At 37.2% G+C, this 72,089-nt stretch overlaps 3 protein-coding genes and 1 non-coding gene across 5 annotated transcripts; 3 read left to right on the top strand and 1 right to left on the bottom strand.

The window, feature by feature from the left end:
• Nucleotides 1-5,594: 5,594 nt before the first annotated feature.
• Nucleotides 5,595-5,758, top strand: LOC116533140. Its single transcript, XR_004261102.1, has one exon. It is a non-coding gene; the product is annotated as a U1 spliceosomal RNA (small nuclear RNA).
• An 8,625-nt stretch (nt 5,759-14,383) lies between these two features.
• On the top strand, nt 14,384-21,541 carry CCNG1 (cyclin G1). Of its 2 annotated transcripts, XM_032252711.1 has the most exons (8): nt 14,384-14,910; nt 16,047-16,310; nt 17,851-18,104; nt 18,719-18,797; nt 18,878-18,976; nt 19,203-19,327; nt 19,377-19,397; nt 20,199-21,541. In XM_032252711.1, exons 2-8 carry the CDS (start codon nt 16,047-16,049, stop codon nt 20,263-20,265), a joined length of 909 nt encoding a protein of 302 aa, XP_032108602.1. In that variant the 5' UTR covers nt 14,384-14,910; the 3' UTR covers nt 20,266-21,541. The 2 variants fall into 2 exon arrangements, with proteins under 2 accessions (XP_032108602.1, XP_032108601.1); XM_032252710.1 differs by lacking the exon at nt 16,047-16,310 and having other exon boundaries at nt 19,203-19,397.
• Nucleotides 21,542-27,851: 6,310 nt separating this feature from the next.
• Nucleotides 27,852-36,059, bottom strand: NUDCD2 (NudC domain containing 2). Its single transcript, XM_032252712.1, has 4 exons — nt 35,599-36,059; nt 33,529-33,577; nt 32,854-33,005; nt 27,852-30,074 (listed from the first exon to the last, which is right to left on the bottom strand). Exons 1-4 carry the CDS (start codon nt 35,785-35,787, stop codon nt 29,991-29,993), a joined length of 474 nt encoding a protein of 157 aa, XP_032108603.1. The 5' UTR covers nt 35,788-36,059; the 3' UTR covers nt 27,852-29,990.
• Nucleotides 36,060-36,105: 46 nt separating this feature from the next.
• HMMR (hyaluronan mediated motility receptor) lies at nt 36,106-65,763 on the top strand. The gene is made up of 18 exons (XM_032252709.1): nt 36,106-36,483; nt 39,751-39,849; nt 40,586-40,665; nt 43,923-43,970; nt 45,565-45,753; nt 48,006-48,092; nt 48,184-48,269; nt 49,971-50,045; nt 50,173-50,351; nt 50,843-50,991; nt 52,208-52,422; nt 55,043-55,159; nt 59,139-59,285; nt 59,508-59,660; nt 59,755-59,854; nt 60,545-60,721; nt 64,695-64,857; nt 65,705-65,763. Exons 1-18 carry the CDS (start codon nt 36,438-36,440, stop codon nt 65,722-65,724), a joined length of 2,130 nt encoding a protein of 709 aa, XP_032108600.1. The 5' UTR covers nt 36,106-36,437; the 3' UTR covers nt 65,725-65,763.
• The last annotated feature ends 6,326 nt before the right edge of the window (nt 65,764-72,089 follow it).

Here is a 72,089-nt window from a genome sequence, read left to right as displayed (position 1 = left end):
TGACCTAATGGGTGGTCTAAACATAAGTGCTAATGACTGAATCACTTAGATGAGACTAATATCATAAGTGTTTGGTTCACTAGTGAGTACTTTCATTTACACATTCATTGTAAGTAAGTGGAGCCTGAGCACTTACTTAACAAGAACTGTGCCTATTACAATAGCCTTGAGCTTACGTATAATATAAAGGCCCTTTGTCCAGAAGAATGGTGAAGGAGAATTAGTCAAATATTCTGGTTAACTGATAACTTTGGGTTTCCCTAACCTTTAACCTACAACTCATGGGAGTAAAATGGAGTGACAACAATAGACTGCAACAGCCATCACGAAGAGTACGAAGCAACAATCTCTTTCTTCTCAAATCAGAATCATAACTAACTCTCACAACCCAATATTCACTTGGTGCTCTATTCCAGTAATTGTATTTGGTGCCAGTAATTAGACTGATATTTGCATAAGACTGTCACATGTATCCATTTCTAGAACTTTCTGATTGGCAAAGTGACAAACAATAAAATTTTGGAGTAGTTATTTTCCCCGCCAGCTGTGGAACTTTCTTAACGGGCATGTATTGACCATGGAAATGATCAGGCCTGATTATACAAATGTCAATCACTTAGGCTTTACATTCAAAAATAGCATGAGGAAAGCACTGCTGATATTCTTGGCACTCAGTTGCAACAGAATCATTCTTTCTTTATAGAATTTTAGATGACCTTCAAGTCTATTTCCTTTTCTGACTTTCCTTGACATATTACTGTTTTGACATTCATCTTACAAACTGTCTAACCCTTCCTAATTTTATAATTAGGTGGTTTCAGAACTTTAAAAAAGAACATACACTGATAACATTTTGATCATTTTGGATGGCAATATATATGTCAAAGTTGAAGCAGTGGTGACAACAGACTTGTTAGAACACTCTCTTCATATTCTGAGATTAGTCAATTTACAAAAATAAATTCTACTTTGCATGGAAAGCTGCGCTCACTTATCCTCAGAAAAGTTGATTGTTTCCTTACAGAACTGGCCCATGTATTGTACACTGTGTGGTTGCCTACATAGTATTTGAAAGTTATTGAACATGTTGCCTAAATATCTCCCTGAGAGGTATGCTTTATTGTCTAAAATTCCCACTTTGAGATTCATTCCTTTAGATCCCAATGTTGTCTTATTAAAATTTGTATACTACCATTGAGAAATGTGGCAGACTGTATTTTCCAAAAACAGCCACTGCAGTATTTCTGCTTTCACACACTCTACCAGAACGTTACCACTCCCTATCGAGATTTGGAGCCTCTTTTCATTTTCCTTGAATTGAGGTAGCCTGTTTGGACTGCTTTTACCAATGAGAAAACAACAGAAGAGATGCTGCATGACTTTCATGACTAGTTCCTAAAAGACAATAAAGCAGGCCATGCATGTGGCTCACGCCTGTAATCCCAGCACTTTGGGAGGCTGAGGCAGGCAGATCATCTCAGTTCAGGAGTTCGAGACCAGTCTGGCCAAATGGTGAAACTCTGTCTCTACTAAAAATACAAAAAAATTAGCTGGGCATGGTTGCACGCACCTGTAATCCCAGCTACTCGGGAGGCTAAAGAAGGAGAATCTCTTGAACCCAGCAGGCGGAAGTTGCAGTGAGCTGAGATCATGCCACTGCACTCCAGCCTGTGCCACAGAGCAAGACTTCATCAAAAAAAAAAAAAAAAAAAAGAAAGCAAAGAAAGACAATTAAGCTTCTGCCTGGCACGCTCTCTCTCTCTCTTTCTCTATCTCTCTATCTTTGTGCTCATCCTTGGAACCCAGACACCATGCAAGAAAGCCAAGTAGCCACACTGGAAGTTCACATGTAAGTATTCTGGCCATATCAAAGTTGAAGTTCCAAGTGACAGCTGGCATTAAAGCCACATATATAAGCAAGTGAAGCCATCAGAAGATTCCGGTTACCAGCCTCCAAGCCACTTGAGCTGCCTCTAGCTGAGTATAGCAGAAATGAGCTGTCTACATGTCTTCCCAAATTACAGAATTGTTAGTAAAGCAAATGACATCACATCTCTAAGTCACTTCGTTGTGGGGCTTTTTTGTTTTTCTATTTTTGGTATTTTGTTTTGTTTATATGTAGCCATAGATAACCAAAACAGGACTAATACATTAATATTGGTACAAGTTACTTTTTAGATTAGCTATTTTGTAGCGGATATAAGAACCATGGGGATGACAACATGGTACACGTAAGATTTAATGAAGAGAAAAGGGAAGGAGGGAACTACTGTATCTAAAGCAAGACTTTTTCCATTTATGGTGAATCAACCTGACAGGGATGGGAAGGGGAGGAGAGAAGAGAGATGGCAGGAGGGCGAGAGGAGAATATACGTAAGAATTTCCAAAAACAAATTGTTTGGATGGGGAGTATAGGTTACCATTCCATATTTTAGAGCAATGAGACTTTTTAAAAATAAACATGCAATACCCAGTTATACTTACTATTATCATTAATTTTCAAGACCAATTTTTCATTCCATGTTTTATGAGGTAGCCAGGACTCCAAACTATTCACAGTGGGGTTTTTTCTACCACTTTCACATATAACAAGCATTTCAAGGGAAAACAACCTTCTACAACCCCTTTCCTATACACCAGGGAAGCTCAAGTTATTCACAGACTTTATGCATATGACTCACAGTTCTCAGGAAACTGTTGTGACTTCTTTCTGTGTAATACACACACACACACACACACACACACACACACACCACCCCTTGGTATATAACTATACACACACACACACACACACACACATACACACAATCCCATATACACATATTATATATATATAAAATCCCATATATATATATAATCCTATCCACACATATTTTTTACTTCAATAATGATAGAATACAATAAAGTATTGCAAAATAATAAATGGGAAGTGGACATAGCAAATGATTTACCTTACTAATTGCTATTTAGTTTAATACTGTCATTAAGGCATAATTTCCCTGGAGATAAATCAATTATAAAATGTGGGGATTTAGAAATCCATCCAAAAAAATGACAAGGAAAAATACTGCATGAAAAGTTACTATAAAGAACCTTAAAATTATCTAAAAAAAATACATGAAGCAAAAACTCACGGAATTTTAGGGTAAAATAGACAATGCCACAGTAAAAGCTGGAGACTTTATACTCTGCCTTCAACGATGAATAAAACAATTATGCAGAAGATTTAACAGGAAACTGAAGACTTGATCAACACAATAAGTGAACTAGACCTAACGTACATATCTGGAATACTCTACCCAACAACAGCAAAATACACATTATTATTATATTATTATTATTACCATCTTTAGAGAGATGTTGTCTTGCTAGGCTGGCCAGGCTGGTGTCAAACTCTTGTGCTCAAGTGATTCTCTGCCATGGCCTCCCAAAATGCTGGGATTACAAGTGTGAGCCACTGTACCTGGCCAGTATACATTTTTCTAAGGCACACATAGAACATTCTTCATAATAAACCATAGACTAGGTCATATGCAAGGTCTCAATAAATGCAAAGGAATTAAAATCATACAAAATATATTCTCTAGCTACAAAGAAACAAAATTAGAAAATAACAATGAGACAAAGTTTGAGACATCTACAAAATATTTGAAAATTAAACAAGAAACTCTCAAACAACCAATGGGACAGGGAAAAAAATTTAAATTTGAAAATACCATGCGATGAATCAAAATAAAAACAACATGCCAAAGCTTATAGACGCAACTAAAGCAGAGCTCAGAGGGAAATGTATAGTTTTAAATGCTTTTTTAAAAAAATCTCCACTCAGCAATGTCACCTTCCATCTTAAAAAACTAGAAAAGGAAGAGCAAACTAAAATCAAAGCAAGACCAAAGATGGAAATAATAAAAGTTAAAATAAAAATAAAACAGAGAAGAGACAAACAATTGAGAAAATTTTGTGTGTATGTGTATAAGCTTCCCAGCAACTTTGTTTGCAGAGAAAAAATTTTTTAAAACCAAAAAAATTGTTAGTTTGCCAAAATGAACTAAAATGACAAAACTTGGCTGGGCACAGTGGCTCATGTCTGTAATCCCAGCACTTTGGGAGGCCAAGGTGGGTGGATCACTTGAGGTCAGGAGTTGGAGATCAGCCTGCCCAACATGGTGAAACCCTGTCTCTACTAAAAAAAATATATAAAAATTAGCCTATCATGTTGGCATGCACCTATAATCCCAGCTACTCGGGAGGCTGAGGCACAAGAATCACTTAAACCCAGGAGGTGGAGGTTGCAGTGAGCCGAGATCATGCCACTGTGCTCCAGCCTAGGCAACAGAGTGAGACTCCATCTCAAAAAAAAAAAAAAAAAAAAAAAAAGGACAAACTTTTAACTAAATTGGTCAGAAAAAAATAAATTTCAAATTATAAAAATCAGGAATGAAAGAGGGATATCACAACCAATCTCAATAAAATAAAAAGAATTACAAAGAAATAATATTCATAACTATAGGCTAAAACTCAGATAACTTGGATAAAATAGAAAAATTTCTAGAAACATACAAACTTTTAAAATTAACTCAAAAAGAAATATAAAATCTGAATAACTTTATAATAATTAATTATAATGTTTAGTAATTTTAAAACTTCTCACAAGAAAAGTCCATGTTGAGATGGCATGACTGGTGATTTCTATCAAGCATTTAAAAAAGAATCAACACCAGGATGGTTCATTATGTAAAAATCAAATGTAATACGCTACATTAACAAAATGAAGGAAAAAAACGTATGATCATCTCAATAGAGGCAAACAGCATTTGACAAAACAACATTCTTTCATGATAAAATCACTCAACAAGCTAGAAATTTAAAAAATTATTTTACCATAACAAACCATAAATAAAAACCCATAGCTGACATCATATTCAGTGGTTGAAAGACTAAAAATTTATTCTCTAATATCAGAAAAAAGACAATAATGCCTGCTTTCAATATTCCACATAGTCCTAGCAAGAATAATTAGACAAGAAAAATAAATAGAAGCCATTTGTGATGGTCAATTTAATGTGTCAACTTGGCGGAGCTAAGGAATACAAAGATAGCTGATAAAATATTGTTTCTGGTGTGTCTGTGAGGGTATTTCTGGAAGAAATTAGAATTTGAATCAGTAGGCTGAGTAAAGAAGATCTGCTCTACCAACGCAGGTAGGCATCATCTAATCTGTTGGGTGACTGAACAGAAAAAAAAGGCAGAAGAAACAATTCTCTCTTTCTTCTTGAAGTGGGACATCCATTTTTCTCTTGCCCTCAAATATCAAAGCTCCTGGTTCTCAGGTCTTTGGACTGTAGCCTTATACCAGTTTTCCTCCCATCTTTGGTTCTCAGGCCATCAGATTCAGATTGGGAGATACACCATCAGCCTCCTTGTTTCTCAGACCTTCAGGTATGAACTGAATTACAACACTGGCTTTCTTGGCTTTCCAGCTTGTAGACAGCAGGTCATGGAACTTTTCAGCCTCCATAATCATATGAACCAATTCTCATTTTACATATACACATATATTTTCTTAGTACTGTTTCTCTAAAAAACCCTGATTAATACTTACTTGGCAGGGGAGATACCATGATCACGAAGGTGGTTTTCCCAGGGCGAGGCTTATCCATTGCACTCCGGATGTGCTGACCCCTGCGATTTCCCCAAATGTGGGAAGCTCAACTGCATAATTTGTGGTAGTTAGGGAATGCATTCACGATTTCCCCTGAAAACACAAACACACACCAAAAAAAAAAAAAAAAAACCCTGATTAATACAGCATTCAAACTGAAATAAACAGGTGCAGTGACTCACATTTGTAATCCTAGCACTTTGGGAGGCCAAGGTGGGCAGATCACCTGAGGCTGGAAGTTTGAGATCAGTCTGGCCAACTAAAAATACAAAAATTAGCATGGCGTGGTGGTGCACATCTGTAATCCCAGCTTCTTAGGAGGCTGAGGCGGAGGTTGCAGTGAGTCAAAATTGCACCCCAGCACTCCAGCCTGGGGAACATTCTGTTTTGAAAACAAACAAACAAAAAAACAAATTGAAAATTAAAAAGTAAAATTATCTTAGTGTTATGATTTTGTATGTAGAAAACTCTAAAGATGCCATGAAAATATTATAATCAAGGGGCCTAGCATGGTGGCTCACACCTGTAATCCCACTCTTTGGGAGGCCAAGCTAGGCGAATCACTTGAGGACAGGAGTTAAACACCAGCCTGGCTAACTTGGAGAAAACCTGTCTCTATTAAAAATACAAAAAATTAGCTGGGCATGGTGGCACAAGCCTGTAGTCCCAGATACTCAGGTTGCTGAGATGGTAGAATCACTTGAACCTGGAAGGCAGAGGTTGCAGTGAGCCGAGATCATACCACTGTACTCCAGCCTGGGTGACAGAGTGAGACTCTATCTCAAAAAAAAAAAAAAAAAAAATTGATAAAAAGAACATACATAAGTCAATAAATATGATACACCACATAAACAGAATTAAAAACAATAATTACATGATTAGCTCAATAGATGCAGAAAAAGCATTTCAGAAAAAGCATTTGACAAAATTCAGCATCCCTTTTTGATTAAAAGTCGCAGCAAAACTGGCATACAAGGGACACACCTTAATGTAATAAAAGCCATCTATGACAAACATATAGCCAACATAATAATGGGGAGAATTTTAAAGCATTCCTTTTGAGAGCTGGAACAAGACAAGGATGCCCACTCTCACCACTCCTCCTCACCATAGTACTGGAAGTCCTAGCCAGGACAATCAGACAAGAGAAATAAATAAAGGGTATCCAAATCAGTAAAGAGGCAGTCAAATTCACTGTTTGCTGACGATATGACCATTTACATTGAAAACCTGAAAGACTCCTCCAGAAAGCTCCTAGAGCTGATAAAAGAATTCAGCAAAGTTTCCAGACACAAGATTAATGTTCACAAATTAGTAGCTCGTCTATACACTAACAGTGACCAAGCTGAGAATCAAATCAAGAATTCAATCCCTTTTACAATAGTTGCAAAAAATAAAATAAAACACTTAGGAATATACATAACCAAGGAGTCAAAAAAACTCTACAAGGAAAACTACACAATACTGCTGAAAGAAATCACAGATGACATAAACAAATGGAAACACATCTTATGCTCATGGATGGGTAGAATCAATATTGTCAAAATGACCATACTGCCAAAAGTAATCTACAAATTCAACACAATCTCCATCAAAATACCACCATCATTCTTCACAGAATTAGAATAAAACAATTACAAAATTCATATGGAACCAATAAAGAGCATGCAGAGCCAAAACAAGACTAAGCAAAAACAACAAATCTGGAGGCATCGCACTACTTGATTTCAAACTATACCATAAGGCCATAGTCACCAAAACAGTGTGGTACTGGTATAAAAATAGGCACAGATACCAATGCAGCAGAAAAGAGAACCCAGAAACCCAAATACTTACAGCCAACTGATCTTCAACAATGTAAACAAAAACATAAAATAGGGAAAGGACACCCTTTACAACAAATGGTGCTGGGATAATTGGCAAGCCACATTAGGAGAATGGAACTGGATCCTCATCACTCACCTTATACAAAAATCAACTCAAGATATATTAAGGACTTAAACCTAAGACCTGAAACTATAAAAATTCTAGAGATAACATTGGAAAAATCCTTCCAGACATTGGCTTAGGCAAGAATTTCATGACCCAAGAACCCAAAAGCAAATTTAATAAAAACAAAGATAAATAGCTGGGACCTAATTAAACTAAATAGCTTTTGCACAGCAGAAGGAACAGTAAGTAGGAATAAACAGAAAACCCACAGAGTAGGAGAAAATCTTCACAATCTATGCATCTGGTAAAGGACTCATATCCAAACTCTACAACAAACTCAAATCAGTAAGAAAAAAACAATCCCTTCAAAAATGGGCAAAGGACATTAATAGACAATTATTAAAAGAAGATACACAAATGGCCAACATACATATGAAAAAACGCTCATCACTAATAATCAGGGAAACACAAATCAAAACCACAATGCAATATCACCTTACTCCACTTAAGCAAAAAAGAAGACCAAAGAAAAATAAAAAATGTTGGTTTATATTTATTAGCTGATTTCTATTTCTCCCAGTTTATGTGGTCTTAGGAGATGAAGTCCACTTTATGGTCAGAACAATATGAAGACTAATATTGTAAGGACAAAGACTGATAAAATTGCCCAGTCATTGATGTCAGCAGTGCCATGGGTGGTAATTTATTTCTCTCAGAAGATGACTTATGTCTACAGATAATAATAATATCTAATATTTATTGAGAACTTACATGTACTTTTTTCCATGTATTAGCTCAATTAATCCTCACAGCAACCTTTTGGGTAGTACTGTTATTCAAAATATGAAGATATGGAGGCTGAAAGCTTGTAAGTAGAGAAACAGACCCAGACTGTAGTCAGTCCCTTAGTGCCTCAACCAAATCACTGCTATTAGTTATTAAAAGTTCTTCTGTAAGGCCAGGAATTACAGAAAATTTCATTAAGAAATCTGCACCAATGTTATTTGGCACTATTATTTATCACCTCCAAGTATTTTCATACCAACATATACTGTGTTTATCATTACATGATGTAAATGTATATTTCCATTAAAAATAGAAATATCCACAATGTACCTAAATATTTTATTCTATTTGACCTAAATCTATGCATGGGTGACTTCCAACAAATCTAGATATTTTAAGATGGCTTGAACAAACTGATGTGCTATTCCATCATATTTTCACTACATAAGAGTACATAAAATCCATGTTTTTATTTCTTATTCTCACTTCAACACTGACATAAAGCTCCTAAACTTTACAACTGACAATATTTTTGTGTTTTTTTTTGTTTGTTTGTTTGTTTTTTGAGACGGAGTTTCACTCTTGTTGCCCAGGCTGGAGTGCAATGGCGCGATCTCGGCTCACCGCAACCTCCGCCTCCTGGGTTCAGGCAATTCTCCTGCCTCAGCCTCCTGAGTAGCTGGGATTACAGGCATGCGCCACCATGCCCAGCTAATTTTTTTGTATTTTTAGTAGAGATGGGGTTTCACCATGTTGACCAGGATGGTCTCGATCTCTTGACCTCGTGATCCACCCGCCTCGGCCTCCCAAAGTGCTGGGATTACAGGCGTGAGCCACCGTGCCCGGCCCACAAGTGACAATATTTTAAATCAGGAAGAGCCCTTTGAACAATTTGATACTGAAAATCAGGCATATGAAATAGTTACAGAAAACACAAACATTTATAAAGCATTTTGTGATCATTCTTAACATCTACTCAGAGAATTTTAAGCATGCTAAATACATAAAATTTCTGCTCTTTTGTGTTGTTTCCTTCCATTGTAGTCTGTATTTGTCTAGAAGCTTCTATAACAATACAGCTGACTGAGTGTAAATCGACTAGTGTCAATTAAATCGACCAGTGTCATATGAGGCCTCAGACTGTTCCAGCAGTCAGATACATCTTTACCCTGCTGGCTCCTTCCTGACATCATTTAAACAGGCACGTATCTAGCTCATCTTTAAAAAGCAAACTCTCTTTCTCATCACCATGTCCACCCTCTGTCCATTGCCTCTACCTCTTACAGTCAAGTTCCTTGCAAGAATGGTTTATATACTTGTTGGTTTCATATTCTCTCCCTGTTCATACTGTTTTATCCTCTCTGCAGCATCAGATACCAGTGCTCACTCTCTCCTTGAAACTTTCTCCTGATTCCCATAACATCCTCTGTTCTTATTTCCCTCTTACCTCTCTCTTTTCTTCTAGATTCTCTCTTCAGATTTATCATCTTCAACTCTCCTGAACTGATCTAGTTCCATGACTCAAATCACCCCCTACAGATGATTAGTCTCAAAGCTATCTGTAGCACCAAATGTTTCTCTAGCTGCCTTTTCAACACCTCCACCTGGAAGTCCCTTAAACAACTGGAACTTAAGTTTTCTTCCAGCAAACCTGATCTTTTTACTGTATTCCCTGACAAATATATAAATAGAACCTCAATTCAAACTTTGGCTAAAGCTCACTGCAACCTTCCCAGTTTTCTTCCTAAGTTAAGGAAATGGCCTTTAAACTGCTCTTCCTGCCTCCGGTCTTGGTTCATCTCTCCAATCCTCACCCTGATGCCAAGTGGTCATCCCAAATCACATACCCAATTGTGGTGGTCTTTTTAAATTCCATGGTAGGTGCCCCAAAGACTGCACAGTCCAACATTTCAAGAATGGTATACATGGTATACATGGCCCCTCAACATGAGCAACTGCTTCTCTCCCCAGCTTCACTGCTAAACCACCTCCCTCAACAGCCACTGTACTTTAGCCAGAGTAATCTATATTTCATTCTTTCTCTTGTGCCTTTGCACATATTGTTGATTTTGTCTGCAATGTCCTTCACCAACCCTTGGAATGCCAAAGGAGGGCTCCTCACTGCCCTCTACCAGCCACAGAACCTGGTAGCAAGGGAGAAGCTCTGACCCTACCAACAGCAGAGGCAGTGAAAAACAACCTTGGGATGTACTAATTATTAGACAACTGAGGTTGAGGGAGAGCAAAGAGCAAAGGGTTGGCGAAATCAGAGAGGGGAATAAAAGAGTTAAAAGGCTAGAAAGAAAAAGAAAGTACTAACCTGAAACAAGGAAGGCCTTAAGTGCAGTATTTCATTTTTCAATTCTCAACTCCGCCGAAACGTTTCGGGTACATGGTGTGTGTGTGTGTTTGCATTTGGGGGAGGAAGGTTAGCAGCCTAGGCAGAAACCTGGATAAAAAAGGAAATTGTTCTCCCCTTCCCATTCCTTCTCCTTCCAAAGCAGGAGACAACAGAAGCACCTGTAGTGCTGGCTTCTGATAATTATAATAGCTGATAAATGTCAGCTGGAGGATAATTACCCAGCTGATCCTTCTGCCCTCTTACCTTCACAGAGAACAGCAGCCAACACACCCTATGGCACAAAAGCTGTAGTATTTTTTTATCTGGGATTACAAAATACCACAGTGTGGAAGTTCTCAAGAAATACTTGCTGATGGACAAACAAAGTAAATCGTCAACATGGGCAAAATGTTGATTACTGAAGCTGGGTAATGAGTTCAAAATGTTCTGAAATAGAAACTTTTTTTAAAAAATGCAGTGAAATCCAAATTCAAGTTATGTGTACATTTAATAAATAGTAAATGGTTACTAAACATGAGATATGTAAAATATCCCACATTTCTGAAGATAATAATAATATCCGAGTTGTCAAAGGCACGTGTGTTTAAGTTCTGCACAATGGCCTAGCACATGGGAGATATATAATAAATGCAAACCCTGTATCCTACGTTATTGGCAGGTCTTGGCTTTGAGCTTTGTACTCGACAGAGTCTAAAGCCATTAGAGAACAGAGGATCCCCCTTTAATGTCACCTAGTGCCTTTACATAGCAGTGGTTACTGAACAAGTCAAAAATTTAGTTTTTCATGGAATATATAGTAAAACCTCAATTAATTGGAAGGGGTTATTTTATCTGAGTATAGAAGTGGTAGCTAGAATCTGAGTAGAAGGATATACATGCAATTCTTAATCTATGTTTTTTAATGTATCTTTCTCTCTCTGTCTCCTCCCAGCCATATTTAATTTCACTGGTATCCCAGGAACTAATAAAGAATCAAAGAAGTCACTGCCAAACAAGTTATCTTCAAATGAATAAGACTAGATGCACCAGAGAACAGCTAGAGAAGTGGAGGAGGCTGTAAATACGTAGTTACAGGAAGGATCAGAAAGTAGGAGACTCAGCTGAGATCTTTTTGACCCTTACTTCCTTGGCCCTTATCACAGTTGGATAAGGCTACACACAAAAGTACTGGACATTTCTCAGGGAGCCTGAAAAAAGGGAAAGGTGATTGGATATTGTGTGTGCAGGAGGGAAGGCACAGACTCCCACACCTCCAAGACGGAAACAAACAAAGCCAACTAGGAATTTCCCTGTGAGTCAGGGCAGTGTTTGACACACTGCCACTGTTTTATACCTGCTTGTTATAATCTTTGGTGTTCAAAGGCATGTCTACAGTCTACCACGTGGAGAATATGATTAAATCTTTCAGTTACTGCCTGGATTCTTGCCCAGCCTCGAGGCCATTATTCTGCCCATTAGTTCTTGTTGTACTTAACTGTTAATGGAGAAGAAAGTGTGAGGATAGGAATCGAATACATCATTAAGCCTAGACTATACCCCCAGCAGTCATTTAACAAATTTTTAAGAGGAATTCATGATTAAATCCACACTTCTTTAAAATCATAGTTAATGAAGGGCTCCTTATCTCTATTTTATAAGAGTGGATAATTGAGTATTACATTTCCATATTTTGTTAATTAGGTCTTTTCAATTATTTAAATGATGGTCTATATTCTAACATTTTGAAATGAAAATGGCAGATGGCGTTGGGGAGGAAGAAAAGTAAAGAATATCAATTTGACTTGATTTACATGTAATTAATGTCTCTCCAGTACTAGTGAAATAATTTTTTATGTAAGAAATTTCAGATTTTAATAAAAAGTGAAAGATTATAATGTAAAATATTCTTATTACATAAACAACAGTATATTACCTAAAAGTCCTCAAGTGCAAATTTCAAGTATAAAAAGGTATAGAATTTAATACATGCAATTTAGATACTTTTATCAATGTTAAACAAACAATTCTAATACTCTGATTATCCTTCTAGGTTGAAAACAGAGGACTAAGTCTGACAACAGAGAAAACACAATCGAAGTTTGTTTAAGTAAGACATTTCAAAAGAAATAGTAATTTAATAACAAGGGCTACCATTTATCAAGAAATCTACTGTGATCTGTAGTGGGGAATAGTGACTATGCGCTTTGTGTTATTTAATCCTCTTCATAACCCCATGAATAATGTATTTTTACTTCCTATTGTTGAGAAAAGAAAATGTGATTAAATAACTTGCCGAAAGTCACATAACTAGTTATTAGCTATTCCTGGAGACGAAAATAAGTATATTTCATTCTAAAATCTATGTGTTTATATTGCCCACAGATTACATGTTCTACAAGGACAGGTACCAGTCTAGTTTGTTCTCCACTGGCCTATGCTATATGTTCAATAAATATTAGTGAATTTATGCATGCTTTTCACAACCAGAAAGATTTTTTTTTGAGATGGAGTCTTATTTGTTGGCCAGGCTGGAGTACAGTGGCACTGCAACCTCTGCCTGGGTTCAAGCGATTCTCCTGTGTCAGCCTCCTGAGTAGCTGGGATTACAGCTGTGTGGCCAACACACCTGGCTAATTTTTGTATTTTTAGTAGAGACAGGGTTTTACCATATTGGCCAGGTTGGTCTCAAACACCGGATCTCAGGTGATCCGCCTGCCTTGGCCTCCCAAAGTGCTGGGATTACAGGTGTGAGCCACCGCTCCCGGCCTGCCATAAAGATTTTATGATTCTTTAGCCATTTTTTAAAAATTATGCATATACATTCCTAATTTTAGGAATTAGGAATAATAAGAACTAAAAGCCAAAAGGAAAAACTGCATCTATAAACTTACACATTATAGCAAAAAGTATTTTTAAATAAAATGACTTAAGGGTTATAAATTGCCAATTTATATTCACTACGTAAGCTTATTTTCAAGAGGAACCAAGGCCTCTTCCCCATATCAGCCTGTTTCTCAAACTGACCTGATTATGTGACTGAGGTATTATTGTGAGGTATCAATGTTTTCTCTGGTTTTTCCTTCCCCTTTCCTCCCCACCCCTTTCCCTCGTTTCCAGAGCTTTGTTCTGTGGCATTGCTTTAGGTAAGTACAGGGCAGGGCAAACAGCAGAGGTGACAGCAAACCTTCCAAATTTTCACTTTTTCAAAGCAAGAGAAACTGAACTGGGGCCATGAGAACAGAGATATCCAACTACCGTGTAGTCCATAAGAGTTTAGAACTTACTCCTTGTGCACCGTTTTTCAGGCCCTTTTACTAATGGATTTTCCTCACTTTTCTCTGAATTTGCTTAAGCAAATTCAGAAAATTGATAGAGGGTAAAGACATTACACAGTCCAGCTCCATTATTTGATAAATTGTACAAAAAGCAAACTAAGGCAAGGATCAGCTGCCTTCCAAAGTTCACGAAGAGAGCATTCTGGAAGTTGATAAACCACATCATAGAAATTCCACCACCTCTTTATCTGTAATGAAAAATCAAAGCCTGACTTTTTCTCTTTTAACTACTCACTGTATTTTTAGAAAGACGGGGCAGAACCGCTGTACAACTTCTAAACCCCACATAACAAACAGTACATTCTGGAACGAAACGCCGGCCAATCCGGCTGACAGACGTTTGACCTGACCCAGGCAACGGTTGATGCAGAGCATTTAATTCGGCCCGCCTGTGAATGACGGCGTTTTGGAAAATTCTCCTGTGAGAGACGCTTAGAGGTAGGGGCGTGGAAGGGGGAGGGGAATTTGACGCCAGATAACGGGAAGTGTGAGCTGATTGGCCAGGCTTCTTACTCCACCGCCGTGCCTTTTACGGATCGCGGAGGCCATCCATCAAAAGAATTACGCCAATCAGCGGCGAAAATACCCCCTTCTCGCGAGAAAGCTCCGCCCTCCAATATATTTCTCGGCAGAGCCGACGCGGCCCCTTCGGCTCCGAACTGACTCTGATCTGGGCCGAGTTGTCTCGGCGGCGCTGCCGAGACCGCCACCCTGGACAGTCCCCCTCCCCGGGCCTCTCTCCTCTTTCCTGCGAGCCCCCTTTCCTCGTGGGCCTCTCGGATCTGATATCGTGGGGTGAGGTGAGCAGGCCCGGGGAGGGTGGTAACCGCTGAGGAGCTGCAGTCGCTGTCGAGGTGAGTGGGACTGCGGGGGGGTTGACCGCCAGGTACGGTTGGGGAGTGGGGTTGGGGGCGCGGGGCGCAGAGTAGGTCTGGCCCGCGCCCTTTTCCGCAGTTAACTCTACCGCTGCTGTGAGCACAAGCCCAGGCTAGTCCGCGGCTGGAAGGGCGGAGCCGGATCCGGCCTCGTGAGGTGCCTTAGTGTCTCCCGGCCCAGCCCCAGGCACTAGTCAGGGGAAAAAGAATGGAACCCCTGCAGTTAGAGGTTCCTCACATGACCAACTCGGAAGACCTCCTGCCTTCCTCTCTTTAAATTGGTGTGAGGAGGGATTTTCCTTGTAACCAGGGCTTAGCTTGTGCTCGGGACAAGGTTGTGTTATGCATAATTAAATCAGTGGAATTCCCAGGTTCATCTTTCAGACTAGGTTAGCACCCCCGCCCCAATACGTCCTCCTAAAGTCACCTTTTAAGTTTCCTTTACTAACAATAATAAAAGTTAGCTAGTTAATATTACGTATTGTGTGCCAAGCACTGTGCTGTACTCTAAGCGGTGAATCATCTTGTTCAAGCTTCACATTCAGCCACAGTTATTGTTACCCTCGTTTTATAAATCTAGAAATAAGCTCAAGCTCATCATTATTGTTCAGTGTTTTTTTATGCACCTACCATAACGTGCTAAGCTCTTTACATGATTTCATTCAATTCACACAAATCTGTGAGGTAGGTCATAAACCTTATCCCTACTTCATAAATGAGGATCTAAGTACAATTATTAAGTAAATTGAACAGTTGATGTTGTTAATGTATGGTAGAATACTACTATTTGCTTTTCAGTTTCTATATCTTGTCTTACGGTGTCTATTCGTGGTTATCTGTTGACAATAAATAACTCGAACAAGTATTTCTTGAAGATTTGCTTTTTATTTTTTCTCAAAAGCATGGTTCTCTCCCTCTAGGAACTCAATTTAGGTTGTGACCGACTTGTAGAAGGGAAATAACAGATGGCATTTTGCAATGACTTAGATGCACTAGCCGCATTGGGGGATGGGAGACTTATAAATCATTTCTTGGCCCAGTGCAAAGATGGCCAAGGAAAGCAGGAAGGACTACTCTTACACTCCTTTCTGGTCTTTTTTTTTTTCTATATATAGATGATTGAGGTACTGACAACAACTGACTCTCAGAAACTGCTACACCAGCTGAATGCCCTTTTGGAACAGGAGTCTAGATGTCAGCCAAAGGTCTGTGGCTTGAGACTAATTGAGTCTGCACACGATAATGGCCTCAGAATGACTGCAAGACTAAGGGACTTTGAAGTAAAAGATCTTCTTAGTCTAACTCAGTTCTTTGGCTTCGACACAGAGACATTTTCTCTAGCTGTGAATTTGCTGGACAGATTCCTGTCAAAAATGAAGGTATGTTTGAAGCTACACTTTCTTAATTTTGCTCAGTCTGTTTTGGAGATGGACTTGTTACCTTTTAGCTGATATTCATAAACTTGACCTTTTTTATTTTCAGCAAGTAGCCAAAACGTTAGTTCTGTCTACTACGGCATTAATATGATTTCTTATCATAATTAATAGTAGTACATCAAGTATTAGACTTAAATTCTGAAATGAAAAAGTCTAGTATCAAGTAACTAATTGCAGTTTCCTAGTAAGAAAGTTGGCTGTTGTTTTTTAAAAAATAAACCCTTTTTGATAGGTTGGATTTGTCCACTTATTTACTATTTTTAGAAATTATTAGTAACAAAAATTTATTAGAGGCTAGATTGTGGCTAAGAATTAAGATATATTTCTTAATCACTACCCATAAATAAGATTGTAAATGTTTTAGCCTTAGACCTAGTCAAGACTTGGTTATGCTTGGCATTTCCAGCTTCAGTGTACACGCATTAGAGAGGAGAGTGTATCTGCAGGAGGAACAACTATGCTAGATAAGACTATGTAGCTTTCAGAGTTTAACTGTTACAAATGCATCTGCCTTTCCTGTACACCCATGTTTACTGGAGGAAAATAAGATGATGTGACAATTACAAGGAAACTTATATTTTAGTCCTTGGAATCTAACACAGTGCATCATAAAGAAGGACTTCAGTATTTGTTGAAGGTTCAAGAAATGTGTTCAACAGCCTAATAAAACTCATTAGACATTTCATATGTGAAGGCACTACCTTTGATTCTGTAAATGTTGCATAAATGAATAATATACAGCTGTCCCTCAGGTATAATTCACTCTTAAGTGAGAATAAGATCGTTGCTCTTATGCACAAGTCATAATAAGAAAAATAACTACATTATGCCTTTAAAGAGACATAAGTGTACTGCCGAAGAGGTTATAAGAAAAAAGAGAGCACAGAGATAGTAATATTGGTAAAAACTTTGTTTCATTTAAACTGGAGGTAAATGACTGGGTAAAGTTTTGACTGTGCCTCATACTGCAGATATTCAGAATACTAAATGATAAAGATTAGTGAATAGAACTTTACAGGCAGAGTAAACAGTATATGCTGTAGTATTTTAAAACTGTTTTATATGTGTTCCCACAGAAACAAGAGCCTGGAAAAAATCCAACATCCTGGAAAGAAATGGCTTATTTTGTAAATAAGCCATAAAGTGTTTTAGTCCTATGTCTTTGACTAGTTAACTTATTTGGTCAAACTAGAACAATGTTTACTTGTAGTTTTACAGTGATTAAAAAAACACACACATACAATTTTTCTATGCTGAACCAAACATTATACTGAAACTCAGTCCAATTACTCAAAAATTGGTTCCAAGTATGGTCCATAGTGTTGACAGGCTATATTTTAGGTATGAGTGGATTGTGTTAAGTCCATCACAGCTGAGAAATAAACCTCAAATATGCATTTCAAATTTGGGTCTCAGTTCTAGATTATCCTTTATGTTTTTATTGAAATAAGGTAGAGTCATGGACTTACTGGTTTTATTTTAGGTACAGCCCAAGCACCTTGGATGTGTTGGACTGAGCTGCTTCTATTTGGCTGTAAAATCAATAGAGGAGGAAAGGAATGTCCCATTGGCAACTGACTTAATCCGAATAAGTCAATACAGGTTTACGGTTTCAGACTTGATGCGAATGGAAAAGATTGTATTGGAGAAGGTGTGTTGGAAAGTCAAAGCTACTACTGCCTTTCAATTTCTGCAACTGTATTATTCACTCCTTCAAGAGAACTTGCCATTTGAAAGGTAAGTGCCCTTTGTTTTGAACAAGACAGATTTGTAAATCAGAATGGTATTGTATGGATATTGCATAAAATCAGTATCATCGTAGAATTCTAATAAAAATAAGTAAAATGACAGCTGTGGCTCCTTGAACTTTAATGTCCAGCGTAAGCAGGAAAATGCTCCATTGTCAATAGCTTCATTAAAGCTAATTCTGGGGATTAAAGTACATTTCAACTTATATAGAACCTAGTAGAAAAGCATCTAACACAAATTTATGGAAAAAAGGACCTTCAGTAGATGTTGAAGTATTTATTAAAACTAAAAGATCAAGTTATACAAAAAGACAGTTGCAGGTTAAAAAATAAAATAAATAAATAAAAGAAAATAAATCTTGATATTTGTGGCATAGTACTGTTCATTTTAATTTTTTGGCCCAAATTATTTAAAACAGCCATATGGTACCCTTAAGAAGTTAGTATTTCTAATGGAAAGGGAATTCCTTCAAATAGTTCACTTGGTATGATAAATATATATAAGCTTCACTTTAGAAATTGACATCAATGTTTTTCTAAAAATATCTTGACTACATGTAGTATTTATTACCTAATAAAAACAATACCATTTTCTTTTTAAAGGAGAAATAGCATTAATTTTGAAAGATTAGAAGCTCAACTTAAGGCATGTCATTGCAGGATCATTTTTTCCAAAGCAAAGGTAAATATTTGATAAAGATTACACCTATTTATGTGATTTGTTTTTATATTTGGCATTTACTTTAAATTTCTATCTTTTAGCCTTCTGTGTTGGCATTGTCTATCATTGCATTAGAGATCCAAGCACAGAAGTGTGTAGAGTTAACAGAAGGAGTAGAATGTCTTCAGAAACATTCCAAGGTATGTCAAGGACATAGCCTAAATCCTATTAACAGCTGTGAAAGAAAATAAACCTCTTCTATCTCCTGAAGTAAAATGAGATGTCTTATGTTTATTTGGAACTTATGTAGCTATCCTCACATTTTTTTAATGAGCAAAGACACATGTTCATAGGATTGCATTTATTAATGTAGTTAAATAAGGTGGGATTTACTTTGAGTAATAATTTTTTAAAATTTATGTACAGGTAAATGGCAGAGATTTGACCTTCTGGCAAGAGCTTGTATCCAAGTGTTTAACTGAATATTCATCAAACAAGTGTTCCAAACCAAATGTTCAGAAGTTGAAATGGATTGTTTCTGGGCGTACTGCACGGCAATTGAAGCATAGTTACTACAGAATAACTCACCTTCCAACAATTCCTGAAATGGTTCCTTAATTGGTAAATGTTTTCCTTAATTGGCAAATTCTCCAGATAAAGAAAATTTTCCAATGCCATAATTTTCTTCAGCTAAAGAATAGTAACTATCTTCAAAATAAACAAATGGAGTTGGAATAGTAAAGGGGAAAATGACATCGCTGATCTAGTCAGCTAATATTTGAAGGCCTTCACTATATACAGGTACACTACCTTAGGAGTAAGGAATTATCCAACCTCTGATACATACGTTAGCTGTTCCATTAAATTTTCAGCTTAGAGAACAGCATCCTTGTAGCAATAAAATCGTGCTTTTTTTTTAATTGCACATGATCTTGCTGTATGTAGACCAAAACTCTACATTTAAAATTACATAAGCTAAGCTAGACAGCAGCACCAGAAGTCTGAACCATGTATGAACTAATTTGAGACTGTTAGCTTATAAGTAAAGTCAGTATGAACGTAGATATTGTACTTAAAGAAAAACTAGGATATGATAGCTGGTCTCTACATTAGGTATCTGGAAACTGCCAGGGTGTGTCAACACTATAGTAACCTATCATTGCTATAGCAGCTGGACTACTAAAAAGTAGTTCTATGCATAAAAAATGTCGACGTGCTTTCTGCATATGTGATATACATTCTTGCCATCTAAATTTCCTAACTCAGTGATGATTTATCTTATTCTACTCAAAACTAAATGTCAACATTTAATACATCTACATATGATTATAAACACTAGATGTGAACATTTCAGTTTTCTTAGTATTTAGGCAGACTGGCTTCTGTTAAATTGGATTTTGTTTGTTTTCTGTATTTAAATAGGATTGTTACAGCACCAAAAAACTTCTCTGAAGCCTTTCTCCTCAACCTTGTTCTATGGATTCTATAATGTTACAATGGATTTAAGCTATGAAGCCTCAAAACACAAGATAAGCATGATGGTCTCAGACTTCAGAAAACTGCCTAATTAATGTTATGCTGTAGTGGAATTATGTTTAGATTTGAATTCATCTGTGAAGCATTCAAATCAAAGCTAAAAGCCTAAATGTGAAACGCTAATGACAAGCCTGAGAAGGTAAACTGTGAATCTTCATTTCTATCATTGATCTAACTTTAGATATTAGATCATTATCTTTAGGTGGTATTGAAAATGGTATTGGAGGAGCCACACTAATACCATCAACTATCAGTCTTCCCACAGCTTCAATCACTTTCATTATTCTAATCCTACTCCTACTTAAATATTAAATTTTAAGTTATGAAGTTTACGTCAAAAGCAACATTTCACAAGTGCACTTTTAAGGCATAATAAGGGTTAACATTCTAGGCAGTATAAACACACCCCATAATGCAAGTAATAGATAATTCAGAAATGTGGACTTCATTGCTATATGGGAATTACATTTAAATTTGAGGGCATTTTATATAAAGAAAAATACAGACCTAAAAAGTTTGGCATATTCATTAAGGTATCTTTAATATTTTTTTCTAGAAAACAGTTGACATTTGTATCTACGATAAAATTTTTATACAGAATCTACTGCCTCAAACTGAATCCCATCAAGAAAATTAGTTTCTATTGTATTAGTAACTCAGAATAAATTATCACTTCGAAAATTTGCTTTCCCACACCAAGGTAAGTTCAGGTTAGATTCAACATTCCAGAAGTTTTTTTTTTCTTTTTTACTAAAGACTGTTTTTAAATTAGAGGTGATGGCAGTTTTATAAAAAGAGAATATACTTCCACTGATGCCCTTACTATGCTAAAACAAAGTCTTAAGAAAAACAAGTAGACACCTTCATAACTCTGAATGAGGCTGAGGTAGTGTTTAGGATTCTCCATGTCAGTGAATGTAAGAAGTACAGTGTTAAAGTGTTGTAAACAGTTACTCAGTGCAATGTATAGCCTGAGTCCAGAATGGCTGTAAGCAATTTGACATCATGTTATGGATCAATACGCAATGAAAAGCCAAAGAACCACAGTATATCTTAACTTTTATAAACAATGTTTTATGGGTAACTTTTTAGTTTTCCCAAAAGGCTGATAAATTTCAATATTTTGAATATGTCATTGTTAATTTTGAGTTGGCAGAAGTAAACTAACCAACTACCATTATGTTTTAGTACTAAGAGCTATACCTTTCAATAAAGTTACTGAAATGCAATCCTTTGCTGGGTGGTTTTGTTTCTCCTCTGATTTAATTATCTGTTTTAGCAATGTGTTAGCAGAACATTATAAAAAGCTATCTCTACTATGTTTAAATTTAGTAGAGATGCATAGTACCAGAAATAATAAAATCCCTATTAAAAATAGTATGAGTATTAGCTGATACTTTGTTTTTTTTCTTAGACAAGGTCACTCTTGTCACCCAGGCTGGAGTACAGTGGTGTGATCTTGGCTCACTGTAGACTCGGCAGCCCAGGCTCAAGAGATCCTCCCATCTCAGCTTCTGAAATAGCTAGGGTTACAGGCACATGCCTTGGAATCTGGCTTTTTTTTTTTTTTTTTTTTTTTTTTTTTTTTTAAAGAAACGGGGGTATCACTATGTTGTTCAGGCTGATCTTAAACTCGTGGGCTCAAGTGATCTGACCGCCTCGTTCTCCCAAAGTGCTGGGATTACAGGCATGAGCCACCGCACCTGGCCTCTAGTGTTTTTTTTTAATAGACACAGAGTGATGACAAATAATTGTTTAATGTGCATTAAAAGTTGGTGTTTATGCATTATTAATCCTTTTTATTACTTAGATTCATCACTGCTATGGATGCTATCCTTAATACATATTTACTCTTAGTTTCAGCCCACTTGAAGTTTTGTGCAAGCTCTCTTAACCTAATTAAACAGCATTTCAACAGTGTGGTTGCTAATACCAGGTAACCACAATGTGTTATGTTGCCCTGCTTGGATCAATTATAATTCTTATTAGAATTGAAGCAATAAATATGATTTTGAACTGTTCATGTTCAAACTAACAAGACTTTTTTTTTTTTTTTTTGAAATAGAGTCTTGCTCTGTCACCAGGCTGAAGTGCAGTGGCATGATCTCAGCTCACTGCAGCCTCTGGGTTTATGCGATTCTCCTGCCTCAGCCTCCTGAGTAGCTGGGACTACAGGCACGCGCCACCACACCCAGCTAATTTGTGTTTTTAGTAGAGATGGGGTTTCACCATGTTGTCCAAAATGGTCTTAATCTCTTGATCTGCCTGCCTTGGCCTCCCAAAGTGCTGGGATTGCAGGCGTGAGCCACCGCAACCAGCCCTAATAAGACATAAAGTGGACATTGCAAGGAGTTACTGATGAAAGACAAATTGATCATAAAAGAAGTCTCTTATAATTGACTTCCCTTAGACTTATTTGGTAACTTTTCATACTACTTTTTTAAAAAGGTATCTGAACCTTATACGAATTTCCAATTTTGAGACATCCTATCTAAAAACACTATATATTTTCAATCTGACATTTGTGGCTGGCAATGATAATTTTTACTATCTGGTACTATGAATTATCCCATATAATCCTTTCAACTGAATGAGGTCATCCCAATTTGCAAATGAGCTAGAGAGACACAGAAGCTAAATGACTTGCCCCTGATCTATACCTGGTACTTGAGAGGTAAGATTCAAAGCCAGGCAGTTCTGACTCCAGAGGCTGTGCTCTTAACCACTGTGTACATTACCTCTGAAAATAGATTAATTGGACTCAAGTGAAATTGCTTGTATAATTTCCAATCAAAACTAAATTCTGGCCACATTAACTTCTGTGCTATCATCATAATCATATAATAACACTCAATTTTTCTTAATACTAATAGAATAAAATTGATAAAATGTGTTATTTAAGTGTGAAACCTATTTTTCAGAAACTAGAAACAGTAAATGTGAGTCAAATAAGATGAATTTAAAAATAAGCCTATTTTTGATGCCGGACATGGGCATGGTGGCTCATGCCTGTAATCCCAGCACTCTGGGAGTCCCAGGTGAGTAGATCACTTGAGGCCACGAGTTTGAGACCAGCCTGAACAACATGGTAAAACCTGTCTCTACTAAAAATACAAAAATCAGCCAGGTGTGATGCCACACACCTGTAGTCCCAGTTACTCAGATGCTGAGACAGGAGAATTGCTTGAAAGTGGAAGGCAGAAAGGTTGCAGTGAGACAAGATCATGCCACTGCTCTGCAACCTGGGCAACAGTGAGACTCTGTTCCAAAAAATAAAAAGATAAGATTTTTATATTAATTCATCAAAGAACAGGAGCAATTAAAATTGCCAAGGGACATATAATGATAAAAATACATGAAGAGGCCAGGTGCAGAGGCTCATTCATGCCTGTAATTCCAGCGCTTTGGGAAGCCAAGGTAGGAGGATTGTTTGAAGCCAAGAGTTCAAGACCAACCTGCAAAACATAGGGAGACCCTATCTCTACGAAAAAATTTTAAAATTAGCTGGGCATGGTGATGTACATCTGTAGTCCTAGCTACTGAGGAGGCTCAGATGAGAAGACTGAGCCCAGGAGTTTGAGGCGGCAGTGAAAAGCATGACAGAGCCACTATGCTCCAGCCTGAGTGAGAGGGTAAGACTAAACAAAACAAAACATGAAGCAAAAGGTGACAGCATTAAAAAGAGGACTGGACAAATCTTCATTTACAGTTGGAGACTGAAAACATTCCTCAGTAGTCTACAGAATTAATAGAAAATTAGCAAAGATGCAGAATAAGCATTCTTTTCAAGTACACATGGAACACTCACCAAAAGACACCACTTCATGGGTCTTAAACCTTAGCAAATTTAAAAGCGATAAAATCATACAAAGTGTATTTTTTGACCATCATCTAGAAATCAGTAACAGCAAGAAAACCTCCAAACACTTGGAAATTAAACAACACACTTCTAAATAATTCATGATTCTACAGGGAAGTCTCAAAAAATATTTTAAACTAAATGAAAATATCACAGTGCTTGGAATGCAGCCATACTGGTGCTGCAATTTATATCAATCAACTGCTTTTTACTAAATTAGAAGAAAAAGGTCGCGAATCAATAAGCTCCTACTTTTAAGAAACTAGGAAAATTTAATGGGATGTGGTGACAACACCACTATAGTCCCAGCTACCCAGAATGCTGAGGTAGGAGGATCATGATCCCATGGGTTTGAGGCTGCAGTGAGCTATGATCACAACACTACTCCAGCCTGGGTGGTGAAGTGAGACCTGACTACAAAAAAAAAAAGGAAAAAGAAGCCCAAACTAAACCTAAAGCAAGCAGGAAAAAAAAGGCAGAAAATCAATGCAATTGTAAACAAATTAATAGAGAACAATCAAAACCAAAAACTAGTTATTGGAAAAGAGCAGTAAAATTGATAAATCTCTAGCAATATTGACAAAGAGAAATTGCTAATCTTCAGAATCAAAGAAGAGATAACAGTATAGATCCTCATTAGGACACAGGACACAAAGAAAATACCATGAACAACTATGCACATAGGATTAGATGAAATGAACCAATTCTTTGAAAGGTATACACTACCAAAACTAAACTAAAACTTCAATAAATTCTCTTTAAAAACTGAATTGTTTAAAACCTTACTAGCAAATTCATAAAACATTTGAAGATTTAACACAAATTCTACAAATCTCTTCCAGAAATAATAATCACTTGTCAATTCATTTTATAAGACCAGAATTAACATGATACCATACCAAGATAAAGATAATACAAGGGAAAAAAAAGCCCAAAAACATACTGCACAATATCCAAAATGAACACAGACATAAAACTCCTCAACAAATAAAATATAGACATATAATCTGAATAATGTACCATGACCAAGTTTGGGGTTGGGAGGAAAAAATAAGCTGTTTCAAAATTCTGGAATCAATAAAATCCATCATATTAACAGTCCAAAGAGAAAAAAAAAAAGACCAAATCGATACAGAAAGATTATAGAAAATTCAACATCCACTCATGAAACTGCTAACGAATGGATAGGAACTTGCTCAACATGACAAAGGGAATTGATGAAAAGACTATACAGCTTGCATACTTAACGGTCAAAGACAATGCTTTCAAAATCCTAAGATCCAGAACAAGACTGGGATGGCCACTTTCTCCACTTTATTGTTCTGGCCTCTGCAATCAGGCAAGAAAAATCAAAGGCCTACAGACTCAAAAGGATAAAATAAAACTGTTCCAATTTGTAGTTTATGTAGACAACTAATGAGTTAACAACAAAATAACTCCCAAAACTAACAGTTTAGCAAGGACACAGGATACAAGGTCAATAAACAATCAAACACATTTGTATATACTAGCAATGTGCAATTGGATCCCCACGTTTCAAAAATAATACAACTTACAATACTTCCCCCAAAATGAACACTGTGGCATATAGGCTGAAAACAACAGAAAATGCTGATGACTGAAATCAAAGAGGTCCTATATAGATACCTCATGTTCATGGATTGGAAGACTCACAAAATTGCATTCAAAATCCCAGTAGGATTTTTGGTAGATACAGAGTAGCTAATTCCAAACGTCATATGGAAGGGAAAGAAACTAAATTAGCAAAACAATTTTGAAAAAGAATAAAGTTGAAGAAATCAGGCTGCCCAGTTTTAAGACTTACTATAAAACTATGATAATCAAGGCAGTGTGGTATTTATGAAAGGATAAACACATAGATCAATGTAATAGAGTCCAAAACCAGACTCACATAAATAACAACTGATTTTTGACAACAGTGAAATGACAACTCAAGGGGGAATGGACAACTTTTCAACAAATAATTTTAAAACTGAACATCCATATGCAAAAAAAAAAACCTACCTAAATTTCACAACTTACATAAAAATTAAAGTGGATCACAGCTCTAAATATAGAACTTAAAATTATTAAACTTTTAGAAGAAAAAAATCTGTAGGCTGGGCACAATGGCTTATGCCTATAATCCCAGCACTTTGGTGGCAGAGGCGGGCAGACCACTGGAGGTCAGGAGTTCAAGACCAGCCTCGCCCATATGGTAAAATCCCATTTCTACTAAAAATACAAAAAAAAAATTAGCAAGGAGTGGTGGTGCACACCTGTAGTCCCAGCTACTTGGGAGGCTAAGGCACGAAAATCACTTGAACCCAGCAGGCAGAGGTTGCAGTAAGCAGAAATCATGCCACTGCACTCCAGCCTGGGCAACACAGCAAGAGTCTGTCCCCCCAAAAAAAAAAAAAAAAAAAAAAAACACTAAATAAAAATTCCTCATGACCTGGGGTTAAGATTCCTAGACATGACACCAAAAACATGATCCACCATAAGCATCAAAATTAAGTCTGTGTTTCAGAAGACACTATCAACAAAATAAAAGGAGAATAGGAGAATTTCTCCTTTTAGAATAAGAGAAATTACAAATCATGTACCTGATAAGGGACTTGTACTCAGAATATATACTCTTACTACTCAATAAGACAACAACTAAAAAATGGGTAAAGGATGTGAATAAACACTGCTTCAAGAAAGATACCCAAACAGTCATAAGCACAAGAAAGAACGCTCAACACAGTCATCAGAAAATAGCAAACCAAAACTCCACAGAGAAACAATTTCATATCCACTAGAATGACTAAAATAAAAAACTCAGGTAAACAAGTATTGACAAGGATGCAGAGAAACTGGAACCTGTCTACACTGCTGGTGGGAAAGTAAAAAGATGTAGCTGCTTTAGGAAACTATCTGACAGGTCCTCAAATGATTAACATAGTTATCATATAACCTAAAAATTCTACTCCTAGGTAAGAAATGAAAACACATATGCACATAAAAACTTGTACACATTTATAGCAGCTCTAGTCACGACAGCCAAAAAGTATAAATACCCAAAATGTTCAACTTACAAATGTATAAACAAAGTGATACAGCCATACAATGAGGTATTCAGACATACTAATGAATGTACTGATACATGCTAGAATATAGACAAACCTCTTAAGACATGTTAAGTGAAAGAAGCTAGTAATCAAAGACCACATATTATCATTCTATGTATGTGAAATGTCCATAATAGGAAAATCTATGAGATGAAAAGTGGTTGTATTGATGGCCTGGGATGAAGAAAGGATAAAAGCTAAACTATACAAGGTTTCTGTCTGAGATGATGAAAACATTCTAAAATTGATTGTGGGAATGGTTGCCTTTATCTGTGTATATACTAAAAGCTACTGAATTACACTTTAAATAGGTGAAATGTATGTTGCTACAATAAAGCTGTTTTTCTTAATTACATGATTCCATTTATGACATGCTTTCAGACAATAACATGGAGACAGGGATTAGATCAGTGGTTTCCATTTAGGGGCTGGGAGAAGGCTGTGACTACAGAGAGAGCGCATCAGAATTTTTATGGTGATTGAGCTCTTCAATATCCTGATGTGGAGATGTTTACACATATCTATACTTAAAATTCACCATACTAAACACCAAAAAAGTTAATTGTACTTTGTTTACTCAAAATAAATTTTTTTAAATGTCAAAGAGAATCAAAAGAAAAATAGCCTCTTCCCCAACAATTCATTCCTAAAATGAGCAAGATAGGCATCATAGGGTGAATGGACTGCCATGGCCTGGAGTGAGGTGTTAGGGTCCAGGCCGGGTGAGGAGGACATTCCTGCTTAGCATGGGATGCAAAGCCCAAGCAGGGTGAGGAAGACATTCATGTGAGGAGATGATCTACAATAGAGAATCAAATAGAAATCAGGTTTCTCACTGCTACTAAAGGGAGTTATGAATATGGAAAGGGAAAAAATGAAAATGAAGCCCATGAGATTATAATTTACATGTGAACTCATGGTTTTCAATATACATAGATACAAAAATACAGATGTAAAGACATGCATTATATATACACACCAACAGCAATTGCACACTAGCACAGATCTTGGCTTTTAAATATTACCCACTAAAGAGAACACAGGCTCTATGGAAAAATGGCTGATTATTGGGCTAGTCAAAGAAAGCATGAGAAGCCTGGTATACCTTAAGCCAGAAAGTGACAAACAATTGATTGAATAATGATGGGAACATGTCAGAAGGACACAGAGGCCACCCAGAATGGTCTTATACCAGCCAAATGTACAATAATTCTGAGCATCAAAGTACTGAAAATAGGTTTTTAACCCAATGAATAGAAAATCATGTCTATATATAGAGATACAATAAATTTAGATTCTGATAACAAGGTAGTATTTTGCAACTATCTTCTCAAAAAAATAATTATAAAAATAAGTACAGTGGAGAAGTCTGGCAGATACTACCTTAATCAGTCATCTAAGAAAAACCGTCAGAAATGAGACAAATTGAAATTATTAAACTATGACAGGATGCACTCCTATCACATTTCTGCCAAAGATGAATAACCTGAATTTTATCATGAAGTATCAGACGAAATCCAAAATAAGGGATGTTCTACAAACCTAGCCTGTAATCTTCAAAAGTACCAAGTTGTGAAACTTAAGGAAAAAATGAGAACTTGTTCCAGAATGAAGTAGGCTAAAGATAGCTAATATCTAAATGGAAGGCATGATTCTGACTGGATCCTCTTGCTATATGGACATTACTGGGACAATCAGTTCAATGTGAATTAAGTGAAGGTCTGAGGATTAGAAGGTAGTAACGTGTCAAGGTAAATTTTCTGATTTTAATGGCTGCATTGTAGTCATGTAAGGTAATCTAAAGCAAATAGTAATCAGTAATGAGGCAACATGTCTTCAACTAATTCACAAATGGTTCAGAAAGAAATCGTAACTTTTCTATGAACGAGATTTGAAATTTTTTAAGAATTAAAAAGGACAAGAAATAAGTAAAAAGGACATAAATAGGATATTGAATAAAATGTCTATAGACAATTCCTACCTATATGCCTAAATCACTTACGATTAAAACGATGCCACTGATACACAATTACTGACCTTACTTCACTTTCTGCTCCAAACAAAGGACTCACCTAATTACCACGTTCACTTAGGTACTTCTCTTCTGTTATCAATCCACTTCTATTGTTAGGCTTTTAACTATTTTTAAACTTCTTGACATAAAGTAATTCCTCAAATAATAATATTCTAATTAAGAAATTTTCATTCGCTCTTAATTTACTTAAAATACATTTAAGTACTTTTTCCTTTCTTAGAGTTGTTTTTAGCACTATACTTTCTTTGTGTGAACTGTTGTACTTAGGCAAAGGGACACACAATTCCTATTTAGAAAACTTTATTGAATATTGTATTCATCAAAAGAAAAACTTAATTTTCCCTGAAGGCACACTTCATTTCACATGATCTATACTCCAATGTTCTTTTGTATTAAAAATATGGTTAAATATGGAATTAGTAAAATGCAGTATATAAAACTTCATGCTGAGCAAAAAGTCCAAAAAAACTTTACCATATATCCATAGAATAGTTCCCATAGTATGTTTCCTACATAAATCATGTTTCAATGCAATTTTTAGAACCATTTTAAAATATATTTTGTAATTTGTTAACTGTAGGCATCCCCATTTTTCTTCCATCACATAATCTGTTCCTCTGATTAAGTTGGCAATATCTGCTAGGATCCACAGAACGCAGGAAAAAAAGCAGTTATTTCTCAAGGTTTGAGAAATCTGGTCCACCTTTAGTGTAGTTTCCTGAGATTTCTGCTCCACTGAAGTCAAAACCAGGATTCTAAAAGATAAAAAAATACATATAATGAAATAAAACTTACAAAGAAAAATAAAAGTACAAGCAGGCAATTGATAAAAAAGGATATCTAAATGACCAATAAATAAATGAAAATATAACAGACTTCACTGTTCTCACCAAAATCATATTTAAAACTATGAGGCATTTTTCAACTTCCCTAATTACAAATATTTAGAAGATCATATGTATATTATGATGTTGGCAAGTGTATAGGGAAACATATATACTTCAATATAATTTTGTAGATTTAAGAGCTAGCATTTTTTGGTAGCTTTCTATATGCCCACAAATTTCTAAGAGGTATACATACATAGATATTTAACCCTCATAAAAATCCTGTGAAGTACTATATCAGGCCTTAGTCTTTTTGGTGGGCTATTTCACTTATCCAACAAACATTTGTTGAGCTCCTACTGTTTGGAAGACCATTAGACGTATGTAGAATTCAAGAGTGAAAAATAACAAAAATCCCTGCTCTAGTGGAACTTAACATTCTAGCAGGAGGAAACAAACCATAAATCAACCAGTACAGGAGCTGGCAGACTTTTTAAAGAACTAGGTAGTAAATATTTTAGGTTTTGCAGGCCACATAGTCTCTGCCACAAATACTCAACTGTCTGAAAGATGATATATAAACAAATGAGCATCTATGTATCCTTGAAAAGCTACAAAGCAGGTAGTGGGCCAAATCTGGCCCAAGGGCTGTAGTTTGCCAACCCCTGATCGACTGTTAAAAGTTGGTAATACAGAAAAAAAAAAAAATAAACAGGATAAGGGAAATAAAATTATAATATTAATGGGATGATGAAAGTATGCTTCATTGAGCAATGATATGAAAACATAAAAGTGAGCCAAGCTGTGGGAGAAGAGCATTGTAGTCAGAAGGTCAGCAAAGGGATGGGCTGATATAGTCTTTAAAGAACAGGAAACAGACCAGTATGGCTACAGAAGAATCACTAAGAGGGATAGCAGTAAGGGAGGAAGTAGTCAGGGAGATAATGGAATAACTGATCAGATAGGGCCCTTTAAGAGATAGAGACATGACTTGCAGAGTTCTCAGAAGTGGCATGATATGACTTGCATTTTGAAAGAACTGCTCTGACTGCTAATTTGAGAAGACTATGGCAAGGGTAAAAGTGAGAAGACTAATTAGAAGGTTATTAGAGTAATCCAGGCAAGATAACAGAAGTGGTCCAGATGAGCATGGTAGGAGAGTTGGTGATGAGAAGTGGCCAAATTCTAAATATATTTGGAAGGTAGCATCAATAAGATTTCCTAATACATTGGATAGGGTATGAGAGAGATGTAAGAATCAAGGATGAGTCCCAATATGTTTTTGACCTGAACTACTAGTTTTCATCAACTGAGATGAGAAAGCTAGAGGGAAGAACAAATATGGAAGGACATGAGAGAGTTCAACTTGGACATGTTGACCTTAATATATATTAGATAGCCAGGTGGAAATCTTGAATAGATAATTGGATATGCAGGTCCTGAATTGAGAAAAAAATTCTAGGCTACAGATATACATCTGGAAATCATTATCATAAAGACACATTATCTGGCTGGGTGCAGTGGCTCAAACCTGTAATCCCAGCACTTTGGGAGGCCGAGATAGGCAGATCACAAGGTCAGGAGTTCAAGACTAGCCTAATCAACATGGTGAAACCCCATCTCTACTAAAAATAAAATTAGCCAGGCATGGTGGCACAAGCCTGTAATCCCAGCTACTCAGGAGGCTGAGGTCGGAGAATCTCTTGAACCAAGGAGGCAGAGGTTACAGTAAGTTGAGATCATGCCACTGCACTCCAGCCTGGGTAACAGAGCAATAATCTATCTCAAAAAAAAAGAAAAAAAAAGACATACAGACAAAGATGAAAACACAGCTTTGTTTAAAATAGAGAAAAATGAAGAAATCTAAATCATATCAAAGACAAAGAGCTAAATAATGATGACATATCCAAACTACAGAATACTCTGAGGCAGTTAAAAAGAATGAGTTTTATACCTAAAAGTTAGGTATAGTTAGGCTTTTAATTATTTTTAAACTTCTTGACTTTTGTAAACTATTTTTAAAGTAATCCCTCAAGTAATAATATTCTAATGAATAAATTTTTATTAACTCTTAATTTACTTAAAATATATTTATAGACTTTTTTCCTTTCTTGTTTTTAGCACTATAATTTGTGTGAATTGTTATACTTAGACAAAGGGGTACACAATTCCTATTTAGACAAGTTTACTGAATATCATACTTATCAAAAGAAAAAGAAGACATACAAAAAGAAAAAGGGAAAGAGACCCACAGCATATTATTAAATAAAAAAGCAACATGAAGAACAATACACATGTGTGATCCTCCATTTATGATAAAAACAAAACAAACAATAGCCAACATATGAGACAAAAATGAGATAAATGCATGGAATGGAGAGAACAGCAGTGAAGGGGCCTTTCACTTTTTACACTAGGTAAATCTATACTGGTTCAACTATATTAAGAGTTTATTCATGCATTACTGATGTACATAAAAGTATGCCTGAACTCACAAATCACAGCAATAGAAATAAATTCCTCTCAAGAAAATCTTTTGAAAAAATCAAATCCATACAAGAAAGGCCATTTTTCTAACCATTCACTTAAAAAATTCTTCTAGAAAAAATATAACTTTTCATAATGACATTTGAGTTTTAATTTCAAATAATATTTATTCAATGATTTTTATATATTTATACATACTGACACACTTCATCTGACTTACTTCTTTTTGGAATCTCTCCAATGTAAGCTTTCTCTGCATTTGGTCTTGTACCCAAGGATCAGCTGCATATTCAGACTCTAGTAGAGAAGTCCAACAATTTGCTGCATCTCTCTTTGTCTTGGTAAGAACAATACGAACCATTTTTCTATCCTCTAAAAAAAGAAAAAAAAAAAAACAAAAAAATTAGAGTTCTTCATCAAATTGTGTGCGCGCGCGCGTGTGTGTGTGTGTGTGTGTGTGTGTATGCACACACACAGTCTCACTCTGTCACCCAGGCCGGAGTGCAGTGGCCCGATCTCAGCTCACTGCAACCTCCACCTCCTGGGTTCAAGTGATTCTCGTTCCTCAGCCACCCAAGTAGCTGGGATTACAGGCACACACCATATGCCTGGCTAACTTTTTTATTTTTAGTAGAGACAGGGTTTTGCAATGTTGTGGACAGGCTGGTCTCAAAAAGTTCTTCATTAAATTTTTTATTTTCAAAAACCACTAGGTAATCTTTTTTCCCACAACTAGGTAATTTTGACATACAATTGTTTTCAACACATTTCTATTGCTTTATCTTTCAAAGCTGCAAAGACAAAAAAGACCTAATACAAAAGGGAAAAAGACAGTAAATTCCAAGACAAATTAATTTTAAAAAAAGATTTGATGAATTATAATAATTACTCTTACCCAGAGTCCATGTTCCCTCATCAGCTATTGTAGAATCAAAGAGTTTGCCCTGAAAAATAAACATACAAGGTGTTAAAAATAGAGAATTTCATTAATTTTTATGAAGTTTTTATGATTAAGTTTACCTACTTTCCTACCTAATCCACATCTTATAACCACTTCACCATGACATTTATAGGTGCACAACCCTAAATTTTCTCCCAGCAGGTAAAATGGAAACTAGTTTATACTGCATGGAATATTTACTATGGTAAAGGACACAGAGCCCTCAAAAGAAAGATCAGGACTCCTTAATTTTTGTAAGATATAGTAATACTGGCCACTGATTACTGGCCACTGGCCAAATGTGAAATTAATATCTGAAATGCTTTAATTCTACCAATTAAAATTAACCACAAGAAGGGCTCTCCTGCTAAAACTAAGAAATGTTGTCTTTTAAAGTAAACTTTTAAAAAAGGTTTAATCTTTTTGTTGGGCAATCAACATTAAAAAAAAACAAACTTCAAAGTATATATTCCAGATGTGATAGATTAGTTGTTACTCATTGCTTACAAACTCATGTTTTTTGAAGAAAAAAAAAAAAAAACCATAAATGTAAAAGAGAACGCACCAAGCCCCGAGGCTCAGGCCTGTAATCCCAGCACTTTGGAGGCCAATGTGGATTGCTTGAGCCCAGGGGGTTTGAGGCTGCAGTGAGCTACAATCTCACCCCTGCACTCCAGCCTGGGCAACAAGAGACCCTGACTCTAAATATGTATATATACACACACACACACATATATATATATATTTTTTTTTTTCCTTTTAAATAAGAGAATGCATAAGCTCAAATCCGTTTCAATTTGTTGCCAAATTTAAGTCATAGAAAGTGAAATTAAAATGTCACTAGAAAAAACCCACATTTTAAAATGTCAAACCTACTGGAAAAAAAACGTCTAGATGTACATCAAAAATCCCAGCGTTACTGCTAAATTCCTAAAGTTGCTGGATTTACTAAATTTAAATTGTAATCTAAAACCATTGTTCAGGAAACTATGAATTGTACAACAATTCACAAGTCACTTAATCCAAGCTGACATAAATCAATGTCTTTCACAGGAATCTTGAGGCATTCAAAGCACCTCCACATGTTATAATATTTAATAATAGCTAACATATAGTATGAACTTACTACATACCAGTGAATACTCTTCATATACATGAATACCATGTTATTCTCAAAACAATCCTATGAGAAGGGTACTAGAACTACCGTATCTTGAGGATACGGAAGACATAGAGACACGGAACAATCTCTTGCCCAAGTTCACAAAACCAGGAAACAAGGAGTCTCCCTTCACCACCTTACACTGCTAACAAACATCTTGGCCATCTAACCTAAGAATAAAATCTAATTTCAAACTATTAATTAAATTTAACTATTCACTTAATAAGAAAAAGCGGGTCCAGATCCAAAGAGTATTGGTGAAAAAAATAAAAGGGGGACTACTAATTTTATGCACACACCTCTTTACCACCTGCTTGACCACTCCACAAACAAGCAGGATTTTTAAATTTTTATATTAGAAAACTAATCACCCAACATCATCTCTAAATCCTCTGCCCGTTATCCTATGACTAGTTTCTTTGTTCTTTCCTATATTTATCTATTTATTAATACTCCCCCCTACAAGAGCTTAACCTCTCCACTGCAGGGAACTTATCTGTCTTGTTGTCTTCCTGCCACCTTCCTTCCTGTCTTCAGTGACCGGAAGAAATATCTGTTCCTTTAGCAACTTAGTCTGTTCGCAGCTGAAGCCCCTTAAAGAAGCAGAAGCAGCAGCCTGACTTGGTTTGAAAACTACACTAGAAAACGATCTCCTGAAATTTCCACAATTCAGCACCTGCCCTGAAGAGGGAGGCTCCGACCAGACCCAAACATGGTCAATGTTATCTATCCTCTTTCTCTTTCTGCCAGCCACAGTAGTCCGGACACCCAGCAGTCGTTCAGGGTAACCATGAACTTTAGGACTCGGGGGCTGGGGGCGGCTGGGAAGATGAAATTGAACAGAAGCCCCGAACTGCGGCTACCTTGAGGATCTCGCGGCCGCCCACCGCCAGCGCCACATGCCGGCTTTGCAGGCCGCACTGGATATCCTGGGCGCGCGTGCCTGGCGGCACCTGAACTTCAATAAACACCTCCTCCAGGGTCTGGTACCACTGGCCCCACGGGGTCCCGCAAGGAACCACCCCACTCCGCTCCTCAAACGGGGCCGACATACTCCTGTCGCCTCCCGGCCACAGGCGCACCAGGCGGAGCCGAGCGCACGCGCGGAATCCCACGCTTAGGGTATGGCCGCTTAGCTCGGGTCACTGCACATGCGCAAGAACGCAGGCTGGCGTCTCGGTGTCCATCTTCGTTTCTTCCTTTGAATGACCATTTATGGCACCGGCGGAACCTAGCTGAAAGAACTGAAATCCCAAAAGTTCACATGCAACGAACGATGGGATAGAATTGGAACCAGCGAAACCGGAACTCACTACACCGTTACGTAAGTGACGCAAAAATGCACTTTCCAAACGTCTCCGGAGTGAAATGCGCTTGCGCATATGATAGTGGTTCCTAGGTTACAACTGAGAAACGCCGCGAAGGACTGGGTGGGTTGGGTGTATGGGAGGGGCGAGGTCTCCTATTGGCTGATGGCCTAAACTCACAGGCCAGCTAATTCGACGCAGTCAGAACCCAGCATTCTTTCTTCGTGTTCCTGTGCAGGATTGGTGTGCCCAGGGGTTTGGCTTTCCAATTGGCCAACGCCGGGATGGGAGGGGAATGTGGAGAGATTTGAATTTGAAGCCGGTAGGCAGTGATAATACGCATTCAGTTGCGGAGGAGTGCCAGTGACCTTAGCTGTCTGGAGGTGGCCGTCAACATGTCCTTTCCTAAGGCGCCCCTGAAACGATTCAATGACCCTTCTGGTACGTAAGGGGTAAGAAGATGGGGGACGGGAGGCGCCCTAACGCCCTTTGCCTCTTTCGGTTCCATTCCTGGGAGGCAAGCAGGAGGCGATTTTAGGGTCCAGCTGGGGCTCATTCAATTGATTTTTATGCGCTAAGCATCTGTTAAGTGTCAAGCACTAAGCAGTATGCTAAGGATACCGCAGTGAGTGAAACAGAGTCCGCGCCCCTTGGGGCTTACATTCACGCGGGGTGTACTGTCAATAAACAGTGGTAATGGAGAAACTATAGCAGGGCGAAGGGAATGGAGGCGAAGCGTTGCAGCTATTTGATTTTCAAGTCCGAGAGGGCCTCAGTGATTAAAACACTGGAGTATCGGAACTTGTGGATTCCTTTTATTCCATTCGACCATAAAAGAAGGAAGATTGGTAAAGGCAATTTATGGGTGTAAAATTAAGGTAGTAGCACTTACTGAAAACATAAACAATGAAGTTATTATGGCTTTACATCGATTATTATGTTAATTTCCCACCAACTCTAAGGGGTAATCCTATTCATTATTTTATTGATAAAAAAGACTGAGATTTAAATTTGCTCAGTGTTACATTACCAAAGTGGCAGGACTGGAATATGAACCCAGCCCCCATCCTGTGCTCTTGAACACTGCAATGCGTAAGCACAGTAAAAAGGAAGCCCTAAAAGTGTTTGGTAGGCGCTCATCGTTAAAGATGCTGAGTCTGTGCTACTAGATCTTGTTTATTTCTTCCAACAGCCAAGTGAGGAAGGTACTGATACTGACCTCATTTTACAGATGAGAAAACAGGTTTTGTAACTATTGCACAACCAGTTAAGTGGCAGAGCTAAATATCTAAGCTTATGATTTATCCACTATAATACAGTATTTCATGGTTACTCATTACATCTCTAATTTCCATAAGCTAACGTGGAATGAAAATGTTCACAGCTACTCACAAAAGAAGGCCAAATGAGCAAATGTGTCAGTACAAACAATTTCTTAGTCAAAAGACCCAAGGACCTGGCGGCTCAAACCTGTAATCCCAGCATTTTGGGAGGCCAAGTCGGGTGGATCACTTAAGGCCAGGAGTTTCAACATGGCGAAACCCCGTCTCTACTTAAAAATAATAATAATAATAAAATACAAAAATTAGCCAGGCGCCTGGCGTGGTGGCTCACGCCTGTAATCTCAGCACTTTGGGAGGCCGATGCGGGTGGATCACCTGAGGTTAGGAGTTCAATACCAGGCTGGCCGACATGGTGAAACCCTGTCTTTAAAAAAAGAAAATGAGCCAGGCATGGTGGCGCGCACCTGTAGTCCCAGCTACTCGTGAGGCTGAGGCACGAAAATCACTTGAAGCTGGGAGGTGGAGGTTGCAGTGAGCGGAGATGGCACCAATGCATTCCAGCCTGGGCGACACAGCAAGACTCCGTCTCAAAAAAAAAAAAAAAAAAACCTCAAAATTTATATTTCTGCCTAGGACGTATTTTGGTATCTCTACACATATATATGAAAGAAAAGTTTCACAAAACAATGCTTTGTGGCATATGAGTCATGCTGATTTTTCTATTTTTACTTTTTACAAAATGCTAATCAAGATCTGTGAGGCTGGGCACGGTGGTTCACACCTGTAATCCCAGCACTTTGGGAGGCCAACGCAGGCGGATCATCTGAGGTCAAGAGTTCGAGACCAGCCTGGCCAACATGCCGAAACCCCGTCTCTACTAAAACAAACAAAAAATACAAAAATTAGCCGGCGTTAAGAAACATTAAGTTTACCCTCTGCCCCCGTCGCTCCCTTGTGGAGAATACCTTTTAGTTTGTAATTAGTGGTAGGCGGGTTAATAGCTGCCTACTTGGTATATTTTTATGAGTAAATACAGAACACCTGTTTATTAATAAGAATCACCTGTTTAAGAGAGCATGAATACGTGGATGAGAATCTGCTCGTTGCCTTCAGCCTGGAATGCTGTCAGCCCCTGAGGCTCTCAGCTCGTTAGGCTTCTGGCCTTCCCCCGACCCAAATAGATCCACTCTGCTGTTGTGTCTGGGTGTCTGCCTCTCATAACCTTCAGCGTCACCTGGGTGGAGGTCTTCCGACCGAGCTGGCACTTGGTAGGGTGTGATGGTGCACGCCTTTAATCCCAGATACTCGGGAGGCTGAGGCAGGAGAATCGCTTGAACGCAGGAGGCAAAGTTTGCAGTAAGCCAAGATGGCGCCACTGCACTCCAGCCTGTCTACCATTTGGCAAACATTTAGGGGACAGCAGTAGTTGCCTGGGAATGGTCAAAGCTCCTTGCTCTTCTTATTTATTTGACTCTAGAGGGAAATCAATAGCTTTTCAGAGAACAGTATCATATTAATCTCTTCGTTCCTAACCAGCTTTAGGCTCATAGTATTTTAATTATTTTAAAGCTTTAGGCTCGGTATATTAAGTTCTAAGAGCCCCATCTCAAGTCTGCTATCTGTATTTAATCAGAAATGCCTTCAAATTTAGAACTTCAGTTAAGTGAAATTATGCAGTATAAAGTTCTGGAATATGGAAATACAGTCTAGTACAATTTTTACTTTGCATAACATTGGCTTTTTGAATTTTCTAAGCCTCACATTCTTTATCTGTAAATCATCACATAGGGTTCTTCTGAAGATTAAATAAAATAGCATCTATAAAATGCTTAGCATAATGCCTGGCCAAGTAAGTGCTAACAAGCTCTAGTTGCTCTAGTGTGGTTGCTTTTTTTCTGTGTGTTTGAATTGCAGTTGACATCATCAATAGGTCTAATATATTGATAATAGCCAGAGACAGAATATCACTATAAATTTTTATTCTAGGCCAAATATTCAGGGATAGACAGTTTTAATTACTTTATGTCCAGAAACTGATGGTAGTTACCTCCGTGACTCTCTTTGAGTAGAGTTGACACCAGGTATTTTATTTGCTATACTCAGTCCTTAATAAGAAAGCTGTATTGCCTGTAATACATGATGTTCATCTCAAAACTGCCTTTTGCTTAGTTGCCTGTGTTCCTTTGACCCAATTGATATAAAGGACAAGATGATATTGTTCTTCATAAATAGAATAATAATATGAATAGATATTATAAAGAGAGGCCTTCTTTAAAATATCAAATGGATGCAGTTTTTTACATTAATAAAATAGAAGTAGTTTCTTAATGACATTTTACGTTGATATTTACTTTATTATGACATGCTTTAACTTAAGATCATAAATAACATTAGATGATATATTAATGTTTTCTATTTCCTCTAGGTTGTGCACCATCTCCAGGTGCTTATGATGTTAAAACTTCAGAAGTATTGAAAGGACCAGTATCCTTTCAGAAATCACAAAGATTTAAACAACAAAAAGGTAATAGATCACCAAAGAACAATGGTTATGTGATTTTTAAGTTTTAAACTTATGAATAACAATAATTAAATTTAAATATGTTATAGCATTTAAAAAAATTTGAAGCTAGAACTATATTTAAATTTTGATGGATTTACGAAAGAGTACAGAATAATGCTGTTATCACATTGTTATATAACCAGGAATATTAAGCAAGACACTCATATCGATATGTAACTTCCCTTTTGGTAATTACCTTGATCTGTCAGGGAATATTAGGAAAATGAGAAAGGTGTTAGATGTGTAAAAATATTGTGTAATTATTTGAAAATGTACAACTAAGAAAAGAGCATATTGTTTAATCAATAGTTGCAATTAGAAATTTGGGGCTAGGCAAGGTGGCTCATGCTTGTAATCCCAGCACTCTGGGAGGCCAAAGTGGGTAGATCACTTGAGTTCAGGAGTTCAAGACCAGCCTGCCCAACATGGCAAAACCCCATCTCTACTAAAAATAAAGAAATTAGCCGGGGGTGGTGGGGTGCGCCTGTGGTCCCAGCTACTAGGAAGGGAAGTGGGAGAATTGCTTCAACCCAGGAGGCAGAGGTTGCAGTGGGTCAAGATCACACCACTGCATTCCAGGCTGGGTGATAGTGAGACTGTCTCAAAAATAAAAAAATTAAAAATTGGAAATTGTGTTTTGTGTGTAGTTAAAACATATCAACACCAACCATGATCTGTACAATTCATTTTTCTGCAGATTCTAAACAAAATCTTAATGTTGACAAAGATACTACCTTGCCTGCTTCAGCTAGAAAAGTTAAGTCTTCAGAATCAAAGGTGAGGAGCTTTTATATGCCAGCTAGTTTATTAACTGTATCATCAAAACACCTGAAAGTACTGTATTTGATTAGAATGGGTTAAGTGTATGAATCAAGGTTGTAAGTAAATCTGTACATTAATGAAACAAATTATCATTAGAACTCTAGCAAGTTTTACATTTCTGCCTAGGTCATTAGGTTTCAATGTGCCCTTAGTTCACAATTACAATGGTCTTCAATTCTCAGTCACTTCTATGTGTAAATAACTTGTTATTACCTAGTAAACATTTCAAAATTATGTGATGTTTTGATTTATTAAGTACCACCATTTGAATTGTGTTGTTTTTGGGGAAGGGTGTTTTCGAAGAAAAAGGGGAAACAAATTCATCCATATATACATCTATATATATACACACACATATATACACACACACACACACACACATACATATATAAATATATATATATATATATATATATATATTTATTTTTTTTTATGGTAGCACAGAGACGGTTTCGCTCTTATTGCCCAGGCTGGAGTGCAATGGCATGATCTCACTGCAACCTCTGCCTCCTGGGTTCAAGCGATTCTCCTGCCTCAGCCTTCCCAATAGGTGGGATTACAGGCATGTGCTACCACACTCAGCTAATTTTGTATTTTTAGTAGAGATGGGATTTCTATATGTTGGTCAGGCTGGTCTTAAACTCCTGACCTCAGGTGATCCGCCTGCCTCAGCCTCCCAAAGTAATGGGATTACAGGTGTAAACCACCACTCCCAACATAAAAATTCCAATATTTAAGAGAAGTTTACCACTGAGAAGCTGTTAAGAAGTGGTGAGAGATTAAATTCCTAGTAGTCTTCTGGCTTGTGCAAGAGCTACTATTACTATTTTCATAAGTTTATCATCAGGTAAGCTGCATAATACTTTATTTTTATTTTTATTTTCATTTTTTGAGTCTCACTCTGTCACCCAGGCTGGAGTACAGTGGCAAGATCTCCACTCACTGCAGCCTCTGTCCCCACAGGATCAAGCGATTCTTCTGCCTCAGTCTCCCAAGTAGCTAGGATTAAAGGCATTTTCCACCACACCCGGCTAATTTGTGTATTTTTACTGGGGATGAGGTTTAACCATGTTGGCCTGGCTGGTCTTAAATTCCTGACCTCAGTTGATCCACCCACCTTTGCCTCCCAAAGTGCTGGGATTACAGGTGTGGGCAACCACACCTGGCAGTATAATACTTTTTAAAAGACAGCCAGGGCCAGGCATGGTGGCTTACGCCTATAATGCCAGCACTTTGGGAGGTCAAGGCGGGCAAATCACCTAAGGTCAAGAGTTCAAGACCAGCCTGGCCAACATATAGTGAAACTCCATCTCTACTAAAAAATACAAAAATTAGCTGGGCATGGTAGCACATGCCTATAGTCCCAGCTACTTGGAAAGCTAAAGCAGGAGAATCACTTGAGCCTGGGAGGTGGAGGTTGCTTTGCGGTGAGCCAAGATGGTGCTACTGCACTCCAGCCTGGTGACAAAGCAAGACTCGTTCTCTCAAAAAAAAAAAAAAAAAAAAAAACACAGCCAGGCATGGTGGCTCACACCTGTAATCCCAGTACTTTAGGAGGCCAAAGCAGGTGGATTGCTTGGGGTCAAGAGTTTGAGACCAGCCTGACCCATATAGTGAAACCCCGTCTCTACGAAAAATACAAGAAAACTAGCTGTGCATGGTGTCAGGTGCCTGTAATCCCAGCTACTTGGGAGGCTAAGGCAGGAAAACCACTTGAACCTAGGGAGGCAGAGGTTGCAGTGAAGCAAGATTGCACCACTGCACTCCAGCCTAGGCAACAGAGTGAGATCTGTCTCAAAAATAAAGTAAAAGAGTTGTATTTTGATGTGAAAAAGAATCAGTTGGAAAAAGTTAGACTTAGGTTGTTCATTCATTTGGCAGTTGGCTAAGCCTCATATTCTGTAACATAGAGCTGTGTTGTTCAGTATGGAAGCATAGCTACATGTGGCTATTGAGCAGTTGAAATGTGGCTTGTGCTACTAAAGAACCAAATTTTCAATATTATTTAATTTTAATGCATATTTAAAGGCATACTCGATTTTGTTAGTGGAACACTTAATATTTTTGGAACAACTTGAGTATATGAATTTATTTTCTCCTCCTGTATGTTTTATGATATTAAATATACATAAATGTGTCTGATGAAAATTTAGCATTGAATTGAGATGTGCTATAAGTGTAGAATACAAAGAAAACTTCAAAGCCTTTGTACAAAAATAAAACATGTCATTGATAATTTTATACTAATGACATACTGAAATAATCTATTTGATATATTGGGTTAAGTAAAATTAACATTTTTACTTTTTAAATACACTACTAGAAAAATTTAAATGCATATGTGGCTTGCATTATTTTTATCAGGCAGGACTATTATAGACACTCCTTTCTTAGAATTTGGTGTAAGTGGTTTGACTTAAATTTCTTGAAGAAAATGTTCTGAAATTTTGAAGTAACTATAGAACTTATAAAGCCCCTTAGAAAACTAAATTACATACAAGTTGGTATGGGTTCCCAAAATAGTCCTTCCCCATAAAAACTTTTATGGAGTGTGAAATTAATAAACATGACACTGGTGTCACGCCCACCTGCCACCCCACTTAGAAACATCTAAAACAGATTTCATTCAAGATGTTGATGCCTTTCTTGCATTTTTAGATGGCAGAGATGTTCTTTTTCTAGCCATTGTGTCGGAAAGGCTGTTGGATATAAAAAGATACAGTGTGAAAATTATATGTCTTATTTAGAATAAAGCCAACGAGGAAGTTAGCATCAGAGCTTATGCTATTTCAGTTTTTATCTCTTTGCATCTATATATTTGTTTTCCTCTTTGGGTATCAAAGTTTAAGTTGATTTCTCTGTGTAAGATTCTTTCGGAGGTAGCATAATTAAATATTCAAGATGTGTTGCTGTTTAACATTAGAGGGAGGCAGTCAGCTTTATTCATGAAGTTCTACGTGTTCTTTTCACTGGGCTGATTAGAAAAATCCTTATTTATTGGGTTGAAAACTTTTAAACCTGAAATATCTCGAGATTTTTAGAATCTTTTATTTCTCAGATGAGTGACCTAAAAACGTTTTAGCAGACCAGGTGTAATGTTTAATATAGAAACTGTTTCAATCCCTTAATCATTTCTGATAACTAAAAAACAAATTTGGCTGTGATACTTGACATTTAAATTTGCTTATACATTTTCTTTGACTTTTAAACAGAAGGAATCTCAAAAGAATGATAAAGATTTGAAGATATTAGAAAAAGAGGTAAGCAGTGCTTTCAACTTATTGAAAAGTACATCTGATAGAAAGAGAGTTGCACAGATTTAAGAGATAAGGATTCTGTGCAATATAAGAGTCCTGCAGTGAGTCAAACATGCCTTCCACAACAGTGCCTATAGGAAAACAGTTCTTTAGCTTGGTTACACTATTGTAGAGATCTATCTAGGCCATGTTAATGTGGAATGCTGGCAAAGCCAAGATTCAAGACAGCCCACTTAATGAAAAACTGATAACTCAAAATCATTAAGTCCGTTTATTGCAATTAGATATGTGGATCAAATATTTACATCTGTCCATCTCTCACACTCTTCTTGTATGCTAACTACGTTAAGACAACATAGCTAGAGGATTTCTTAGTGAGCATGCAATCCTAGCTGGTTAGAGGGTGATGAAGGTAGGCTAACTCAATGCACTGCTCTGCCCAATAGTAGGTATATGCCTTCCTCATGGGTGAAATAACATAGAGCTACGCTGTTCGATATAGTAGCTACTCACCACATGTGACTATCTGAATTAAGTAAGACAGAATTAAGAACTCAGTTCCTCAGTTGGCCTAATCACATTTCAATAGCCACATGTGGTTAGCAGCTACTATACTGGACAAGGCCTGTCCACCATGACAGAAATTCCTGTTGAACAGTACCAACCTAAGGAACCCATTTACTTTTCAAGCAGTGCTAAGCAGCTCACTGTGAACTTTGCTTCTCTGCAGCCTTTTTTTTTTTTTTTTCCCTGTTTCTATAGCTGACCAACTCTTTTTCTCATGGATATATTCTTTCGATATATTAAAATCTTCCATTTGATTACAATCAAATGTTGGCTTTGGACCAAGAGTGTGTCAGAGTAACTGCAAATGTCTGCACAGTTTCTCTGATTCTTTTGTATTTATTCTAATAATGTTGGCTTTCATTTTATTGATGATACATGTAGGAGTTGATACTCAACAGGAATAATCACTGAGTCTCAGTGAGACAGCTGGTATGTGAGTGGTAGAACCAGGATTAGAACTAATATCGTATGCCAGTGACTTCACTGGGTATAGAACTTTAGGGTGGCAGGTTTTTCCCCATATTGTTTTAAAAATAACATTTCATTGTCTTTTGACTTCCACATTTTCTGTAGACAAATATTAGGTTTGGGGAGTTTTTGTTGTTTTTAATCTGGTAATAGCAGCAAGAATAATGGCTTGCCAGTGCCTAGTACATTATCCTCAGAAGCCCAGCTCTACCTTCTTGAAATAAAAAAATATTTAGCACTTTGAGACAATTTGAATTTGTGTAATTGAAACTAGAGAAAATAAATATTATAGGTGGAAATACCTTAAAAGTGAACAAAGAGCTTAATTGTACTTGGAATTTATGGCAATTAAAGTTCTTCTGCTCTTAAAATATACTTACATTTTTAAGATGTATCATAGGTTAATATAATTATTCAAATAGCTAGTAAAATTAGAATATCTACAAACAAAATGTCAAGATTAGACAATTTTCCAGAAATTTTAGGGGTGATTATTTGTAGCATCTCTTTATGTTGGCATTCTATCAGTGAATCATTTATTATCACCTTGTTTTTTGTCCAGATTCGTATTCTTATACAGGAACGTGGTGCTCAGGACAGGCGGATCCAGGATCTGGAAACTGAGCTGGAAAAGACGGAAGCAAGGCTAAATGCGGCATTCAGGGAAAAAACATCTCTCTCTGCAAATAATGCTGCACTGGAAAAGCAGCTTATTGAATTGACCAGGACTAATGAACTACTAAAATCTAAGGTATCTGAGCCTCAGGATAACATTTACAATTGAATAAATATAAACATGTTTATGAGTTCTAGGCTCTAATTTTGCCCTTTTCCTTCACTAAACATACCTTAAATATTAAGCTGCTTCAAATAGGAATTATATCTTTTTTTTTTTTTTTGAGACAGAGTCTCGCTGTTGCCCAGCCTGGAGTGCAGTGGTACAGTCCTGGCTCACTGCAACTTCTGCCTCCCGGGTTCAAGTGATTCTCCAGCCTCAGCCTCCTCAGTAGCTGGGACTACAGACGCACGCCACCATACCAGGCTAATTTTTGTATTTTTAGTAGTGATGGGGTTTCACCATGTTAGCCAGGCTGGTCTCCAAATTCCTGACCTCAGGTGATTCACCCACCTTGGCCTTCCAAAGTACTGGGATTACAGGCGTGAGCCACCACGCCTGGCCTATATTAGGGTACTTGGCACTTAAGCGGTTATAAATAAAACAAGTTACTTTTTAAAGATCTTTCTCTGCAATAAATAATGGCGTAACAAGTTTCCATCTCAAGTTCTTACTGGAATGAAATGGGAAATAAGTAAATCTATGGATTAAATATTTCTAATACCTTAATTGTGTTTATCATTATTAATATACTAATCTTAGAGAACCTAGTACAGTCATTCTGCTTATTACAGAAGAATAATATAAATCGGTGTTCAGTTTAATAAGGATAATTTATTCAGGGCCTGTAATGTGTGGGGCTCTATGCTTACAAAGGAAATAAGTGTGCATTAGAACCAAGTCTGGGAAAGAAAGCAGCTTCCTGGGCCCCACCCAGGGAGATTCTGATTTAGTAGGCCTGGCATAGACCCTGTATTCTGCATATTTCGAAGTATACCAGGGCCAGGGGCAGTGGCTCACGCCTGTAACCCCAGCCCTTCGGGAGGCCAAGGCGGGCGGATCACCTGAGGTCAGGAGTTCAAGACCAGCCTGGCCAACATGGCAAAACCCCGTCTCTACTAAATATGTACAAAAATTAGCCGGGCGTGGTGGCAGGCACCTGTAATCCCAGCTACTCAGGAGGCTGAGGCAGGAGAATCCCTTGAACTCGGGAGGCAGAAGTTGCGGTGAGCTGATATTACACCATTGCACGCCAGCCTGGGTGACAAGAGTGAGACTTCATCTCAAAAAAATGTTTGAAACCAGCCTGACCATCATGGTGAAACCCCGTCTCTACTAAAAATACAAAATTTAGCCAGGCATGGTAGCGGGCACTATTAATCCCAGCTACTCGGGAGGTTGAGACAGGAGAATCACTTGAACCCGGGAGGAAGAAGGGACACCAGGTGATTCAGATTCATTTTGTTAAGCAAACACATTTCAAGAAATCCTTTCTCAGGGACTTGCTTTAGAGTCTTACAGTCGACTTTCCAGCATATAGAGGTAAGTGACCACCCCAGAACCCTTTCAAAAATAAACCAGCAGGCCAGGCACGGTGGCTCATACCTGGAATCCCAGCATTTTGGGAAGCTGAGGTAGGTGGATCACTTGATGTCAGGAGTTCGAGACTAGCCTGACTAACATGGCGAAACCCCTTCTCTACTAAAAATACAAAAATTAGCCAGGTTTGGTGGCACATTCCTGTAATTCCAGCTACTCAGGAGGCTGAGACATGAGAATCACTTGAACCCAAGAGGTGAAAGTTGCACTAAGCAATATGGCACTCTAGCCTGGGTGACAGCGTGAGACTCTATCTCATAACAATAAAATAAAAACAAAGCAGCAAGTCACATTAAGGAAAAAGAGGTATAAGAATAGTAGTAGGCCAGTGCAATGGCCTTGTATTTCCAGCACTTTGGAAGGCTGAGGGCTGGAGGATTGCTTGAGGCCAGGAGTTTGAGACCAGCCTGGGCAACATATTGAGACCTCCTCTCTACAAACAAATTGAAAAACTAGCTAGGCATGGTGGTGCATGCCATGGTGATCCCAGCTACTCAGGAAGATGAGGCAGGAGGATTTATTGAGCCCAGGAGTTTGAGATTACAGTGAGCTATGATCATGCCACCGCACTCCAGCCTGGATGGCAGAGCAAGACTTGATCTCTTAAAAAAAAAAAAAATTAAATCAATCAGTAATTATGGTGTCAGTCAAAGACTGTTCCCTCTACCAAAGTATACTGCAATAAAAAACATAACCCCAGTGATAGGTAGAAAAATCAACACTTGTGTATTTTAAATATGTCTTAGCAGAAAATATTTCTGAATTTTTAACATGTTTGTTGTACTTAGTTTTTGGAAAATGGTAACCAGAAGAATTTGGGAATTCTAAGCTTGGAGCTGATGAAACTTAGAAACAAAAGAGAAACAAAGATGAGGGTGAGTGCTGCCTTTGGCAAGTTTGCTGTGCTTGGATCTGGGGATCAGAACAATTTCCTCATTTCCTAAAACAGATACCTTTGTTGTGTAGGATCTGAGCGTGGAGATGAAGCTGCAGGTCACCCAAAGGAATCTAAAAGAGTCTCAGGGGAAAATAGCCCAACTGGAGGGAAAACTGTAAGTGACTGAATGTGAAAAGAAATTGTTAAGTGGAAGCAATTCTTGATTTGACTCTTTGCAAGTTATTGTTTACTGAGACTTCAACCTTCTCTTAGTACTTATCTCATTGCCTCCCTGCAGTTGCCCTATTTCTCTTTTTAAATGAGAATTGAGCCCTAATCTTTCCCAAACATGTTATGCTAGAAAGTTGTATGAATGCATTACTTTTGTACATTCTCTGTATTATGTATATGTATACGAGGAAAGTTTTCATGATCTTATGGAAGTGGTCATTAGATTGAAACTGGTATAGGAAGTTGTGATTAATGCACAATCCTAGCCTTTGATTTTGAGCTTTAATTTACATATAGTAAAATGCATGGATAGTGAGTATTCAGTTTGGTGACTTCAGCAATTGTATACACCTGTGTAACCATTGCCAAACAAGATAGAGAACATTTTCATCCCTTCAGAAAGTTCCTTCGCACCCCTACTTTTTCCCCTGCCACTGCCTGTGTCGTACTCTCCATCCCCACAACTACTTTCTTACTTACATCATCAGAAATTAGCTTTGCCTTTGTTTTATTTATTGTTATCATTATTATATATTTTTTTAGAGATGGGGCATTGCTATGTTACTCGGGCTATCTCAAACTCCTGGACTCAAGTGATACCATCCTGGCCTTCCAGAGTGCTGGGGTTACGGACAAGGGCCACTATATACCTGGCCAATTATGCCTTTTTTTAGGACAGGCAAGAGAGAAAGGGAAAGGGCATGTGTATGTGGCTTCTTTTGTTTGATATAATTTTTCAAGATTCATCCAAACTGTTCTATGTACTGTAACTTTTCCCTTTTTATTTCCGAGTAGTAGTTTACTCTATGAGTATAACTCCATCTGTTTACTCTTCTCCTTTTGATTATCTGGGCTGTTGCCAGTTTCTGCCATTATAAAAAGACTGCTGTGAACAGGTTTTTAGAAATTTCTAGGAGTAGAATTCTTGGGTAATAGGGTAATATATGTATAATGTTTTTAAAAACTCAAAGTGGTTTTGCCATTTTTTTTTTTTTTTTTTTTTCTTCACAAGATGGGAGCTGGGAAGTTTTGCCATTTTTATACCCCCCCGGCAATGTATGATGGTTTCAGTTGTTCCACATTCTCACCAACATTTAATGTTATCAGTCTGATTTTAGCCTCTTTACTAAGTATGAAGTGATATCTCCTCTGTGATTTTGTTACTATGAATGTTGAACATCTTTTTATGTGCTTATTGGCCATTTTATGTGCATATCACCTTTTGTAAGGTGTCTAAGTCTTTTGTCCATTTCTTGCATTGGATGGTTTGGAGGAGAGAAACAGATAATTGAATACCAGGTAGTCTGGGACAAAAGCTTTATGGCACACAAAATGCTATTTAGTATGTTTGGTGGGTGGGGAAACCAGGAAGACCACACAAAAAAAATTATTTTTAACACTTGAGATGCTGTAATGATTGTTCTCATCATAATTTTTTTGTCAGTATTCAGAAAACTTTCTCACTTTAAAAATTTTAGTCTTCTATTTGGATATAAATTGTGAATTTGAGAAATCATGTAAAATAATAGCTAAGAGTTGGGACTCTGGAGTCAGCCTGCCTGATACAGCGGTATCTGGTACATAAGTATTATGTATGATTGTTAAATAAACTAGAATGTATTAACATATACCTTTTTTGTTTTAGTGTTTCAATAGAGAAAGAAAAGATTGATGAAAAATCTGAAACAGAAAAACTCTTAGAATATATCCGAGAAATTAGGTAATATAAGCAGTAGCTTTAAATTGAACCTTATTTTTTTGAATAATGAATAATTTTCATCATTTTTCTGTTATTTTTCTGTGTGCCTAAATAGACGTGCTTTTTAAGATAATTTATTTTAATGTAGTTATGCTTCAGATCAAGTGGAAAAATACAAGCTAGATATTGCCCAGTTAGAAGAAAATTTGAAGGAGAAGAATCATGAAATTTTAAGCCTTAAGCAGTCTCTTGAGGAAAATACTGTTATGTTATCTAAACAAGTAGAAGACCTAAATGTGAAATGTCAGCTGCTTGAAAAAGAAAAAGGTATTACAGTGTTTTATAGTTACTTTCTTTAGATAAGTGTTACATACAACATTTAGGAAAAATACTGCTATGCTAAAGCAGCCTTTTAAATATAATTAGCTACATTAACATTTTAAATATAATTAGCTATATAGCTATACAACGGCAAAAACCTGTACTGCCTTTTTGAATATTTCACTCTTATAATGTTTGTTTTCTATTTATTTCAATATAGTACATACAGTTGTATAGTTCATGACTTTTCCACTAGGTGGCTATTTAAAAAACAGTAGATACACAGAACAAGATTTGTGGGTTTTTATTATGTAGCACATAATATATATTATATGGAGTAATGATACAAAGTTGACAGTTTTTTGTTGTTGTTGTTGTTGTTGTTTTTCTTTGAAAATAACATACTAAAAGCAGTATAATGGAATATTCTGGGAGTCTGGGTTTCTAAATGTTAATGTTAGTATCTAATTCCAGTATTCATGTTTTGCACTTTCTAGAAGATTATGTCAACCGGAATAGAGAACACAATGAAAATCTAAATGCTGAGATGCAAAACTTAAAACAGAAGCTTATTCTTGAGCAACAGGAACGTGAAAAGCTTCAACAAAAAGAATTACAAGTTAATTCACTTCTGCAACAAGAGAAAGTAGTTTACTGTCATATTTATTTTAGTGTTTGCTTTGTGTGATGCATTTCCCTATGTCTCTGAATACCTTTAAATTGTGTTCATCCTTTGATCTAACAATTCTATTTTTAGAGTCTTATGTTGAGGATATACTTGTGGACATACTGAGGATTTAGCTACATATTTTCACTACATGTTCACCATAGGGTTATGAATAATGTGGGAAAATGACAACAGATACAGCAAAACAGGGAAATAATTTTTTGAAAAATTTCTGGCTCATTCTTGTGTTATTTAGGCTATGTAAACATTTACACTTACTTTGTAAAAGAGCATCTAATTACAGAAGAAACAAAACAATTTTTAAAATGCAGATCATGTAAAGAACATTTTACATATCACTGAAAAAATATGGGCTTAGGATAGAAATAGAAAAGGGGAAGTTTTGATGGCCTGTAAACATAAAATATGCTCCACCTTTGTAGTAACCAAGGAAGTAGAAATATATTTTTTTCACTTATAAAATTGGCACAAATTAAAACATTTGATAATGTAAAATACTGGTGAGAGTTGAGCCAATAGGTACTTACATGCACTGGTGTGAAATATTATAGTGTTGGACAAGCTACAAGAGCTCAAGGAATTGAGTAGATCTATATACACTGACCTGGAAAGATTTCAGCAACAGAGTATATATATCATTTATATCCCTCCCAAAATGTATGTATATTGTATATAAATGTATTAGAGAAAGACAAGAAGGCATATATATTCCGAGCTAGTAGCTATCTCTGCAATGGAAAAAGTAAAATTAAGGGGGGAAGTTGTCAAAGATAATATTAACATCATTTGTAACGTCACAATTTTTTTCACAACGGTGTTATATTTGTATATTGTATAGCTTAAAAAATTTAATATGGAAATCACAGTACTTTTTATATAATCTGAAAATCATATTAATATCAAAGCCAGTTGTAAAACAGATATATGTAAAATATAATTTTCATTTAATAAGTTTGTGCATGTGCATTGCCTAGAAAAAAGCCTAAAATGATATTTGCCACAATGTTTACAAGGTATAGGAAATAATCTATGAAAACAAATATGCTGTTTCTGTATTGTTTTAAGTTTCTTGGTATCTCTTGAATTTAGGTTTCTTCCTTCTTTATCTGTACTTTTTGTCTCCTAGTACAACCTCACAATGCCATTATTTTGGTGTTTTTCTGTTTGGATGTAGGAATTATCTTCTAGTCTTCATCAGAAGCTGTGTTGTTTTCAAGAGGAAATGGTTAAAGAGAAGAATCTCTTTGAGGAAGAATTAAAACAAGCACTGGATGAGCTTGATAAATTACAGCAAAAGGAGGAACAATCTGAAAGGCTGGTCAAGCAATTGGAAGGGGAAACAAAATCTAGAGCTGAAGAATTAAAACTCCTAGAAGAAAAGCTGAAAGGGTTTGTATTAATAGGATCTCATGTTTATGTATCACTTTAGGTGTCAAAAATTGTTTTGAGTACATATTCTTAGTATTCTCAATCACGTGAGTGTGTGAGGTTGGAATTATTTTAGAATTAAGTAGTAGTTATTTTACAATTAAGTAGTAAACACAGAATGTGTATACAAAATGTACATGTAAACAAGTAAGACAGCCGCTTTTTAAAATTAAAAGTATTACCCTCTTTTTTTTAAGGCCAAAGAGAGTTTTAATAAATAAATGACAAGTTTTATACTCCTTTACTACTCTGATATTTTCTGAAATTTATTGGACATCAGCATCAGAACAATAATAAACTCGGGGCTGAATGTGGTGGCTCATGCCTGTAAATCCCACACTTTGGGATGCCAAGGTGGGAAGATTCCTTGAGCTCAGGAGTTTGAGACCAGCCTGTGCAATATAGCAAGGCCTTGTCTCTATTAAAAATAAAAAGTAGCTGAGCATGGTGGCATGTGCCTACAGTCCCAGCTACTTGGAAAGTTGTGGGAGGAGAATCACTTGAGCCCAGGAGATCAAGCCTGCAGTGAGCCATGATCATGTCACTGCACTCCAGCCTGAGCAACAGAGCAAGACCCTGTCTAAAAAACAAACAAATGATGAACTTAGGGGGAAAAAAAGAATCCCTTCTGTTAATAAACAGCATTCCCATTTTTTGTCTATGCATTTATGTAGTGTAAGTTACACCTTTAATCATATTTTTCAGGGAGCCCAAACACTTCAGAAATAGTAATCAAAATGCATAACAGGCTGGCACAATGGCATATGCCTGAAGTCCCAGCTACTCGGGAGGCTGAGACAGGAGACTCTTTAGAGCCCAGGAGTTTGAGGCTATAGTGCTCAATGGTTGTGCCTGTTAATAGCCATGGCACTCTATCCTGGGCAACATAACAAGATGCCATCTCAATCAGTAACTGATTAAAAGCAAAGGAGAAAAAAATAATTAGAACTGGGAAACATTCAAAAATTAAAAATCTGTTGTTTAAACTAGAAAGAAGACTCTAGTTCCTTATAATTTCTGCCACATTATGTTTCCTTCTCCAGTACGTGTATTTCATTTTGTTCTGCTTCGTTTCGTTTTGTCCACAGTATTTGCTAAATTTTTATTTATTAACAGAATCTATTCCTCAGCCTACATATTCATGTTTCATAGTTCAGGAACACAGATCAGTGACAAATTCTATCCTACTACATTTATTTAAGTTAAAACATCTGGTTTGAATCTTGAGTTCAGATTGCAAATGAAGTACTTAAATCCTTGGGATTTCATCATTAAAACACTCTTTGGCAAAGGACTGTGGGCTAGATATGAGTTTGTGTTATTGTAATAGATCTCACACCTGTGTATGCTGTCTGTTGTTGGATACTTTAGTTACTAAACTCTTTTCTGTTTTCTTGTGATTCGTGATGAAAATGAACAGCAAAGCTTTTCATACTTTTGCTTTTTGGGGAACAATACAGAATTGTAATTAAGGGTGTTCTGTACTACAGCCAGTCTCAGGGAACAGGAATCTTGAGAAACTAAGATAATGTCATTTTTAGAGCTGAAAGAAAGCTGAGATAATTATTTATTCTAACTCAAAAAACTGTGGGCCAATGGTCAAGAGATAAGGATTTTTATTGCTAGTTTTGTTAGGTAGCTGGTTGATTCTGAGCAAGACAATCTTAGTTGCTTTCATTTTCTACTTCATCAGATATAAAAGAGTTTTATGGGATGATCTCTAAGATCCCTTCTAGCCTAGAAATTTCAAGCTTAAAAGAAAAACCAACTAAGAATTAAAAATAATTCCTCCAGGAGACAGGGAAGAAAATGTTTTTTATTATAAACCCTTTAGTGATATCTGATTGCTGTTGCTGTGGCGTGTATATTTTTGAAATCCCACACTTGTTACACAATGAATTTGATCAGCTTTTTTTCTTATCTCAGTGTCCACCTTAGTCTATAAGTGCACAATGCTTATTTGCAATTTTTAGTTCTGTATATTCTTTAAAAGCTGTCTCATAAGCTCATATAGTTATCTAAAAATTTTATCACCACTTTGGAAATATATTATTTCCAAAATATCTCTGAGATTTAATAGTATATGTTTATAAAGATGACTTAAAATCCATTCTGTCTATGCAAAATAATTCATTAAGAAGTTATTGAGTCTTTGAGTAATAGTGTATTATGTGAGTTATTCATATAATCAGAATAAATCCAGAGTCTTGTAACTCCTTCTGTAATTTAAAATGAAATATCTTTAACTGTTTATAGTATTTCTCAAGCACCTAAATGCAGAGAATAAAACTTTATTCAATCCAGATGTTTTTTAACTGGTAATCTTTTGCAGTCTTTAGTACTGGCTAAAATCTTAAGATTTTGTTTTATAGTCTTTTATATCCTCTACCTTCTTTCCCCCAAATTTTTAAAGTAAAATAAGCAGCAAGGAAAAGTTGAAACTGGTAGAAAGGTGCATTAAAAAACATGCTTTTCGAGGTAAGTCATAAATTAGGATTTGAGCTATTTAGCAGGTAATCCAATGATGAAGATATGAGCTATATGATTCACAGTTTCAAAGGTAAATTTCTTTTTTGTTTAGGAAGGAGGCTGAACTGGAGAAAAGTAGTGCTGCTCACACCCAGGCCACCCTGCTTTTGCAGGAAAAGTACAACAGTACAGTGCAAAGCCTTGAAGACGTTACTGCTCAATTTGAAAGGTATTTTTCTTGGGAGCCTGTGCTCTTAAATATAACGTGAGCATGTGCCTGGCAACATGGCCGCCCCCACATATCTCTATGTGTGTAGAACATCCTTGGTGCCCTGCATTTGCATAGTAACAGGCTAGGGTGGATGGTGCTTTGCATTTGCATATTAGCAGGGTAGGGTGAGAGGGCCAGTTTTTTTGAAGGCTACGTGAATACATGCCTGGTCAAACCAATCTCCTGAGCCCTGTGCAAATCAGACACCCCCTCCTCCAAGCTCTGCAATATATCCCTGGCTGGTATCCTGGCAGGTGGGGACCTCCTCTTTTGGCTTTGGAGCCCCCCTTCCCTCTTTATTTGTACAGGGGAGCTTCTTCCTTCTGTCTTCTCCCTTCGTGTCTTGCCTGTTAAACTCTCCTCTCCTTAAAACAAAAAATAAAATAAAATATATAATGTGAGCAGAAAGGGGTGTTTACCCAAGTAAATTTGTGAACAAATCAGTCACACAGAATATGATTAGTATTAAATTCCATAATCACCAACCATAAGTGGGCATTTAGCATTATTTAGTAATCTTATTATATTTATAATTCCACTTTATAGAAATACCCCTTTCTTACTATCCACTTCAACTTTTATGCACTGAGCCAGGTGTGGTGGCACATGCCTGTAGTCCTAGCCACTCCATAAGCTGAGTTGGGAGAATCAAGTCATGCACTTAGAAGCATTTGGTGTTTCTGCCTTACTCTCTTGGTGTTATCATTTTCATAAAGAATTCAGAAGTTTTATCTCCTCATTAAATCCATAAAGAGACCCACATTTATGCTCCACCTATTACAGATGAAATGTCCTGGCCTTTTAACCTTCAGTGACCTCATTCTATCAGTTATCTTTTTTCTCTCATAATTTGAAACCTTTTTTACTGGAATTTTTCCAATCTCAATATCAAAACATGTTAATGTATATCTATTTTTTAAATTAGCTGGGCTCTATGGCTCACACCAGTAATCCCAGTGCTTTGGGAGGCCAATGCAGGATGATTGCTTGAAGCTAGGAGTTTGAGACCAGCCTGGGCAATAGAGTGAGACCTTGTTTTTACAAAAAAAAATTTTAAGAATTAGCCAGGCATGGTGGCAAATGCCTATAGTCCCAGCTACTTGGAAGGCTGAGGCAGGAGGATCACCTGAGCCCAGGAGTTCCAGGCTACACTGAGCTAAGATCACACCACTGCGCTACAGCCTGGGTGACAGAGCAAGACTGTGGCAAAAAAAAATAAATAAAATACATAAATTGTTTTAAAAACTCTTTTGACCTTAATTTCCTTTTTTCAGCTGTCTATCACTACCACTCATTCCTTTCTTAACCCAAAATTCTACTCTTTTTCACAGTCCTTTTCCTTCTCTTGACAGGGAAGATTCTCTCTATAGCCAGTTTCTCACCTCCTATGCCTTCTACTTATTTTCTCCTTAAATAAAAAATTTATTTTGGGTGGAACTACAAATTACAAAGGCCAGCATAATGAATACCTATGCATCTCACACCACCAGTATATTAATGTTAACATTTTTATTTATCACGTGTACTTTAGATCATTTTGGAGGAGAGGTTCCTTTGTTTATTTAATAAATACAAAAGATTGCATACTGTGTCCATAAATTATAAGGCTTGAAGATAAAACTGATATGTATGAACCTATAAAAGGCAACCAGTAAGCCAAAAGATTTTTAACAACTTAGTATCCATATATAAATTCCTCTACCATCCCATTTTCATGCTTTGCCTGAACAGATAACACTGTCCCGAAGCCTACATTAATTCTTTCCTTGCCTTCTTCTCCTATATGTTATAATTTTATGACATGTATATCCATACAAATAATGCATTGTGTAATTTTCCTTCTCCCTGAACTTCACCCAAAAAAAATGTCATCAGTGTATGCCATTTTTCCTGGGACTTGTTTTTTTATTCTGCACTGTGTGTGTATTTTCAGGATTGAATCGTGTTGTCTGAGACTATGGTTTGTTCATAGTCAGTGCTATGAGTATTTTATTATATGAATGTACCACAGTTTATTTATTCATTCTTTGGAATTTGGGTTGTTTCCCATTTGTTTAGTTGTTAGTAGTTATTTGGTGACTATTAGTATACAGGTAGTCAAGAATTTTCTCTAAAGCCAAAGGTATATGAATGCTCAACTCTAAAACTTAATACCAAATCACTTTCCCATGTGGGACTAAGAATATACACTCCCACTAATGTTGTTTAAGTTTCCAATTATCTTCTTCACCAAAGCTTGTTAGACTTCTTAAATTTTGCCAGTGTACTTAGTGTAAAATGGCTTCTTATTGTGGATAATTCATTTTTCCTTTTCCATAAAAGGCTTGTTTATGACTTTTTAAAATTTGTCTGTAGGGTTATCATATTTACCTCATTGATTTGTAGAGGGTTTTTTGTTTGTTTGTTTGTTTGTTTTTTTAATCAGCCATATGGGTTACATGTATCTTTTGCCAGAGTTTGGCTTATGTTTTTGTTTTCTTTTTGGTTTCTTCTGGTGAGTGGAAATTCTTGATTTCAATATGGTTAAAATAATATATCTGTATGTAGGCACTTTGCTTCTCATTTAAGAACTTCTTTCTATCCCATGAGTGTAAATGTATTCAACTAGTTTTCTTCTAGAAGTTTTGAAGTTTCACCTTCCATTTTTCTACCTAGAACAGATTTCTGCATGTGGAGCAATATAGGGATCAAATTTATTTTTGGTTTTCCATATGGATAACCAGTTGCCTAGTTTAATTTAATTCATTAAATTGCACCTTGTTTCCCCAGTGATCTGTTTCCGCATGTAATATGTTATGAAAGATATATAGGTAAATAATTTATATGTGTGTGTTTTATTGATAATTTTTATTGTGTCAGAACATATAAATTGTATAAATATAAGTTACATATATATTTATTGCCGATATCAATCCTATAAAGAAATTGGCCTTCTTGTTAGTTTGAAGAATAGTGCTTCAGGAGGTTTTTTATCTGTTCTGGGATTTCACTCACTATCCATATGATCATGGTATTAAAATTTATTTCCTCAAACCAGACCTTTCTTTACAGCTACCTATTCATATATCAAATTACCTACTTGACATCTTCAAGTAGATATTAAATATTAACCTATCCAAAGCAGCTCTTGATCTTTCCATTTTTCCCCTACCCTAATCAATCTTCCTTATAGCTCGAGTGAGCTGCATACTTACAACTTACTTAGATACCTTTTTATTTCATTTATTTATTTATTTATTTTCTGAGATGGAGTTTCACTCTTGTTGCCCAGGCTGGAGTGCAATGGCACCATCTTGGCTCATTGCAACCTCCGCTCCCTGGTTCAAGTGATTTTGCTGCCTCAGCCTCCTGAGTAGCTGAGATTAGAGGCATCTGTCACCACGCCCAATTAGAGACGGGATTTCACCATGTTGGTCAGGCTGGCCTCAAACGCCTAACCTCAGGTGATCCACCTGCCTTGGCCTCCCAGAGTGCTGGGATTACAGACAGGAGCCACCATGCCCAGCCGACTTAGACACCTTTAATGGTTCCCCTCCTTCCCCCAGGTAAGCCCACCGTACCTTGTGGTGATGACCCTCATGCCACCGTCTTTGGCTCCAGCCTTTCTTACTCATTAAGCTCTAGTCTCACATCTTATTTTTTGATGTTGAATAATTTTCATGTTTGATAGTTGGTTCCTTTTCCATCTCTGTATGCATACTTCCTGCACATAGTTGTCACTTGATTTTTTTTTTTTTTTGAATACACAGCAGATACCATGTAAACACATTAGTACTTACCTCAGAACACTGAATTCTTACCTGTGTTAAATGCATGACCACAATAAAAACTTTTTAGTTTTACCTTAAAGTATATAAAATGTAAACCAATAAGTTATGATTATCATACACAATAGTTAGAAAACTACTTTGACTTTTATTTTTTTCTTTTTAATAAGCTATAAAGTGTTAACTGCCAGTGAGATAGAAGATCTTAAGCTGCAGAACTCATCATTACAGGAAAAAATGGCCAAGGCTGGAAAAAATGCAGACGATATTCAGGGTCAGATATTGGCAACCGAGAGTTCAAATCAAGAATATGCAAGGTAAGTAGAACAAATCATGGCATTAGAACCATTAAGACAAGTTAAAGTTGAAAGCCAGCTAGTAACTTGCTTTTGTCTGTCTTATAGTGCAAATTGAGAATTTACTCAGTTAAAAAATGATACTTCTTGAAGAGTTTCTTGAATTTTGTTAAAAAAGGAAAAGGAAAAATTAATGAAAATGGCTATAATATGTTTAGTGAACTCTTCTCTCTCAAACCAAAGGATGCTTCTAGATCTACAGACCAAGTCAGCACTAAAAGAAAGAGAAATTCAAGAAATCACAGTTTCATCTTTTCAAAAAATAACTGATTTGCAGAACCAACTAAAGCAACAAGAGGAAGATTTTAGAAAACAACTGGAAGATGAAGCAGCAAGGTAATCTATTATTAGAACCGGAGTGCCTTGTAACTGAGTCACGGTGTTGTTTTTTAAATAACTATGTTTTTCTCAATTTAATTTTTCCATGCAGAAAAGCTGGAAAAGAAAATACAATGGCAGAATTAACTGAAGAAATTAACAAGTGGCGTCTCCTTTACAAAGAACTGTATAATAAAATAAAACCTTTCCAGGTTTGTCAATTAGGAGTTAAACTTAGTTGTACTTTTTTAGGAATTCACTTTTTTCCCTATTATAGTCTGTGACTCAGGGTTTCTGCAAGATCATTTTGTTCTGCATTTACAGTGCCAGTTTAGCTTACTATTAAAGGTTTACACATTTTATTAAATTACTATGCATGATTTTTTCCCACATTATTGAAGTATAATTGACAAATTTAATTGACAGAGTTTTCAGTGGACCCTTTATGATTTTAACAAAAAAACTTTGTAATGAAGAACTTAAAGTTTGGCACAGAGAGCTTGCCTGGTATGGGCTTTTGATAATTAACTTACTTTAATTTGTGATATGATTTATCTCATTGCAAATACTCATTTTTTCTCAATACACTGATCTTTTAAGAGAAAGAAGAATAAATGCTGATCTTGGAACTTGCATTGAAGTACAGTATTGGTTATAATGTGGTGATCCAACTGATACAGATAAGGCTGGCCAGCTGGCTTTTTTTCCTTGTTTCTTTTCCTCTGGTTTAATGATCTTTCAAATGAAAAACACAAAAGTTTAAAAGATTTTCATAGAGCATCTCTGGAGAGTTCAGAGAATATGTAAACATACCCTTTTTTTTATTTCTTTAGTGTTTATGGTTTATATGAAACTAGTAAGATCAAACTGTTTTAAGTCTTTATTTAAAAAATATTTTTCAGCTACAACTAGATGCCTTCGAAGCAGAAAAACAGGCATTATTGAATGAACAGGGTGCAACTCAGGAACAGCTAAATAAAATAAGAGATTCATATGCTAAATTATTGGGTCATCAGAATTTAAAACAAAAAATCAAGCATGTCGTGAAGTTGAAAGATGAAAATAGCCAACTCAAATCGGTTTGTAAAATGACATTTCATTTTATTAAAGATATTGGAGTGGGGGTTATTCTAACTGTAATACTTAAATAAAATGAAAATTAGAAAAAAATAGCAGTTTATAGAGGAAAACTGATCTGTGGTTTTAGTGGACTTACTTTGGAGTGTTGACCAGATGGGCATTCCATGTTCTAAAATTTTCCAGCTACCTTCTTAATATATTGTAAATTACTAGAGTAATTGGATGAATTCATTCAGCTTTACATATCTATTTCTGTTTGCAAAACTGTAAACTCCTTGATGTAAAACCATAAAGACAAGCAGTGTTCAAAAATAGTTGGACATTTAAATTTTTTAATATGTATTGAGATATAATTGACATTTTATACAATTCACCCATGGAAAATGGACAATTCAGTGATTGTTAGTATACTCACAGATTTGTGCGACCATCATCGTAGTCAATTTTAGGACATTTTAATCACCTCAAAATGAAACCCTGTTATCCTTTTCCTAACACCCTCCTATCTCCTCATCCTACCCCACCTTTCAGCGCTAAGCAACCACTAATCTACTTTCTGTCTCTATTGAGTTTACTATTGTAGACATGGCATATTCATGGATTCAAATAATATGTGGCCTTTTGTTACTGGCTTCTTTCCGTCAATTAGCATAATATTTTCAAGGTTCATTCATGTTGTAGCATGGACAGTACATCTTTAATCGATTAATAATTTATTATGTGGGTATACCAAATTGTATTCATTTGTCAGTTGATAAACACTTGTTTACACATTTTGGCTATTATAAATAATGCTACCATAAACATTTATATGCAAGTTTTTATGTGGACATTTGTTTGTATTTCCCTGACAAATAATAGGAGAGAAGTCACCAGATCATTTGATAACTCTATGTTTAATCATTTCAGGAAGTATCAGACTGTATTCAGTTGAGATTGGGTGTTTTCAGGGTGGTATGGCCCTAGAAAGATCAGACTTTAAAGTGTCTCAAACCATTCTGTATTCTACCAGTAGTGTGTGAGGGTTCCAATTTTTCCACATCCTTACCAACATTTGTCTGACTTCTTTATCCTAGTCATTGTAGTGGATATCAAGTGGTATCTCATTGCAGCTTGACTTGCATTTTCTTAATTGGTAATGATGTCGGTCATCTTTTCATGTGCTTACTGGCCATTTGTATATCTTCATGAAAGAAACGTCTATTCAGACTCTGCTTATTTTTAAATTGGATTATTTGTCTTTTTGTTGTGAGAATTCTTCATCGATTCTGGGCACAAGTCTCTTATGTATTATTTGCAAATATCTTCTCCCATTCTGTGCATTGTCTTTTCACTTTCTTGATGATGTCCTTTGACCTACAAAACTTTTATGAAGTCCAGTATTTCTATTTTTCCCTTTGTTTGTTTCTTGGTGTCTATCTCCTCTGCCAAATTCAAGGTCAGGAAGATTTACCCCTGTGTTTTATAAACTAAGAAGTTTATAGTTTTACCTCTTACATTTAGATTGTTGATTGATCTTGAGTTGATTTTTGTATGTGGTGTGAGGTTAGAGTCCAGCTTCATTCTTTAACATGTGGACATGCAATAGTCCCCACACTATTTTTTGAAGAGACTGTTCTTGCTCCAGTTAATGGAGTTAGCACCCAATTAAAAATTCATTTAGGGCCAGGCACGGTGGCTCACACCTGTAATCCCAGCACTTTGGGAGGCTGAAGTGAGCAGATCACCTGAGGTCAGGCTTGAGCCACTGCACCTGGCCAAGAACTTTTTCTTTTTTATGATTTCATTTTTTAGATGTGGGGTTATGTGGATTTCTTGTTTGTTACATGGATGTCTTGCATGATACTGAGGTTTGGTCCTCAGTACTATGACTGGTCCCATCACCCAGGTAGTAAGACTAGTACTCAGTAGGTAGTTTTTCAGCCCTTGTTTAATGGCTGAAAAACACGATATCCGATTACTCTCAAAGGCATTTTTTCTCCTTTTCTCCAAATATATAGTTTATACTTTTCTTTTTATTAACATGCCATGTAATGTTTTATTGGAAAATAAATTTTTAGATCATATATTGTAGCATTCCTGGGCACAGCTCCCCCTCTTTTTGAGGCTTATTTGCTTGTTTGCTTAATAAGTGGCTCAATTATTTTAGTGAAACTTATCCCACTACCTCCCCAGCCCCCAACAGTGTTGCACCTCTGAACTTGCCGTTGAGGGAGGTAGTTTTAGGTATGCCCACAATTACCCTGGGATAACACTTGCTTTGGTAGGGCTGCCTTACTCTCTGTCCCTGAACATAGTGGCTGTAAACTTCAGTAGATGCTGGCTCCTTGCTTTATTATTTTCAACAGTGCCCTGGGGCATAAATTACTCTATAAACGAATCCAACCAAATTCTGACTCCTTTGTAGGAACTGTATCTGAGAGCAGTGCTGGGTATTTATTCTGACTACAGAAATGCTCCTCCCAGTTGTCTTATTCCCTAGTTTTCGTCTGCAAACTAACCAGTGTACTGTTTAGCCTATATATTAAATCTCCTCCTAATTCTCTCTCACTGTAACCTCTGCTGTTCTTTAATGGTCCCCAACCATTTTGGCACCAGCGACCAATTTTGTGGAAGACAGTTTTTCCACAGACCAGGGGTTGGTAGGATGGTTTCGGGATCAAACTGTTCCACCTCAAATCATCAGGCATTAGATTCTCATAAGGAGCATGCAACCTAGATTCCTCACGTGTGCAGTTTACAATAGAGTTCACACTCCTATGATAATCTAATGCCACAGCTGATCCGACAGGAGGGCGAGCTCAGTGGGTAATGCTTATACTTCCTGGCTCACCAACTCCTTCTGTGCTGCCGGGTTCCTAACAGGCCATGGACTGGTATCCATCTGCAGCCCAGAGGTTGGGAACCCCTGCTTTAGAGCACCCTTAGGTTTCAGCTTCTCCAAGCTCTGTTGCAGGTGAAGTCAGTTCCTTTGAGAAGAAATGAGGAGTAGACCTGTTTTATGCCTACTTCTCTTTTCCGCCTCTTTCCCCTTCAGCAATATCTCTGAGCCGGGACTAAAGCTGAAATTGAGACAATGGCACTTTTCTCTCTGAGTAACATCTCTGCCCTAGGAGCTGAGTTTTCACTGGACTTGTGGGAAAGAGATGAGGAATAGCCTTAGGCCCTCTTGACTCACCTCTCCTGGTGTAGAACCATCCCCTCATCAGCCAAAGCAAAGATGATCAGGGGCCCTGCATTTTCAAGACACTGTGCCCAGAGTGAGCCTCTGTTTCATGAATGGGGCTGAGCGAAGGAAGAGATTCCCCACCTTACACCTGCATTTGTCTAAGATGTAACTGCAGCAACAGGGAGCTGGGGACAAAAATGAGAAAATCTGATGTCCTGCTCCTCCTGGGAGGAAAGCCTCTGACTGGGAGTTGGGGGAAAAGAAGGCCCTGTGTTCTTGGCCGTAGCCATCTGGCAAGGACTCTGCCTTGCTAAGCTGGGTGTGGGAAGACAGGAAGGAGTTTTGGCTTAAATACTGCAGACTCTCATCCTTTTCACCAAAGTTTTACAGGTTTTCTTGAATAGATGTTTCTTCATTTGCTGTTTTATTCCTTAGGCTGATTTTCAGAGGCTTTAACTGGTCAACATTTTATAACTTTTAGTTTCAAAGGGAGCAGGTCAGCAGAACTTTCATGCTGTCATGCCAGAAGTCCATCTCAGCAATTAATTTTGAGTTGAACTTTTATCAGAAAAATAGCTTTGTAGCTGTAGAGGGGCAAGGAGATTTAAAACACTGTATTTCCTTGGTCACAGGTGTTTCAAGTCATTTTGTAATTCAGTCTTAAAGGCTGTGTCTAGTAGTGATTTTTGCCGTTGGGTGTGATAATACAGAAACAACTTTGAAATTTGCCCACAACATTGGTAACACATTTCACTGACACAATCTTTAATAATTGTTTATTACCTATTATTTTTCTTACCTAGGAAGTATCAAAACTCCGCTGTCTGCTTGCTAAAAAAAAACAAAGTGAGACAAAACTTCAAGATGAATTGAATAAAGTCCTAGGTATCAAACGCTTTGATCCTTCAAAGGCTTTTCATCATGAAAGTAAAGAAAATTTTGCCCTGAAAACCCCATTAAAAGAAGGTAAGACATGAATAAATGTATAGAAGTGTCCTCTTCCTTTGGATTTGCTTTCACAGCATTTAGCAAGTCATCCATTTTATGAACTGTAAAAATTTGTTGACACCTTCTGATATAAAAGCAGTTCTTACTGAGACTGTTGTGTACAATGACTTTTTTTTTCCTCCTTCTATACTTTCTTTTTTATATATCCGGATGCTGGCTGTTCTTCAAGGCTAGGTCAAATTGTATCTTCCTTGAAGCTTTGACTATTTTGTCCTCCTCCCCACACCCCAATTACTCCCTGTATAATGCCCTTAGCATTTTAACCTAAATGTCTTTTAGATCCTTACTCATTTCATTTCCTAATTTGCAGTTTTGGAGAAGTAAATTTCTTATTTCTTAACTGTGAATGTTTGTCTTTCACAATAAATTAAAATTGGTTGAAGTGATAAATGTAAATAAAATTATCTTTTTTTTTTTTTTTTTTTGAGATGATTCTCACTTAGTTACCCAGGCTGGAGTGCAGTGGTGTGATCTCAGCTCACTACACCCTCTGCCTCCCAAGTAGCTGGGATTATAGGCCCACACCACCAGGCCAGGCTAATTTTTTGTATTTTAGTAGAGGCAGGGTTTCACCATGCTGGCCAGGCTGGTCTCAAACTCCTGACGTCATGTTCTGCCCACCTTGGCCTCCCAAAGTGCTGGGATTACAGGCATGAGCCACTGCACCTGGCCGAATAAAATTATTTTACAGAATATATTGCTTCATCTGCCTTAGAGAAGATACAAGGCCTGTTTTTAGTTTACAATGATTGATAAATTCATTTTAATCTAGATTACTAATACTTCTTTTCAATAATTCTTCTAGGCAATACAAACTGTTACTAAGCTCCTGTGGAGTGTCAGGAATCATGGAAGTAAACATCTGAAAAACCTGTTGAAGATTATTTTATTCATATTGTTATTGATATTATTATGTTTGACATGGGTATTTTATAATGTTGTATTTAATTTTAACTGCCTATCCTTAAGTATGTGAAAGGAACATTTTTTACCAAAGTGTCTTTTGACGTTTTATTTTTTCATATAAATACCACCTTCCTAATGCTCACCTTTATCGTCTCATTCTGAACCCTCTCGCTGGCTTTCCAGCTTGCAGTGCATGTGATCAACTCAATATTCCTTTAAAAATCAGTATCACATTGTTATCCCCCTGTTCTGAAACCTTATTTCAAGAGTCTAATCCCCGGATTTTTCAGCTTGATCCTGGAGGTCTTTTCTAGTCTGAGCTTCTTTAGCTAGGCTAGAACACCTGCACGTATTCTGGCCTCCTTTGATTCTAATAATGCTCATTGTGTCCTACCTATTATCCTTCCACTTGTCCAGTTCAAATAAGAAATCAGGACAAGCCTAACTTCACAGGAACCTCTCTATCTTTAATTAGTTGTTTAATAATTTACAGGTTCTTAGGCTCCATCCTATTTGTATTAAATTTGGCCTTTAAGCCTGCATTTTTAACAGTCTTCAGTTAATTCTTACATACACGAAAAATCCAAGAAACTCTGCATGTAACTATTACTTTATAGTTTGTCATATACTGCTTGTCATCTGCATGACTACTGAGCATTTAATATTTATGTAATATGAAATAAAGTTGTACAGTAAGTCATTTAACCAATTAATTTTTCAACTTGTATTTTTTGAAGTTACATTAATGCTTCTATATAAGATGTATTTATTGTCTCTGCCTTACCCATACTACATTGTCCCCAGAATCATGAAAGATACTGTTTAGAAAGTGGTAGATCTTTCTCTAAAATGTCTGTTTTGCACATTGGTATGATATTTATAAGCTACCTTTTTTATAATATGTCCTCATTGATGAACCAACAGAAACTATCAGTCAGAATTGCTTTTCATAATTATTTTATTAGATCTTAATACATGGTTGAATTTTAAAATGCAATTTTTTAAATTAAGTTCAGAAGAAATGTAGAAATAAGAAAAGTGATCTAATAAAATAAAATAGTTCAATAGGCTAGACACAGTGCTTACGCCTGTAATCCCAACACTTTGGGAGGCTGAGGAGGGAGGAATTCAAGACCAGCCTGAGCAACATAGTGATACCTCATCTCTAAAAAATATGTAAATAAATAAATAATAAAATGCTTCAGGACTTCTGCTTTTAACCAAAGATGGGGTAACAAGATGAATCACCAGGTGCACTGCCCAAAGTTCTGCCCACTGGGAGGATTTCTCTTCGCCATTGTCCTTTAGGGATGTCCCAGAGAAGGGCTGGGACAGCTAGCCTGTAGCTATCCACTTTCAGATGGTGCCTACATTATCACACAGAACCATCTATAAACTAGGCCCATGTTGTTTCTTCCTGTCAACTCATCATAAGGAACTCCCCATGAGCCTGGGAGAAAAAAGGCAAGGTGGCAGGAACAGGGACCTTGGGTATTTGGGTCACTTCCTCATATAACTAACTTTTGCCTTCAGGTCCTGCCTGGTCCCAGTCACATACATAACACTTTCTTTGATGATGTACTCCTCCTGTGCATACCCAGTATTATGTCTTGTGGGTTAGATAACACCCAGCTTGTGATGGGCAGCTCAAATCGCATGGTAACTTAGTTGACCATGGTAAGCATTCAGTCCCTACTGAAGCCCAGTAGGCCAAGAGCTCCTTCTCAAAAGAGTAGTTACCTGCATCAGATAACAGGCCTTTCTTCAAAATACTAAGAGTCTGCACTGAGATTCATCTATATGGGCCTGCCAAAGGTTCCAACAGCATCTCTATCTGCCACTGACACTTCAAATACGATTGGATCTGCAAGTCCTTATGTCCCAAGCAACAAAGCAGCTTACCCAACAGCCTGTACCTATTGCAGAACCTTTTCCTATTCTGAGTCCTATTCAAAACTAGCAGCTTTTCAAGTCATTTAGTAAATGGGCCAGAGTTAACAAACCCAAATGAGGAACTCTTGTCTCCAAAATCCAGAGGGCTGCCATGTGCCGTGCTTCTTCTTGTTATAGGAGGCAGCAGATTCAAAAACTTACCTTAAGAGGGGTATTTCAACATGCCTCATACCACTGGACCTCTAGAAATTTTACTGAGACATAATAAAAGCCTTTGAATTTTTGTTGGATTTGCTTCCCACCTCTGACATGCAAATATCTTACCAGTAGGTCCGGAGTAGTTGCTGCTTCTCACTAAGTCCAGTGAGCATAATGTCACCAGTGTAATGGGCCAATGTGATGTGCAAAGAAAAGGCAATTGAGATTCCCATGAACAAAAAGGACAGGGCCGGTGAGTTGATATACCCTAAGGTAGGACAGTGAAAGTACATTTCTAGCCTTGCCAGCTAAAACTGCTTTTGGTTGGCCTTATGACAGGGATGGAGAAAAAGACATTTGCCAGATCAATAGCTGCATATCAGGAAACAGGGGCTATGTTAATTTGCTCAAGCAATAAATCTGGTACAGCAGCTGCAGTTGGAGTCACCACCTAGTTAAGTTTGTGATAATCCACTGTTTTTCTCCAAGATCCATCTGTCTTCTGCTCAGGCTACTAAATAGGCGAGTTGAATGGAGCTATGGTAGGAATCACCACCCCACCTTCAAGTATTTATGGTGGCATTTCTCTCTTCAGTCCCTATAGGAAATGAGCATTGCTTTTGGTTTACTATTTTCCTAAGTACAGATAGTTCTAGTGGCTTCTACTTGGCCTTTTCCACCATAATAGCCCCCACTCCATAGGTCAGGAAACCAATGTGTGGATTCTGTCAGCTGCTGACTATATTCTAATTATACATTCTAGAACTGGGGGACAACCACAGGAGTTCACTGGGCCCATTGTGAGTTGGAACTAAGCTAAAACTCTGTCACAATCACCTGACCTCCATAAGCTGCTGCCCTGACAGTAACACTTTGGATCTCCTGAAATTAGTGTCACTTCAGAGCCAGTATCCACTAGTTCACAAAAGATCTGATTATTTCTTTTTCTAATGCACAGTTACATTGGTAAAAGGCTGTGCATCCCTTTGAGAAAGACTAGGAGAAAGACTGACAGTATAAACGTTTGGTTGTGGACCAGGGTCCCCTTGAGGTCCTCCTCTTCAGTTGAAGGATTTTGGCTCTATAAAGCAGCTCAAGTCTGGGAATTAAGGGACCACGATTCTCTGTTTTTCTGATTCAAGTTCAACTTGTGTCACTTGACTTAGAAGTTTTCAACTTATACAGGTCAAGTAAGACTTTAGTAGGCTTACTATTTCACTTCTAGGAAGACCATGATCAACTAGCCAAAGCATAGGTCTGCACAAGTCAGATTATTCTGATTGTTCCTTTGGCTCTGTCATTACGGTAACCACTTCACCTTGACTTTGGTGGTTGAGTCCCATTACTTGAGCCTCGCCACCCTGGGATACGTTACATCCATTACTTTTAGGTTTTCCAGTTCAGTGACTGCAATTCCCACTGTGAGCTCTGGCCTACAGAAAAGAGCAATCACAAAGCTCTGAAAAAGATGCTGCAGCTCTCCTCACAAATTTATTTCTCATAGTATTGGCGAAAGGTATGCTTTCTTGACATTCCCAGTGTGGGTGAGTAGCTCTTTTTTTTTTTTTTTTTTTTTTTTTTTTTTTTGAGACGGAGTTTCTCTCTTGTTACCCAGGCTGGAGTGCAATGGCGCGATCTCGGCTCACCGCAACCTCTGCCTCCTGGGTTCAGGCAATTCTCCTGCCCCAGCCTCCTGAGTCGCCAGGACTACAGGCACGCACCACCATGCCCAGCTAATTTTTTTTTTTTTGTATTTTTAGTAGAGACGGGGTTTCACCATGTTGACCAGGATGGTCTCAATCTCTTGACCTCGTGATCCACCCGCCTCGGCCTCCCACAGTGCTGGGATTACAGGCTTCAGCCACTGCGCCCGGCCGGTGAGTAGCTCTTAAATGAAAAATCTGATTTTCCAATATTCCTAAACATTTTAATCCCATCCTCCAGATTAAAAAAAAGCATGTCCAGCACTTCTAATTCATCTTTTTCATGTTTCAGCAAGCCAATAAAACTGTAAGCACCCTTTCTAACTCCCCAAGCTGCAATGTTGAATGCAGAATCTTTGCTTAGTGAGCCCATGTCAATAAATTTGATCTGATCCAACTTTTTGTTCTTTCCTACATTTTCCCACATCTTTATTATCCATTCCCACATATGTTCCCAGATTTTTGTCTGTATAAATTAGATACTTTGAGTAACTCTTTGGAGTACAGCACATCTCTTCATGGGTAACACTTTATTCCTGTCCAGTTTCAGGTCTAGAAGCAAAGAAGGGTGGTAGGGTGGGTCTGGAGGAGAATCAACATTGTCTTGCATAGCAACTGCTTCAAGGGAGGCCATTACAATTTTCTCAGGCAATGCAATGTTAATCATCTCAGACAGGCTGGAAGGTACTATCACTGGAAATGGAGAAGCTGCTTCCACTGGGTTTGGGAAACCTCTCCACTAGCAAAGAAGACTGATCAGAATTTAGGAGCTTAATGTCTTCAGCTTGATCAAGGTCTTCCCACATGTCCCAATCCAAATTTACAGAATCCCATTTTTTTTCCCCAATAAATGCCCTCATTTTAACAACAGTCACCCTGCAAGGCTGGAATTTTAATTTCTGTTGTAGTTCAGCCAGTCACAGGATGAGATTCTGTGTTTGATTTTCAATAGTCTCAGCTCTGCAGTAGGGTCTTCTTCAGGATGCACATAGAAGCTTTCAGATTATTTATGGAGCACTTGAGCTGGGAATCAAAGTCCCTAAACTCACCTTTTCTTGTACCACTTTATCCAGTGACATTAGGAACAACCAACTGTCCTCATTATACTCATTATGGGCAGGATAGGTAGCCAAGGAAGTAAACATGCCCTTGGTATGCAGCAACTGTGGCTTACTACACCACACACTTCAACAAAATAAGCCCCAACATTCACATTTAGTCAAGCTAATTCAAGCAAAGCTATCTTCAGTAGGAAATTTCCCTGTAGACAGCATGAACATTTTGATTTCACCTGTCCTCAAACTGACCCTTTGCTCATTATAATAGTAAAAAACCCACCCCTGGGTGGAGATTTAAGATGCTAATTAGACATGCAATATATGAACAAGCATGTACAGCTACTGCTCTTGTGCATCCAGAGGACCACCCAGAACATGCATACTGGTAACACGTCTTCCCACTCGCTTATGAATAATCATGTAAGACCCCCCCCGCCAAGAAAGGGAATCTTCCTAGTGCCATCCTTTGCTGTCTCATCCTTATCATCAGCCTGCTCTGAATCCTCTAAGCGTGTACTACCTTTTGTACCCTTAACTTTCAAAATATTTTTTCTCCTTTGCAATGACTTGCTTTATGCTGCATCTTCTTTGCTGCGTGTCTCTTGTTTAAGTTATTTTAGACTAAGAAGACAAGAACAAAGGTTTCATAACACCCATCAACAATTTTCCAAAAATAAAAAAAAATCATATACATAGTTAGCCAGCTTCTTGCCTTTTATAACTGGTTGATTAGGAGTACTCAATGCAAATATTTTGTGTATTTCTATTGCCAGATAATGCTATGCACTCCGTGCTCACTCTACTACTGGAAAGAATCATTAACATCTTTAATAAGATTAGAGAACCAATTCCAGAAACCCTGAAACCATCAGGAAACTCATCCTTAATATTCTGTCCCTCTAGAACCACTCTCAGTACCAAAATCTTTATTAGTCATGATTCTCCAGAGAAACAGAACCAGTAAGAGACACATAGAAAAGCTGATTTAGTATGAGGAATTGGCTGACATGAATATGAAGACTGAGAGGGCTGGCAACCTGCCATTTGAAACTGGAGACCCAGGAAAGCAGGTGGTGTAGTTCAGTACAAGCTTGAAGACCTAAAAACCAGCAGAGCAGAGGGCTTAAGTCTCCGTTTATGGTAGCAAAAGGCTGAGGTTATAGCTCAAACAGTCAGGATGAAGGAATTAATTCTCCCTTCCTCTGTTTTTTGTTCTACTGAGCCCTCAATGGACCCTCAATCAGCTTTAGTGCATCCACTATATTCAAATATTAACCTCATTCAAAAACCTCTCTCACAGACACTCCCTGAAATAATGCCCGTGGTCAGCCCATGATCTAGTCAAGTTGATGTATAAAAATTAAACATCACACTGGGTTTGGGAACTGAATGCCCTGTCTAGTCCAGCTCATGCCCTATATATCTACAATAG

This window comes from Sapajus apella, unplaced genomic scaffold (assembly GCF_009761245.1).
Source record: "Sapajus apella isolate SASKATOON/1434 unplaced genomic scaffold, GSC_monkey_1.0 scaffold79, whole genome shotgun sequence".
Classification (NCBI taxonomy): Eukaryota; Metazoa; Chordata; class Mammalia; order Primates; family Cebidae; genus Sapajus; species Sapajus apella.
The sequence above is the reverse complement of the archived record's forward strand: the minus strand, read 5'-3'. Positions and strand labels throughout refer to the sequence as shown.

What these genes read in the sequence shown, in the direction of transcription:
- CCNG1 (XM_032252711.1), top strand. Translation starts at nt 16,047, where the DNA reads ATGATTGAGGTACTGACAACAACTGACTCTCAGAAACTGCTACACCAG. An exon ending in GAGAACTTGCCATTTGAAAG is followed by an intron (nt 18,105 to 18,718) that starts GTAAGTGCCCTT and finishes TTCTTTTTAAAG; the next exon opens with GAGAAATAGCATTAATTTTG. An exon ending in CTGAAATGGTTCCTTAATTG is followed by an intron (nt 19,398 to 20,198) that starts GTAAATGTTTTC and finishes GTATTTAAATAG; the next exon opens with GATTGTTACAGCACCAAAAA.
- NUDCD2 (XM_032252712.1), bottom strand. Translation starts at nt 35,787, where the DNA reads ATGTCGGCCCCGTTTGAGGAGCGGAGTGGGGTGGTTCCTTGCGGGACC. An exon ending in GCGGCCGCGAGATCCTCAAG is followed by an intron (nt 33,578 to 35,598) that starts GTAGCCGCAGTT and finishes TTTATTTTTCAG; the next exon opens with GGCAAACTCTTTGATTCTAC. An exon ending in TGGAGAGATTCCAAAAAGAA is followed by an intron (nt 30,075 to 32,853) that starts GTAAGTCAGATG and finishes TTTATCTTTTAG; the next exon opens with AATCCTGGTTTTGACTTCAG.
- HMMR (XM_032252709.1), top strand. Translation starts at nt 36,438, where the DNA reads ATGTCCTTTCCTAAGGCGCCCCTGAAACGATTCAATGACCCTTCTG. An exon ending in AAGATTTAAACAACAAAAAG is followed by an intron (nt 39,850 to 40,585) that starts GTAATAGATCAC and finishes ATTTTTCTGCAG; the next exon opens with ATTCTAAACAAAATCTTAAT. An exon ending in AAAATAGCCAACTCAAATCG is followed by an intron (nt 60,722 to 64,694) that starts GTTTGTAAAATG and finishes TTTCTTACCTAG; the next exon opens with GAAGTATCAAAACTCCGCTG.